Here is a 72,089-nt window from a genome sequence, read left to right as displayed (position 1 = left end):
TTAAGCTGCAGCTTGACAAAGCCCTGGCTGGGATGATTTAGCTGAGCTTAGTCCTGCTTTGAGCAGGGGGTTGGACTAGATACCTCCTGAGGTCCCTTCTAACCCTCATCTTCTATGATTCTATGGTTCCATGGGAGTTTTAGCAGTAAAACTTGGTAAAATTGCGGAAGAACTTCAAAGCAGCAGTTAGGTGCCCAATTCTGTCATAAGCTAATGGGAGTTGGCCCCTAACTCTCATTTGCAGCTTTGAAAATCTCTCCCGTTATTATTTCCAGCCCACACTGTGATACCCTGACTACCTGTGAATAGTACTTTACACTTTATTTCAAAGGAGTAAGTGCAATAAGGTATTATTTATCAGGCACATTCATTACAGCACTTGTTAAAAACGTAATATTTGCAGTGACGTTGTAGCGATGTTGGCCCCAGGACCTTACAGAGACAAGGTAGGTGAGGTGATATCCTATTGGACCAACTTCTGTTGGTGAGAGAGGCATGTCTGTGAGTTATACATGTTGATTCTGGATACTTTGTGATCAGTGTGGATACCAGTGAGACACGGGACGCCTGATTTGCAGATCAATAAGGTTTAATGTGCAAGGTTTTCTATCAATGTACTAGTTAGATACAAAGCCTAAAATTAACTCCAGCATCTCACTCTCACTAAGCCTGGAGAGCTAAACAGTCACTCAGAAGGCTGTATATAGCAATGACTTTCTTCAGGGGCTCCGCCAGGGAGTCAGTGGCCTCTGGTCCAACCGGCAGCACCTCCCACGGAGTCAGGTGTTGATGGAGCGCCCTCCCTTTGTCTAAGTGGTGACTACTTATAGCCTTCCATAAACAACCTTCACTTAATTATCTCTCTCATTATCATATATACTAATTACCTACACTGGGTTTCCACCCTTAACTACATTCCATTCTCACCATAGTAATTGGGGTCGTCAAAACAACATCTAAAAGTAGTAAAAGTATGCCCCATGGCAATAAAACAGTGTATCCCAGATGTTCAAGGATAGCTTCTCATTCCCATCACCGTTATCTATGTGCAGCTGCAAGCATACAGTATCTGTATTTTGTCTTGTTATGTGCCATGCTGTGCAGAAACGGAGACAGCTATAAGGTTATTCAGTCTCTGCCAACTGGCAGATGTCATGCTACAGGGGTCAGAATAGCCAAGCAAGCAACAGATGCTATGCCACACCTGTAGGACTGTGGTCAAGCAACAAAAATTGTACTAGGTCTCCAACAATACAGAGCCAAAGAAGGCTACACTACAAAGTTAGGTGATGTAAGCTGCCTTGCGTCAGGCGTCTTCTCTAGCATGTTAGCTAGCTGGGGTTAAAAATTAGAGTAGGGATGGACCTTGAAAGACATACGTTGAAGTTAGTCACCAATGGTCAGATTTTTAAAAGTATTTAGGTGTAAAGAAGGAGATAAGCATCTATCTAGATAGATCCTCCTAGGTATAAATGCTCTAACTCCCATTGATTTCAATTTCTACCTGCTTTTTTAGGTGCCTAATACCTTTGAAATTCTGCCCCCATCTCTCATTAGCTTTCTCTGGCCTCTGAGGCTGTAATATCTTGGTGAACAGATACAGAATATTTCTGATTTATTCTAGGAGTCAAAAAACTACCATTCTTTTCATGTTCTATGATCGCCTGAACATTGGTCTGGGGTGAATAGCAAGAGAGGAAAAGGGTCATGATTTTTGGAAGATTTTTGACTCCACTAAGAACTCCACAAATTGTGTTTCAGGGTTTGTTTTATTTTCTCATGTCAAGAACAGAATGGGGAAATCAAACGGCCATCACAGAATTTGTCCTTCTGGGATTTGGAAATCTCCAGGAACTACAGATTTTTGTCTTTCTTCTGTTTCTCATCATCTACATTGGGACCATGTCTGGGAACATCCTCATTGTTGCACTAGTGGTGGCTGATCAGCACCTTCACACCCCCATGTATTTCTTCCTGGGGAGCTTGTCCCGCTTGGAGATCTGCTACTCCTCCACCATCCTTCCCAGGATGCTGGCCAGTCTCCTGACTGGGGACAGACCCATTTCTTTCCTTGGGTGCGTCATGCAATATTATTTCTTTGGTTTCTTTGTAGCAACAGAATGTTACCTGCTAGGAGTGATGTCTTATGATCGGTACTTGATGTTATGCAAACCCCTGCACTATGCAATCCTTATGAATGGGAAATGCTCTCGCCAGACAGCAGCTGGCTCTTGGATCTGTGGCTTACTGACGAATACCATAATAACATCTTTAAGGTCACAATTACTCTTCTGTGGGCCCAACGAAATTGACCATTTATTTTGCAATTTAACCCGCATGTTGTAGCTCTCCTGCAGCGATGCCCACTTGGTGGAACTCGTCACTTTCATCCTGGACTCCATAGGTACCATGCCACTATTCCTGTTAACTCTAATGTCCTACGTTTATATCATCTCCGCCATCCTGAGAATCCCTTCCACAATGGGGAGGCAAAAGGCCTTTTCCACCTGCTCCTCTCACCACATCATGGTCACAGTTTTTATGGGACCCTGATCGTTGTCTATATAGTACCAGAAACCAACACACTGAGAGAAGTGCATAAAATATTGTCGCTTTTCTACACAGTCCTGACACCTATGACCAATCCTCTCATATACAACCTAAGCAACAAAGAAGTAAGGAAGGCCCTATGTAATGCTGTCAACAAATTCATTGTCTTCAGAGAAACTCATGCAAAATCAAGCTGGTTTCATCTACTTTAATGTCAGGTTGGAAAACCGAATTGGGAAATTTGCTTTTTCTTTTTTCTGTGTAAAAAAATTACGAAAACAGGCAAGCGAAAAAAAATTAATGGGAAAATTCCACATCAAATTTTTGGTTTTAAGCTAAAAATGTTCAGTTTCTTGTCATGGTGACAGATTTGGCAATTTCCTGCCATATCCTGATTGAATCAAGTTTAAGTATTGTATTAACAGAAATGTTTATGGATTATTGTGTGCTGGGATTGCGCAGGACCTCTCGAGGGTGGAGATGTGACAGATGTGAGTTCTGGGGGTTTAACAGACTTTTGGAACAGAAAGACTTATAGTCCTGGGGAACATCTAAGGGGAGGTGAATGCAAATTCCCCAACTCTTCTTCTGCAAAAACCCAACCACTTGTAGATATGCCTTAAGCCTTGGGACATTGTCTGCTGGTCACCTATTACATGAAAATAAGATCAAAGGCCATACTGGCTAAGGAAAAGACTTGATTATTCATATAATCATAGAATATTAGGTTTGGAAGGGACCTCAGGAGGTCGTCTAGTCCAACCCCCTGCTCAAAGCAGGACCAACCCCCGTTAAGTAATCCCAGTGGTTCTGATTCTGAATCTGAGATAATTATGAACTTGTAACCATCAGGAAACCCAGGTGTGGGTTTTGAAGGACTGATCCTACCATAGCCCCAGGTTGGAGTTGGGGTGAACTCTGGGAAGCTTTTTTGCATGCATGTAGGCTCTTTTATTTTCTTATTCTGTTTTCTCTGTAATTCTTTCACCTTAAGAATAAATGTGCTTGCTTATAAAGAGTCGGGTGGTAACTTACAACTGGTGGCAATTACACTGTTTGTAGCCTCTAGAGAGAAAGCAAAAACCTGAAACTAGCCTATTTGAGCAGTCTGACTTGCTGGGAATGTCACTGTGTAGGCAGGGAACTTGCAGCCTGGAACAACCCTGGTCAGGAGGGAAAGAAACGTGCAAAGATGTTTTCTGTGTTTATGGGTGTTTTAAAGATAATCCATATGTTGTTCCAAAAACCAACCTTCTTGGCATTAAAACAACCCTATGCATATTTTCTGTGAATCCTCATTTTTCCATGAAAAAAGCAGTCATAAAAACAGGACCATCTCGAAAATGGATTGATTGTTTAGGGGCAGACGGATGGAATCCCACTGGGATTTTAACAAACACGAAGTTAATGAGAACACCCTGAGAGGTTCTGTAGTGGTTTTACTCATTGCGGCACGTGTAATGACTGCATCAAGCCAAGCAATGTAATGTCCCATTGTACAAGGGTGGTCCCAATCACTGCATCTTACAGGAAAGTTCATAGAGGAAAATGTGAACTGGACATATGTCCTGCTGAGACTTGATTTCTCTCAAATTATCATACACAATGATGTCCTGAGACCTATCAAAAATGGTTCAATACCAAAATTAATGACCCACTTAGGGTGTGGAAAAGACCTGTGAGCTTCCTTACAGAGAATGCAGTCAGACCTAAGAGAAGTGTGATGAACACTGTAGTGGGAGGTTGTCCAAATGGGGGCACTGGGGATAATGAAAACTTAAATTTAAAAATGAATAGCCTTACTAATGGAGTCACGAAAGCAGCAAAAGTCAGAGGAAGTAGCAGTTTATTACTTAATCACCAAGCACTAACAATGGATAATGTGGATTTAATTGCCCAAGATACCGAATATATTAACACCAATATTACATCTATTATTAGTCACTTTGAACACCATGAGGTTTGTGCGATGTATGGAAACAAGATTCTCAATTTGGTCAAGCCCATCTTAGTTGAGATACACTTGTGCAACAGTGGCCTTGGTTATGGACGAGCACAGCTATCCAGCCAAAATATAAACCACATTACCTTGAACTTTTTGCAATTTGTCAATTTTTTTTGAATGCTAAATTTGGGAAAGGATGGAAATAACCAAACTTTAATGGCAGTTCTCAGGTGGACCACACCCTCTAAAATATTTTTTGCTAAGAGCATGAGAACTTTTATAAATAATACATATATACAGCACTACCTGGGTATTCGCCTGATGACTTGCTTTGAAATCAATCAAGCAGGTTTTTCCCAAGCTCAATTAACTAGTCAGTTTCCACCCATTACAAAATGACGCTGTAAGAAGGCGCAGTGGCCTTCCTCCGAGCCTGGGCCCGAGGACGGGCCGCAAGCACCCGATCAGATCCTGGACAGGCCGGCAGCACAGTCTGCCCGGCAACCGGGCAGCTGGCCACCGATAGGTCCTGCCAGACGGCCAACCCGTCAGCAGGGGGGTGGGGCCTCAGGGAGGACGGCAGCCATAAAAAGCAGGCCCTGTAGCTCAGAAGGGGAAAGGCTGCCGCCGGAGGCAGACGTACTGTCTCACTGGCTGCAGTGAAGGGCCGAACCGCACCGGGCCTCCACCCCAGGAAACCGCTCCTGGCCTTGAGGCCCCAGGAGCGACCCTGGCGGCCCACCTCTAAGGCCTGGATTGGGCCTCCGGGCCCGCTTGACTGGCCGAGGCCTACAGGCCCGAAACACTGGGCCCAGCCTCGGGGCCGCAGCGACTGGGACGAGCCCCCTGAACCGGAGATCTGGGAGTTCCGCCCAGAAGCTGGCCCGGACTTGGAGGAGCTGCCAGACGCCCAACCCCTGGAGGCAGGACCAGACCTGGAGGAGTTGCCAAAGGCTGAACCCTCCCCCCAGCCCTGCGATCTGGAGGAGCTCCCCTCGCCGAGGAGCTTCCCGCTCTACCCCCCGTGGACGAAGAGGGACTGACTGGTCTACCCCGGACGGTATATCCCGGCGACCCGGAGGAACCGGCGGATGCAGGTACCGGGGAATACGGGGAGGAAGAAGCCCAGGGACAGCCAGAGGCGTGGCTGTAATAGGGGTAAGCCCAGTCAGCGTGTTGCGGCGGGAGCCCCGCCGACTGAGTGGCAATGCCCATGCCACTGCTAAGGCCCTGGGCTGGGATGCAGTGAAGTTGGGTGGGCCTGCATTCCCCTCCCCTCCCCCCGATCCTTGCCAACCCCAAAGAGCGAATAGCGTCTACCGCCCACTTGACCTGAGGTCACTGCTCCTTGCTCGCCCACCCTGCCTGAGGGCCGGGGCGAAAGCTTGCAAACACTAACATTCTCCTTTGATATAGGAAGGAGCAGTGGCCTTCCTCCGAGCCTGGGCCCAAGGAAGGGCCACCAGGACTAGACCGGGCAGGAGCCCATCTTACAGACCCCTAGAAGTACACGACGGAGTGGCATGCACCACTGAAGAGTTGGTTCCCATAGGCAACCTTATTCGCCAACAAATGCAGGATATAAAAAAGGTCCAGGAACAGGTGATGATATTTCCCAGCCATCCCAGAGGACATCATCTTGGCAGAATACTCAACTTAATTCTGGCGATCGTGCGGGCGGTAGCAGGAATTGTTCCAATTGTACCACGCTGTTGTATGCATTGGCCAATGAAAAGGGAAAAGTTACAACAGCGGATTGGAAAAGGACTAGTTTGGCTATTAATAAAGCTGTGGTGATGGATGATATTTACTAACCCTTTATTACTTGTGTAGGCTTTGGTATATATGAATTTTAGTTATTTTTATGTTATCCTTACATTTTGCTATCCTATTATTTAGCATGGGTTAATATATCTGAGTATATTTACATATTAAAGGAGGGAGGACAGGATACTGGAGGGGGATGTTTTGTTCGAACTAGAAGGTGCCAGGAGTAGGGTGGTAACTTGCGATGTGTGAAATGTAGCACGTAACTGGTTTGCATCAATGTATAAAAGGAGAAGTATTGGAGGGGCAACTTTGTCCAACCGAGGGGGCAACAATGTGATCCATCCCCAGGAGCTGTGCAAATAAATCAGATGTAGACTCCCCATTTAGTGGGGCATAACTGGACTCCATCTTGTTGGTTTCTTGAGGTGAGCTCTTTCCTGAAACTTGTACTATTGAACCTAAAAGTATCTTGATAAATTCTCTGTGTGTGAGTGAGGAGTGTATGTGCTGGGCATAAAAAGACACCAACCTAGACTGCTCTATCAACAGAAAGGGGAGTAAAGATGCCAACTATCATCCTAGCCCTGAAGGCCGAAGAATGCCTATCAACAGCCCTAAAGTGCAAATTAACAACCCTAAAGTACAGAAGGATCCACCCTTGGAACAAACAAAGTACAGAAATACGAGACTAGTCATGCTTGCAATTAGCTGGTGATTAACAACTACACTGTATCCAGAGGCAGCATGACACAGCAAGGCCCATAGACTTACATAAGAGCCAGCAAGTATAAAAGAAGGGATAAAAACATGGAAACTTTGGGTCTCATTCTGCAATTGTCATCTTGGAGAATCGGATTCGCGTCTGACAGAGGCCGGCTGTCTCCCTCCTTGTGCCCAGCCTAAGCTGGCTCGAGCAACGGGCTGGTAATTATATCACACCAGCTTGCACAACTTTATGAATGTGTGTGTGAATGTGACGGCTTTTTGATATTCTGCATGTACAACAAATGTGGCATATTGCCTTGTCCCCCTGACTAAGATCCTGCTAGTCTTTTCTTTTACAAGTATAACAGCATCCTGGTGCGTTGACTGAGCTTGTACCATTGTCATGCGGCATACATGTGTTGGTGTATGGGGCCCTAGGATTGTGCTTTGTCGACAATAAACCTGGCCAAGCACCTTTGCCACTGAACTGAGCCTGTGGTCTTTCTTTCCGAGAAACATCAAGGGATGCTGAAACAGCCTGCTAACACCAGAGTTCCAAGAACTGCAGCACGCAACATTGCAACATTGCAACGGCAACCCACCATACTTAATCACAAGACGTCGTGAGCACTAAGATGTGGAGGCGGCCCCAGATGTGGACCTAGGTGCTCTTCCCCTCAAGCCCCATAAATCTGGCAAACTGGTGGCTTTCTTAGACTAGATTACCTTGGCCATAACTTCTAACCCTATGGGCCAATGATTCCCGCACTGTGGGGTGAATTGGAATAACAAATAAGCGGAAGAGGTGATGCTAAAGCCGGTCACCAGGAGCAATTCTACAGCTCTCTTTCTTGCTCGCTGTAGGACGTACTTTAGATAACGGCCTGAGATAGACAGTGAGGAATGCAAGGGTTCAAGCAACAGGGTTTTGAATTAGTCAAACTGATTCAAAATGACCCTAGTTATCTCTAACTTCCTAAATAAACCCAGGATAGAAAACAATGTTCTGAAGTAGCCATCTGGTATTGTCCGCACATGCTTCATTTATCAACCAAAGGGCACATCTCTTATCTCCAGTGCTGGCAAGGAAGATGCTCTATCTTAGGTTTGAAGGCTGCTAATAGTTGGGGTCGGTCCTGCTTTGAGCAGGGGTTTGGACTAGATCCCTCCTGAGGTCCCTTCCAACCCTCATCTTCTACAATTCTGTGAATTACCCTTCTTGCTCCATCATGGAAAACTCCACCAGCCTCTGATGCCTCAATCCCCAGTTCTCTGATCCATTCCCCAGGGAGTTGGCCCCCCACCCTATCTGCCCCACCCCACGTTATCAGCCTCTTTCATTTCTGTTCTGCCCCATCTGCCCCCAGGTCCTATCACCTAACCCCATCTGATCCCTGACCAATTTTCTTAGCCCTCTCATTTGCCCCATGTCCTAATTCCCCCACCATTTTCCCACCCTCACTGCATCCTGAATCCAACCCCATCTGTCTTGTGTGTCCTGGTCTCCCCCTGGGTCCTGGCCCCCCCATCCCCTCTCTGTGTCCTGTCCCTCTATATTATCCTGGCTACTGTTCCACTAAGGCTTGGGTCGCTTGGCTTCTCTCCTCTAGTTGATCTGTGGCTGGTGAAGCAGAGTCCTGTCTTTGGACCGAGCATTTCAGTTGGACTTGGAAAGATAAAAGCCATTGGCTCTTGATGATAGACCAGCATGATGGGTAGGTTGATGCAGAGATGCCATGGCTCTGAGAAGGGAAGGCCTTTTAGCTAAAATATGAGGTTTGAGAGCTTCAGGAAGGCTTGGCTTTTATCTTTATTCTCAAAATCTTTCTCATTTTTTGCAGCTAATGCAGCAAAACTGTCTCAATTTTCCCGCCACCCCAATCATCTCCTGTCCCCCGGATGCCACACTTAAGATCCAGGCAGTTTAAAAGTTGCTTCGGAGGGAATGTATCAGAAGGAGACCCGTTTGATCAGAAGGCAAGGGATGCATTATCCTAGGGACGGGGGTTCCACGACTACCATTCCTAAGAAGAAGAGAAGGGTGATGGTGGTCAGGGACTCCCTCCTAAGGGGGACGGAGTCATCCGTCTGCCGTCCGGACCGGGAAACTAGAGAAGTGTGCTGATTGCTTGGAGCTAGGATTCGGGATGTGATGGAGAGACTGTCAAGATTAATCAAGTCCTCAGACCGCTACTCCTTCCTACATCTCCACGTGGGCACCAATGACACTGCCAAGAATGATCTTGAGCGGATCACTGCGGACTATGTGGCTCTGGGAAAAGAGATAAAGGAGTTTGAAGCGCAAGTGGTGTTCTCATCCATCTCCCTGTTCAGAGAAAAGGCCCAGGTAGGGACCGTCGCATTGCGGAAGTAAATGCGTGGTTACGCAGGTGGTGTCGAAGAGAGGGCTTTGGATTCTTCGATCACGGAATGTTGTTCCAGGAAGAAGGATTACTAGGAAGAGACGGGATTCATCTAACGAAGACAGGAAGAGTATCTTCGCAGACAGGCTGGCAAACCTAGTGAGGAGGGCTTTAAACTAGGTTCGACGGGGGATGGAGACCTAAGCCTGAAGGTAAGTGGGGAAGAGGAACACCACAAGGAAGCAGAAGGAGGAGGGTGCAGCAGGGGAGGCCTCCCGATTCATACTGTGAAAGTAGGCCAATCGGCTACTTATCTCAAGTGCCTGTACACAAATGCAAGAAGCCTGGGAAACAAGCAGGAGGAACTGGAAGTCCTGGCACAGTCAAGAAACTACGACATGATTGGAATAACTGAGACTTGGTGGAATAACTCTCACGATTGGAGCACTGTCATGGATGGGTATAAACTGTTCAAGAAGAACAGGCAGGGGCGAAGGGGTGGAGGAGTTGCACTGTATGTAAGAGAGCACTATGATTGCTCTGAGCTCCAGTATGAAACTGGAGATAAGTCAGTTGAGTGTCTCTGGGTTAAGCTTAGAAGCAAGAACAATAAGGGTGATGTCATGGTGGGTGTCTGTTATAGACCACCAGATCAGGAGGATGAGGTAGATGAGGCTTTTTTTACTCAAGTAGGGGAAGTTTCCAGTTCACAGGACCTGGTTTTCATGGGGGACTTCAATCACCCTGACATCTCCTGGAAGAGCAATACAGCAGAGCACAAACAATCCAGGAAGTTTTTGGAGAGTGTCGCAGACAATTTCCTGGTGCAAGTGCTGTAGCAGCCAACTAGGGGCTGTGCTTCTCTTGACCTGCTGCTCACAAACATTTCGTAGGGGAAGTAGAAGTGGGTGGCAACCTAGGCAGCAGTGACCATGAGATGGTCGAGTTCAGGATCCTGACGAAAGGAAGAAAGGAGAGCAGCAGGATACGGACCATGGACTTCAGAAAAGTGGACTTTAACTCCCTCAGGGAACTGATGGGCAGGATTCCCTGGGAGGCTAATATGAGGGGGAAAGGAACCCAAGAGAGCTGGCAGTATTTTAAAGAGACTTTATTGAGGGCACAGGAGCAAACCATCCCAATGTGCAGATAGAATAGCAAATATGGTAGGCGTCCAGCTTGGCTTAACAAAGATGTCCTTGGTGAACTTAAAAGCAAAAAAGAAGCTTACAAGAAGTGGAAGCTTGGTCAGATGACTAGGGAGGATTATATAAACACTGCTCGAACGTGCAGGAATGAAATCAGGAAGGCCAAAGCGCAATTGGAGTTGCAGCTAGCAAGGGACGTGAAGGTGAACAAGAAGGGTTTCTACAGGCATGTTGCCAACAAGAGGAAGATTAGAGAAAGTGTGGGCCCCTTAGAGAATGAGGGGGCGACCTAGTGATGGAGGATGTGGAGAAAGCTGAGGTACTCAATGCCTTTTTTGCCTCTGTCTTCACAGACAAGATCAGCTCTCAGACTGCTGCACTGGGTGGCACAGAATGGGAAGGAGGGGAACATCCCGCAGTGCTGAAGGAACGGGTCCAAGACTATTTAGAAGGATTGGACATTCACAAGTCCATGGGCCGGATGCGAGGGTGCTGAGGGAGTTGGCTGAGGTGATTTCAGAGCCATTGGCTATTATCTTTGAAAGCTCGTGGGAACAGGGGGAGGTCCCTGAGGACTGGAAAAAAGCAAATCTAGTGCCCATCTTCAAAAAAGGGAGGAAAGAGGATCCGGGGAACTACAGACCGGTCAGCCTCACCTCAATCCCTGGAAAAATCATGGAGCAGGTCCTTAAGGAATCCATTTGAAGGCACTTGGAAGAGAGGAAGGTGATCAGGAACAGTCAACATAGATTCACCAAGGGAAAGTCATGCCTGACCAACCTGATTGCTTTCTATGATGAGGTGACTGGCTCTGTGGATGTAGGGAAGGCGGTGGATGTGATATACCTTGACTTTAGCAAAGCTTTTGATACGGTCTCACACAGTATTCTTATCAGCAAGTTAAAGAAGTATGGGTTGGATGAATGGACTATAAAATGGATAGAGAACTGGCTGGAGCATAAGGCTCAACGAGTAGTGATCAATGGCTCCATGTCTAGCTGGCAACTGGTCACAAGCGGAGTTCCCCAGGGGTCGGTTCTGGGGCCGGTTTTGTTCAACATCTTTATTAATGATCGAGAGGATGGGGTAGATTGCACCCTCAGCAAGTTTGCGGATGACACTAAGCTGGGGGAGTGGTAGATACTCTGGAGGGTAGGGATAGGATACAGAGTGACCTAAACAAACTGGAGGATTGGGCCAAAAGAAATCTAATGAGGTTCAACAAGGACAAGTGCAGAGTCCTCCACTTAGGAAGGAAGAATCCCATGCACAGCTATAGACTGGGGACCGACGAGCTGGGCAGCAGCTCTGCAGAAAAGGATCTGGGGGTAACGGTGGATAAAAAGCTGGATATGAGTCAGCAGTGTGCCCTGGTTGTCAAGAAGGCTAATGGCATATTGGGCTGCATTAGGAGGGGCATTGCCAGCAGGTCACGGGAAGTGTTTATTCCCCTCTATTTGGCATTGGTGAGGCCGCATTTAGAATATTGTGTCCAGTTTTGGGCCCCCCACTACAAAAAGGATGTGGAGAAGTTGGAGAGAGTGCAGCGGAGGGCAACCAAAATGATTAGGGGGCTGGAGCACAGGACTTATGAGAAGAGGCTGAGGGAACTGGGCTTGTTTAGTCTGCAAAAGAGAAGTGAGGGGGGATTTGATAGCGGCCTTTAACTACCTGAAAGGGGGTTCCAGGGAGGATGGGGCTAGGCTGTTCTCGGTGGTGGCAGATGACAGAACAAGGAGCAACAGTCTCAAGTTGCAGGGCGGGAGGTCTAGGTTGGACATTAGGAAAAAAGTTTTTTACTAGGAGGGCGGTGAAGCACTGGAATGGGTTACCTAGGGAGGTGGTGGAATCTCCATCCTTGGAGGTTTTTAAGCTGAGGCTTGACAAATCCCTGGTTGGGATGATATAGCTGAGGTAGTCCTGCTTTGAGCAGGGGTTGGACTAGATGACCTCCTGAGGTTCCTTCCAACTCTAATATTCTATGATTCTATGATTCTATAACTAGCCTGAAATCCTTGGAACTGTAGCTGCTGACACTAGCTCAGGACATGACCCTTGGTTTTCAGTCTTTGCCTTTGCGTACCTCTTAATGACCAACACCAAAAACCCAGGGCAGTCTGATCTGTGGCTTCCTCTAATGTCTGCATCCCAAGACCTGCTGATGCAAGGCAAGAGAAAAACATCCCTGCTCATCCAGAAGTAACTCTGTGCAGTTAATGCAGGAACAGGCTACTCCAGGCCAACTGAGATTCTGGTGCCACTGGGCTCTTAGCTATTGGAGGTCATATGTCTGTGCTAGAAACATATATTTGATTTGGTAAATATCTTGAGACACCCTTTGTGCCTCAGCCCTGCCTTGTTTATAGCCAAGGGCCCTTCCAGGGATGCTGCCATCATATGGGATGCAACATCAATGCTGTTCCCCTCTGTGCAGTCAGGGATCAGCTAGGACAGGTTGCCAGGGTGGTTTGCTCCAGAAGTGATATCAGAGCTGGGATCACAGCCCTGGAGACCAGATTCAGCTATTAAGCCCCAGAGCAGGTGCACAGCAAGGTGTGGCTGTATCCCAAGCCAAGCCAGGATCAGCTCTAGAGGTATGAGGGACTTTCAGTCTCTGATCCCATTTTATCTTTCACCTCTAAGTCTATCCTGCCCTAGGAGGGAAGCAGGGAGAGCCCATTTATGGCGTGTATCCTTGTCTGCTAAGAACTGCAGAGATCCAGCACCTGCGGAAATCCAGTGAAGTGCCACAGAAATGGTTGCTGGATATTACAAAGATAGATAGATAGATAGATAGATAGAGGGGGTGTATGGGGATGGATGGATGGATAGATAGAATTTCCCAGCATTGGAGGATTAAATCATTACAAGTTGGGAAAAGTTCCAGAAACACTGCCACAGTAAGTTTGCGATTTTAAATAACTATGTTAGTGTCTTAAAATAGAATGTGCATTTAAGAAGAGAAATACGAGTTGCAACTGGAACTGCTTAAGACTTTTGCTTTCAATTCAGCCAAACATGTAGAGCCAGTCAGATTTCTTTTTTTCAGGGGAGAATTTTGACTTTGCATAAAAGTCCCCAAGATCTGGTGTTTTGGCAACAGAGAACCAATTATTTTCTGCTAATAACTGTAAATCTTCATCCCAAATCCTCCCGTCTCCAGCAATAAAAAAAAGATTTCAGTTTTTGCATAGAGAGAGAGATTAAAATTCCCAGGAAGATTTGTTTAACTGAAAACCCACACTACCTTTTAAAACAATTTAAGCAGAACTTTTCTGACAATCTCTCTGGTAATGTAGCTGTCTGCCTGGCTGGGGATGTCTTATGATACCGTAATTTCAAACATCCTTTTTTTTTCTGTTTGAAAGAAGAAGCTGCAGAATGGGAAAACTGAGAAACCAGTTAAGTTGATAATCCATGGAATATGTTTTATACCTACTAGCACCTTGAAATTCAGGGTCAGCGCTGACCATCCCAGCCTATATCTTGACTCTGCCCAAAGACATTAAGACTACATCTACCCTGCAGTGTGGAGTGTGCGTCCCAGCTGTGGGTAAGCAGACACGCGTTAGCTCTGCTGGAGAAAGCAGACTAAAAATCGTAGAGTAGCTGGAGGTAGCAATGGTGGTGGCTTGGACTAGTCACCTGTGTACAAACCTGCCCAAATTCTTTGGGTACATACTTGACTGTACAGCCTGAGCTGATGCTGCTGCTATCTCCGGCCAGACGGGTATGTTTAGCACACTAATTCGAGCAGAGACAGATCATGTCTGCCTACTGGAGCTGGGAAAGATGCTCCAACCTGTAGTGTAGATATACCCACAGGAGATCAATGGGATGAGTATCCAGACCTCCGGGTCTATCATCATCTCCCGTGTTCAACTCTTCCACCAGCTGAGCACAAATGCTGTACAAATGTTGGCAGCACATACACACAGTAAGACACAGCCCATCCCACACAGAGCTAACGAAGCAGAGAAAGAGAGGGAGGGGAAACCGAGGCACAGAGAGGGGAAGTGACTGGCCCAAAGTTGCACAGCAGGTCAGAGGCAAGGCCAAGAACAAAACCCAACTCTCCTGACTGTCAGTGATCCATAGAGCACAGACATCAAGTCACATTTGGAAATGATACAACATAGAAGGGCAAACAGATGCAACTACTCCATCATTAGCGAGAGATGGTATTGTTGCCATAAAACATTTTGTACCCAGGTGGCAGGTCATCCATACACAGACTTAGGGAGGAATCATTCGAGACAAACTGACATTTAGGATGCTGGGTGAGTCTGTCATATTTCCCCGAAAGTGGGAATCAGGCTGTACTGATATTTTAGTATTTTAGTTTCATGCCCAAGTTTTAAGTCTCTTGCTTGACAGAACTGAGGGACCCTCTCCACTAGGTCTGCTTGGTCTGACTTGTAATATTTCCCCTTTTGTAATGCATTTGATCAAGGCATATATTAAGCCAGATCCTCAGCACTGGAATGGGTTACCTAGGGAGGTGGTGGAATCTCCATCCTTAGAGTTTTTTAAGATGCAGCTTGACAAAACCCTCGTGGGGATGATTTAGTTGGGGTTGGTCCCGCTTTGAGCAGGGGTTAGACTAGATGGCCAGCTGAGGTCCTTTCCAACTCTAATCTTCTATGATTCTATGAGATGGTGTAAAGTGATGCAGCCACATTGAGTTTAAGGGAGCTATGCCAATTTACACCAGAGTGTTAACACACCTGACTAGTCAATGGAAGTGAAGAGAACGGTAAGACTTTGACATTCACATCATAAGATATTATGGAAGGAATCAGGGTCATGCCCTCCATCTCTCTAATGCTGACCATGGCCCTTCTCCTTTCCTCCACAGTAGGACACGATGTCCAACAAAACCACCGTGATGGAGTTCATTCTCCTGGGATTCTCTGATCTTCGGGAAATGCAGATTTTGCACGATGTGTTTTTTCTAGTGATGTACCTGGCAGCCCTATTGGGGAATCTTCTCATCATCTTGATCACCATCTTCACAGCCCAATGTACTTCTTCCTGATGAATCTGTCTGTCATAGACCTTGGATTCATCTCTGTCACCGCCCCAAATCCATGGTCAATTCCTTCTTGAACAACAAGTTCATTTCATATTATGGATGCATCAGCCAAGTCTTTGTCTTCTTCGCTTCAGCAGATATCGCCTTACTGACCGTCATGGCATATGATTGATACGTCGCCATCTGTCAATCGCTGCACTATGAAACTGTGATGAACAGGAGAGCTTCTGTCCAGATGGCCACCAGAGCCTGGATCAGCGACATTCTCAATTCTGCAGTGCTCACTGAGAACACGTTTGCACTCTCCTTCTGTGGAGACAACATGGTGGATCATTTCTTCTGTGAAATCCCCCAGCTCCTCAAGATCACCTGCTCTGTATCATAACTCAGCGAAACTGCGGCTATTGCCTGGAGTGCATGCTTAGTCTTGTGCTGCTTTGTTTCGATAATTATGTCATATGTTAAAATCTTCAAAACAGTGCTGGGAATCCCCTCTGAGCAGGGCCGGCATAAAGCCTTCTCCACCTGCCTCCCTCACCTCACTGTGTTCTCCTTGTTTATTTTCCCTGGCATCATTGCCTAACTGAAATCCACCTCCAGCTCAGCATCGGTTCTGGATCTCGTGGTGGCTGTTCTTTATTCGCTGGTCCCTCCAGTGATGAACCCCATAATCTACAGCATGAGGAACAAGGAGATCAAAACTGCCCTGGGGAAACTCAGTGGCTGGAGGTTATTCACCAAGAATGAAATGTCCGTCTTTCTCCCTTGACCGTTTCAATCTGAGTTTGTTTAGAGCTATAAACAACTGAGGACAAAATTGTCTTCATAAGAACATAGAGTTCAAACTTGTTTATACAACAGTAAAAATTGAGACTCCCTCCTCCAAACTGAGTGGCCTTACTACCGAGTTATACCAGTGTAAATCAGAACAGAACCTATCTCTTCACATACACATCTATCTGTCTATCTTCGAGATGTATGAAGTCACTGTCATCATGGTACCACAGAGCCTTGCATGTAAAATCAGTAGCTACAGGAGAGTCCCTAGTGGACTTCATGAAGTATCTGTCTCTTCTCCTACTTCAGGATAAAAATCTACTTGGGGTATGAGAGGCTTTTTAGTTTGCTTTCTTGTGTCTTCCTCTGTTTTGTCTAGTTTGTTGATTTGTTTCCTTTTCCAGATTTGTTTTGCTATGTGGGTATGTTTGATTAGATGGCATTGTCTTCATCTTTCTTTCTTTGGTCAGAGAGAGTTGAAATTTTCCTTTGCACGAGGATGAAAGAGCAGAAAAGTGTTTCTGTCTGTGTCAGGATGGCTGCATTCCTGTGTAGGTGATTATTTTAATGCCGCTGGGATTTGATCATGTCATTAATGATTTGTTAGAGCATCTAGAGCCTTAAAGAGGCATTTTTAAAATATATTTATCTAAATAAATACATAAAATGTTGTAACATTCTTGCTGTGATGTAAAGGGATTTGTGAAGAAAAACCTTTTGCCCTTTTTCCTACTGATAATCTGTCCCTTGATAACAAGGTCAAATTTTTGATCCCACTGAGATGTTTGGTGTGATGGGCATGGAGTTGCTACGCAGTATTTTCTCATTTCAGTTTGGGTTTTTTGTTTGTTTGTTTTTGTTTTGATTTGTTCTTCCTTCTGTGGTAAATGGAGAAAAAAGGCGGCCTGGTCACACAGCTCAGAACCAGTTACAGCTCCAGAGAGAAGAACTGCAGGCAGCAAAGACAGTTAGACCTGTTGGGAAACCACAGCTGGTGCATAGAGCGCTGTGACCCAGGACTCATTTTGAGAGGGGAGAATCATGTAATTTGACTCTATGAGAGGGGCAGGCATGAGGCCAAAAAGGGGTGCACTCAGAGATACCAGGAAGGGGGCACTTTCACATCAAAGGGAGCTGGATTTGACCAATGGCCACCCATCTGCACAAGGTTCTGAAAGTGTCTAAAGGTGCTCTGGATCACATATGTTGGTTGTGGTTGTGGTTGTTGCTTTTATATTAATGATTGATATTATAATACTATATTTGGACATTGCAGTATATTCTAAATATGTGCTAGATAAAAGAAAAGCTGTTTTGAGTGGTTACATTTTAACATGCTCTGTTTCCCTTTCCTGGTTAGATACACTGATGCATTATAAACAAGTTTCCTAAAATGAAGGGACACTCCTCACTTGGTCCAAATCATCAGTGCTAAAACCATCAAGGTCCTGATTCTCTCTTCTTCTGTTAATGGAGGAAGGAGAATGTTTTGGTCAATGAATGCGCAATGTTCTGATGGTGAATGAAAAGGGAAGAGGTCTACAGTAGGGTTGGGCCCTTTGACACCAGGACGGGATTTGACTCACCAAGGGCTACAGCACCTGTAGTACCACCCTTGGTAGAGGGTTAAGCTGTTCAGCTGTTCTTCATGACATCATTCAAGAATTAGGATTTGGGGACCTGGGTGTGTCCGTTACTTTACACACCAAACTGATGAGCGGAATAGAGAGAGAGAGAGAGAGAGAGAGAGATCAACACTGACAAGGGCCGGCTTGGAGAGAGCATGCAGTGTCATTGTCCATGTCATCAGTGCTGGTTAGATCCTTAAGGCAGAGATTTTCATAGATTTCGAAGCCAGAAGGACCATTCTGATCACCTAATCAGACTCCTACCTAAGACAGGCAAAACAACCTCCCCCAAAATAGTTCCTAAAGCAGATCTTTTAGAAACATACAAACTTGATTAAAAATGACCACCTTATTTCAACCTGAATTTGTCTACCTTCAACTTCTAGCCATTGGATCATCTTATACCTTCCTTGATAGATTGAAGAGCCCGTTATCAAATAGTTGTTCCCTATGTAGAGATGTGTACCCAAAGCCTTCTCTTTGTTAAGCTAAATCAGTTGAACTCCTTGAGTCTATTACTATAAGGTATGTTTTCTAGTCCTTTAATCCTTCAAATGGCTCTTCTCTGAGCTTTTTCTAGTTTATAAACATCCTTTTTGAACTGTGAGCACCAGACCTGGACACAATATTCCAGTGATGTTCCCTACGTAGACTCTGTACAGCACACAATGATTTTCAGGATTCTGGTCATCTTACAATGCTGATGAACCTCAGACACTCAGAAGGGATTGAACTCAAACTGGGGAAAAGGGCATCCCAGGATGTTGTTGGTTTCACAGTTTTCAAGAGCTTGACAAATTAAGATGCTGTGGGTTAAGAAATCCCTCTCCTCCTTGCTTCTGTGCCACATTGTCCGTGAGTAGAAGGCCAGAGTAACCACAGCATAGGTGGAGCTCTGGAGGAGTGTGGGTAAGCAGCCGTGAGTCTCAAACAAACTGGTTTAATGGTCAAGGATAGAAGGACTGTGGGCTTCCAGGGCCAAAGGAAGGGCATCATTCAAGAAATCTGAGCCTGTGTCCCAGAGCCCCAGAGGGAGAACTATGACAAGACTCTACCCAGACACAGTAACCTTGGAAGTATGTGGGATCCTCTCCCCCCGCCCATTTGTTCCTTTCCCTTCTTTCTCCTGAACCGTTCTCTTTGCCTTCCTTTGCTTCCCTCCTGCCTTTCTTCATCCTATCTGGAAAGCTTTCCAATTTGCAGTTCCTGTTAATGATAGTTAAGCAGTGGGTGTTTAACATGGGAGACATACTGGATATGTTAAAACTGCAATGTAAGTCCAGCTTCAGTGGAAATCAAGTCAGCAGAGATTGGGATTGAGTGTCTACACTGACTGCAGATTCTCCCTTGCAAATTTTTGTACCCAGGCCTCAACCTAGGTCTCCAGCATCCATCCTGCTGTACATAGACCTCCATCCAACCAGCCATATCCCAAACTTCCTAACTCCCTCTTGGAATATGGCTGCTCTAGCCCTTTGTTCATGGTGCAATGTGGGAAAACTTGACTGCGTGCCCATGTCATAGGAAGTTCGAGCAGCCAGCATCCTCCTGTGCCACCATGTGGGTCTGCATGCTCCCAGCAACTGAAGCCAGCCTCATGGAGGAGTCGCCATTTGAAGAACTTCGCTCCTGTGGGCTTTCACTCCAGTGTCAGGAAATGAGCCGAGCTTCTGTGAGCTGCTGATGGATGTTCCAGCAACCTTTTCTGACCCACTGAAGGCCCCTGACAAAACTCATGATGGAGCAGGAGGAGAACACAGACATGGCAGACTTGCACATGACATTCGGTTGGTTAAGCACAGGAATAAATTGCTAGGGTGGTTGTGGAATCTCCATACTTGGAAATTTTTAAGAGCAGGCTTGACAAACACCTGTGAGGAATGGTCTAGGTAATACACAGTCCTGCCTTGAGTGCAGGGCACTGGACTAGATGACCTCTCGAGATCCCTTTGAGTTGTACACTTCTTTGATTCTGTGTGGCCATAAACCTGACCCTAGTCACACTAGTGCATCACTCCACTCTTAGGCTTCATTCGTGCTCTGCAGCAACTTGGTAGGCCAGCATTAATGCAGAAATAGGTCCTCTGTTGAATTAATATAATGGCCACCATCTTGGTTGACACCTTGTGGTTGCACCAGGGACCTCCAGAGCTAAGAGCATGAGTTCTTGCAGGTTGAGATAAACTGTCAGGCTCCCTGGTAGGGCTCTGAAAGACTCACAGGATTGCGGGGTTGAGTGCAGAGGGGATTCATAACACAGAGACCAGTGGATGGCATTTGGTACATTTGACTTTGTGAGGCTGCTTTATCTGAAATGGAATCACCTCCCTCAGCCTCCGGACAGGCCTCACAGACATTTGCACTAATCTGACGTCACCGATCTTGAAATTTTTTCTCAGGCACACATGGTCACTGGGATTCTCACACTCCAGAATGTACGCCTAACCCAGGCTGACTCAGTGTGCATCCTTGTCCCCCTCTAGTGGTCAGACCTTGTATAGCATCTTACGAGTCTGCTATTGCCTCTGTATGGGTCACTTAGTGCTTGTAGCACCAGCAGCACAGGGTCTTGCTTGAAAATCTACAGGTCCTGTGTTTAGTTCCTACAAACCTTCCGTCAAGGGACATTGAGAGAAAGACATATTTAACTATCTCAGTGCATTACAAATTATCTTCCAGATTGTAATTATTATCCCCATTTAACAGATGATAAACTAAGGAATGCAGAGATGAAGTGACTGAACAAAGTCAGAGGAATGGTTGGGATTGGAACTTGGGATGTCCTGGCCCCTAGTCCTTTAATCATCAACATCCTCAAAATACTTTAGAATCAGGGAAATGTCAGAGTTACAACATAAGGAAGTTAAAGAAGTGAGGAAAGAATATTACAGATGAATAAGAATTACTCTACGCAACAACTTGACTCAAAACATTTGACCAAAGCCATTAATATATTGGTGATGCCAGTAACATGGTGCAGTGCCAGAGGGATTAAGTGGAATCAAAGGAGAAGGAAAGAAAAGGCTATTTAAACAAGAAAGCGCTTAGTGAGACACAAAATATTGAATAGCAGTCAAGACACTGATAGGATGTAAATTCAGTGATGTGATGAAGGAAAAGGTCTGCTATCTCTGAAAGCAGCAATTGACAATGAAGAATATAACATCAAAGTACAGCCAACGTAAAAGATCATCTGGAAGCAATAAGTGCATCTGCATCCCAGCCCAAAAAATCATGAAGAAGGAGAAAGCAAATTGCCAAAGACATTCTTGAAAGAGTTACACAGAAATCAGTGCATGGACAGTGATGGAGAGAGATCGAGCCCATTAATGATAGAAGATTAACAGACTCATTTGAAATCAAATTAACCATGTGGCATTTGGTGTTACAGCCCCTGAATCAAAAGCGCTCTAGAGAATGAAGAGGCAAAGATTTTATGGGCTCTGGCAATTGTCACAGACCAAACGATGGAGGCCAACAGGTTGGACATGGTTGTTGTAGACAAACAAGACCACGTTATTTGATATTGCCAGAAAAATAGACAGAAGCATGAAAAAAATCCAAGAAGATGGCAAAGTTTGAAGAACTCTGCCACAAAGTGCAACAACTATGGGAACCTAGAAAAAGGACAATCCTGGCAATTACTGGGGCCCTTGGAGAGACCCCTAAGGGTAGGAATGAGCTGATCAAGAACACGTTAGGAATGCAAGACATCATGGTCAGTGACCTCCAGCCAACAGTGTTCTTAGGCACTGTGATAATTTTAAGGGAAGTCAAAGTAGAACAAGGATATTTGAGCAATTGAAATGCAGTGAGTTCAACAAAACTCCTGACGAACCAAAACCTGTGGAGACAGTTTGTATTCAGAATTAATTGTTAACTCAGGGGGATAACTTTTAAACAGTAGCTTTCCCCTTTGTGTGCTTAAACATTCTATATGTTGTGAAGGATATTTAAAAATAAATCAAAATGTAAGGAAAGGTCTCTGGCCTGCTTTCTGTAGGAGGCCAGCCTAGATGATCCCAGTGGTCCCTTCTGGCCTTGAATCTATGAATCTATTAAACTAAAGATAATAATAATAACAATAATTAATAATAAGTATTCCCATGATGTAATATTTAGGGGTAATAATAAAAATGTGTATGATAGTTGCCCCTGAAAGCAGGAACCCATTATATTAGATAAGACACAAAGAGCTCACAGGGTAAATGGACAAGAGAGGTGCACGGTGGAAAGGGAAACAGAGAACTTCAGTTGAAGAGACTTGCCTAAGTCCAGGCTTTAATCCTGGGGTTGATATTTTCTATGCCAGGTGTGTAGCTTCTATCCCATTTCTGGGCTAACACTCAGAACACACACAGCTCTGCTGCTGCACTTCAATCCTGACCCACAGAAACCTGTTGTCCTATCCTACTCCCTCCAGCTCTGCCAGTGCCTTCTAATAAATTGTGTAGAAAATTGCTTGACCACATTTTGTTTCGGTATGAAATAGAATCAAGAGAGCAACTAAACAACAAGTCAGGTTGAATGCTATAGATTAATAATAATATAGTACAGGAAAAAGGTTCATTACGATACCAGTCTCCGGGAAGCCATCTCGTTGCAGCGCTGTTACTTTCACCTTCCGCAGAAGCAATGCTCTCAAAGTTATACCCCTAAAGCCATCTATTCATATCTGGCCTGTTGGCAGGTACAAGGTAATGTGTTTGTCAATCAGTCCTGGTCTTGTCAGCTTCCCTAGTTGCTCGAGCCAAAACTTACATCAGGGAATGCAAGAGGTTATGGGATACTTGATATAAGAGGGCAGGGTTAGATAAAAACCATTGGACAATTTAGGCTCTATAACTGCTGTAATTTTTGTGATTAATGCTCTTTGTGCTTAATGCATACTAAGATATATATGGTGAAGATAATACATATCACGAGTATGATGGGCATAGGTGCCAGCCAGAATGTATTAATCAACAGTGCCAACCTGCAGTCCTCTGCTATTTCATGTCTGGGCTCTCACTCACAGAGCTCTGAGGCTCCCCAGTCATAGAACTATAGAAGATTCAGTTTGGAAGGGACCGCAGGAGGTCATCCAGTCCAACCCCCTTCTCAAAGCAGGACCAACCCCAACTAAATCATCCCAGCCAAGGCTTGTTCAAGCCTGGCCTTAAAAACTTCTAAAAATGGAAATTCCACCACCACCCTAGGTAACCCATTCCAATGCTTCATCACACTCGTAGGGAAAAAGATTGGACTCAGTTGGGTTTGTGATGCCACCTGCTGTCATGCTGGGCTCAGAGGGCCCAAGTGAGGCCCTAACCAGCTCTTTGCAGCATGTCAGCCCAAGGAGCTGTGCTGGAGCACTGGGGTTGGTACTGCAGTACAGAGACCCCCTTACAGCTGAGCTGTGTCATTGGGATCCAGTTAAGATAAAACATTAGACAAGTTTAGTAACTACAGAAAGAATAGATTTTAAGAGATTTTAAGTGGTAAGCATAAAGAGACTAGAACTAGTTGCCAAAGAAATAAAAATAAGATTGCAGTTTAAATTCTACACACTAACAGAATTTGAATCTAGAAATGTCTCACCTTGAGAGATGGTACAAGCAGGCTATATATCTTTAGTAGAGAGGCAAAGACTACTTTGCTTGCCTTGGACCACTCCTCTCCTAGTCCAAAATTCTTTGTCTTCCCCACATTCCTTCAGGTGTTGAGGTGGGTGGAGAGAGAAGCCAAGTAGATAATGTCACTTCCCTTCTTTTATAGTATGTCCCAGTTTGCTGGAACAATCGATGCTTGTAATCTGGGGGTCGTCCTCATTGGTCAGTCAGGGTCCACTGCCTATGTGCTTCCTCAGTGAAGTCCTCATTGTAAACAATCCTGATTAGTGGATTGTACCCTTGAATTGGCAAGAGGGCAACATCAACACTGTCTGGACACTTCATTGTTCTGCCTGAAAAGCTGGTTTGTGGGTGTTTCCCACCTTACAACATATTCTAGTATCATCTTCAGCAATATTTTATAACTTCACATACATGGTAGCAAATACAATCCAACAGGATATTAATGTTTAGAAGAACAAGACTTTTAAAATAATACCATGCAAAGCATATTTTGTACAGAACATACACCTGCATGGATCTTTGCTTTCTTTTAGCATGGCCACAATCTCAACTGCTTATTTCTCTGTCTGTTAATGAATTCAGAACACCCATCCTTACTGTGGAAGGACCGAGAAGGTCTCATCCAGGTCAGCTTGCCTAGGAATGAGAAAGAAATCAGAGATGTCTCATTGTTCTCTTGGCATGAAAGAAACAATGGACCCAATCCCCATTTGATGTGAATCAGAGCCACTCCATCCATGTGATTTACACCAGCTGAGGATCTGGCCCCAGACGGCCGAACTTTTCAAAAGCACATTCTGATTTTTTTTTTGGGTGGGGGCTTAATTTTAGGATATCTAACTGGAGTCCCCTAGGCCAGGATTTTCAAAGCCACCTGTATTTGTATTTACCATGTTAATTGCTGAAATGCCTATGGGCCAGCCAAGAGTGGGGCAAAGGCAATTCTCCCATTCTTTTGAACAGAGATTGTGTGGGTACAGCTCCCTTGGGTGGCTTTCAAAATTGCAGCTTGTAAATTTGAATAGGAGTAAAGAGACTTCAAGAGACAGACCGAGCTCCTATTTGTGCCCAGATCAGGTACCTAGATCCCTGAGGCAGCTTAGAAAACCTCAGTCTTGCTATTTTTCTTTAAGAGGTGAAAAGCACACACAGCTTTCATTGACTTCACGTTTCTTGGTGGGGTACTCAGCTCATTTTAAAGTCATGGCCAGGTTATTTAAAGTTGAGCTGAAAAATCAGAGGCAACTGAAATTAGGCCTAAATCAAAGTGTCAGGCAGACCTGTTCTACACTTAAAAATTAGATTGATCTAGCTACATTGCTCAGGGCTGTGAAAATTTTTACATCCTGTGAGATATAGGTAAATTGGTGTAACGCCTAGTGTGGACACGGCTAAATTGATGGAAGAATTCTTCTGTCAACCTAGCTACCAACTCTCAGAGAGAACATAAGAATGGCCATCCTTGGTCAGACCAAACAACCTGTAGTCTGACATAGGTCAATGCCAGGTTCTTCAGAGGGAATGAGCAGATCAGGTAATCTTCAAATGATTTATCCATTGTGGAGATAATCCACAGATAATCCATCAACATAAAAATCCCTTCTGTCAATTTAAGAAATGACTACACTCTGGTATTACAATGGCACTGGTGTGGCTGAGTAGTGGTTGTAGTGAAGACATACCCTCAGTAGTGACTAAGAGACTTATCCCCCTAAAAGGATTAACACAAACTAGTAGGATTAGTCTGCCCAGGGAGCCAGGCTCCGAGGAGGGAATGTATGCTTTATAAGAAGAAGAGAAGAATGAGGGGGGATTTGATAGCAATCTTTAACTACCTGAAAGGAGGTTCCAGGGAGGATGGAACTAGGCTGTTCTCAGTGGTGGCAGATGACAGAAGAAGGAGCTGTGGTCTCAGGTTGCAATGGAGGAGGTCTAGGTTGGATATTAGGAAAAACGTTTTCACTAGGAGGGTGGTGAAGCACTGGAATGGCTTACCTAGGTGGAATAGCAAGAGAAAACCTGAGACATGAGGCCTATGAGGTATCAGGCCTGAGGCCTGAACTAAAGTAATGGTGAAGCCCTGCTGTAGGAAAGCAAATGTTAGCAGGAGTCAGGTGGTGAGCCTGCCGGTAAGTTCACAGTAACTGGGAAAACCTGAGCTGGTATTACACACACAGTGCAAAGAACCACTAGGTACAGCACATTCCAGAAAGCTGTCCTTGCTGGAGGCAAAGAGTGTGTGTTTTTGCATAGAGGGTAGCAGAGCATACCGAGAGTGCGGGCGAGGAGGCTGACTGGCATCTCTGTCCTTTTTGAACAGCTGCATTTCAAGATTGTTCCCTGGGTAAATGAGTTCTCACACATGGATCCAGACAGCAAAGCTCTGCTCTCCTTTTCTCTGCTGTCTATCAGGAGCAAGCCTGGTGGTGTCAAGAGACTGATACCTGTGCAACTGGGACCAAATTCGTGGCAACACTATAGTCCTGTGTTACAGACCAAATGCCCTTCCCCCAGCCAGGGATAGAACCCAGAAGCCTGATCCCCCGCTTGTTCTAAACCTGCAGAGCCCTTGCGGTTTATGTCTGACACTCCTAAAAGCTTCAGGGTTTCAGCTAGTCACCGGCAAAGGTGAGGAAGGGAGTCACCTCCCCCCGCAACAAAATTCTGGTTTTGGGGAGACGGAGGTTGTTTGAGGTGTTGTCGTCTTGTTCTGAAGGATTGGGATGGCCACGGCTGGAGATAGGACAGTGGGTGGGGTGGGCCAGGGCTCGGAGGTGTCACCGAGTCAAACAATCAGGTGCTCGGCTGGTTTCTTCTTGCTCACATGCTCCAGGTCTAACTTTCCCCCAGCGAGACTGGCAGTGAGCTTGGGATTTTTCAGCCTTCCTTTGCAGCCTGTGCGTGGGGGTCAGTTGCCAGGACTAGCTGGCTGTATCTCCTTTAATTGTTTCCCTGCCATCGCGGGGGCTTTAGGAACTTTTACACAGCAGTCCCTGCTATTCTCCACCTGCGGCACAGAACAGTTTAGCTTCCTGAGGTTTGTAATACCCTTGGTCTAATTTCAGTTGCTAGGCAGTGGCCTCAGATATACAGACGTTGAGACTAGTGAGCTGCCGGTCCCCTATTGGGACCCCACTGCCCTCTGAGAGCTGGAAAAAGAACCCAGGAGTCCTGGCTCCCAGTCTAACCCTCTGACCACTAGACCTCACTCCCCCTGCCTGTGCTGTGTCAACCCTTGGCATTAACAGAAGCTGTTGTTTTTCCCTCCCGTATCTGTCATGGGAGTTAGAGCCACTTACTTAACCATGGAGACCAGACTGCAAATCCCCTGGGGAACTAACTTGTTTTGATGTCTGAACATTTCTCGCTCTGGGTATTGATGATTTGGGGCCGCTGGCGGAGCCAATTACAGAGCTGAGAGGAGCCCCACTCCGTTCAACCTCCCCCAAACCAGGGCCTCTCAGCCCCACTCTGTCCAGCCCCCCAAATCAGGCCCTTCACTCCCACTTCATCTAGTCACCCCCTCCCTGGCCCCCTCAGCCCCACTCCATTCAGCCCCCTCCCCACAAGCCAAGCCCCTCACCTACAGTCTCTGTAGCCCCACATCCAGGACCCTCACCCCAATTCCGTAATGCCCCCCCGAGACAGGCTTCTCATCCCCAGCCCATCCACTCCTCCTCCAGTAAGGCCCTTGAACCCCGCTTCATCCATCCCCCTCAACCTGACACACCAACCCCGCTCCATCCATCCCCCCACAACCAGGTCCCTCACCTCCAGTCTATGCAACTCCCCCCAGACACGCGGCTCACCCCCACAACCTCCACCCCTGTAGCCAGGTCCCAGCCCCCCAGCCTGGCCCATCACCCTAACTTCATGCAGCCCCCCCAGCCTGGCCTGTTAATCTCACTCCATTCACCCCACCCAGCCCGGCCTCTCTCCACTACCCCAGCCAGAGATTATCCTATTTATTTTTGCGCAAACTGGAAAAGCTGGATTTTAAGTGGCCAATCTTTCCAGTTTTCCAGTTTTCATCCTCGTTCAGAGCACGGACTAGTGCTCGACCAGAGCGGGGAGAGGGCCCAGCCAGGTAAGCAACTTGGCCTAGAGAAACAGGGAAGTGTACGACCTTCTAGTTAATTAATAAGAATGATTAATGACATGCTGGCTGAGTACAGCACCCACGCGATGGAGCCCCAGACGGGATTTTGCCCTTTCCTTGGCTTAGCAAAGGAGAAGCACATCATCCCCCTGCAACACAAGATCTACACTTGGCCTGTGTTCACAAAAGCATCTTCTCCCTTCGACTCTGTGCACGCAGCATGGATGAGATGCAGCCAGCTCTGGGGTGGAACAGCTGGGCAGCAGCAAGGCGGTGACGCTGCATGGAGATGGCTCCCCTGGCGCTGAGATGCAGCCAGCTCTGGGGAAGAATGATGTGGGAACAGACACAAAAGAACACTGCGAGGGGATGGCTCGCCTGGCACTGGGGTGTGTCCCTGCTGTGACCTGCTGCCGGGAATGAGCCCCTCTCAGTGTGCGAGGAGAATGAGACACCGCAGCATCGCCTGACAACTGCCATCCCACTGCCAGGATTCGCCATGTGTCCAAAAGGCTGGAGCTGGGGCTCGCAATGTGGCATCAGCTTGACACACGCCCGGTCCTGCTTGGGAGATGTGTCTGGTGGGGAGGACTGTGTGTTTTGTGGGGGGCTGTGTGTGAGTATGGGAGAAATCTATGTGGGGTGCTTGGGTGGGGTGGCTGGGAAGATGGGGGGGCTCTCCCTGGCACTCCCCTGGGTGCCCACATGTTATTCAGACATTAAATCCAGATCCAGCTGCTCCTACACTCCCCAGAAACCATGTCCAAGGGACCCAGCAGCGTAGAGAGCAGATAGCAACCCCCTCTCGCCTTCCTAACAGAGGCAGAGAGAAGAGGCTGAGATCTCACAGCCAGGTGGGTTTTCCCAGACAGCTTCTTTCTTGCTTCGATTCCTTCCCTGGCTGCTTCACGGTTCGTTTGCCCACCCCTCCTCGCTCAGCCGCCCACCTGGCCATGCACACAGGATTGCTGGAAATTAGCAGGGGGTTTCTAACCAGCTGAGGGGGGACATTCTGCAGCAGCCTCCCCGTCAGAGTTGTTGGGGGGGGGGGAATGATTTTATTTGTTTTCAGGGCAGGCTGGACAACTGTCTGAGAGTGATTGTCGGACGGGTTTGCTTGGGAGGGTGGGGGCAAAGCTTATCAGCCCTGGGGCTCATTTCCAGTGAATGTCCCACATTCTAAACACTCATGCTTCAGGGTTCAGCTGGCCATCGGCAGGGGCCAGGAAGGGATTTCCATCCCACTGCCCCATGTACTCGGAGAGAGCTTGGGTTGTTTTTTTATTTTTTGAGGCGAGGGGGCTAAATCTTTTTCCTCTGAAGCCCCAGGCAATGCCTGGAGGTGGGACATTGGGTGGTGGGACAGGTGGCTGGGGAGGAGTTTGGGATGTGATGTGTATAAAAGACTGGCTGTGACTCCTGTAACACTAGACCCCGCTCGCCTCCCAGAGCTCTGGACAGAGCCTTGGCGTCCTGTCGAACATTTCCTTTCATCTGCAGGGCCCCCCAGTCCCAGATGAATCCAGCCAACGGCACCAGCCCGGTGACCAAATTCATCCTGCTGGGTTTCCCCTCCCTGAGCCGGCTGGGCCGGGATCTCGCCTGCGCCCTCCTCTCCTGCACCTACACCGGGACGCTGGCCGGCAACCTGAGCATCGTGTGGGCCGTGCTGCGGGACCCCCGCCTCCAGCGCCTGCCCATGTACATCCTGCTGGGGAACTTCGCCTGGCTGGAGGTCTGCTACGTCACGACCACCGTGCCACGGATGCTCTTCGACCTCATGAACCCCGGTGTCCCCATCTCCTTCCATGCCTGCTTTGTGCAGTTCTACATCTTCTTTTCCATGGGGGCCACCGAGTGTCTTTTCCTGGCAGCCATGGCCTTGGACAGGTACCTGGCCATCTGCCACCCCCTGCGCTACCCCGTCCTCATGTCCCCGCAGAGCTCCTGGCTGCTGGCGGCCTCCTGCTGGCTCGCCGGTTATCTCTGGTTCATAGGGCCCGTCGCCCTCATCTCCCAGCTCTCCTTCTGTGGCCCCAACACCCTGGATCATTTTGTCTGTGACCCGGGCCCATTGCTAGCTGCCTCCTGCACCCCAGCTCCCCTGACCGAGCTGACCTGCTACACCCTGACCTCCCTCTTCATCTTCGGTGCCGCCTGCTTCACCCTGACCTCCTATGGGCTAGTAGTTCGGGCAGTGCTGAGGCTGCCCACAGGGGCCGGGCCTTCTCCACCTGCACCTCGCACCTGGCTGTCGTGGGCCTCTTCTGGGGCTCGGGCATGGTGACCTACATCAGCCCGTCCGCCTCAGGGGGCAGCGGGAAGCTGGCAACGCTCTTCTATGCTGTGACCACCCCCTTCCTCAACCCGTTGATCTACAGCCTGCGAAACAAGGAGATGAAGGAGGAGCTAAGGAGGACGCTGCTGGGTGGGCGGTAGGGGTTGTGTTCTGGTCCCAGTCTGCAGGGACTGGCCAATCAGGGAGGTGGGCAATGAGATACGAGTCCTTTCCTTTCTAAGGGGTGCTGGCTCCAGCCCTGCTGGGGGAACACACAGCAATTTCCCAAGACTGTTGCGAGTCCCGCCTCATATTAAAAAATGCCTGTGTGACGGCACAACCAGAAAGCAAACGGGAGCTGGGAGGGTCGTGTCTTTGCTGGAGGAAATGAGCCCTGCTCAGTGGGGGTGTGCAGAGGACAGCAGACTGCATGTGCGGGCGAGGAGGCTGGCTTGCATCTCTGCCCTGTTTGTGCAGCTGCATTTCCAGCTTGTTCCCTGGATCACTGTGGTCTCACCCTTAAATCCAGAGGGCCACATTCTGCTCCTTTCTCTCCTGCCAGTCTGGTGATGGCTGGAGACTGAGACCTGGGACCCAAATCATGGCAGGACTGTATTGTTTGGTGTGGATCACACTTCCCTTTCACAGACAGGGACAGAACCCAGGAGTCCCAGCTTCACCTGATCTAACCACTGGACCCCTCTCCCCTCCCGTACCAAGGGACAGAAAGGAGAAGACGTTCTCTAACCATCAGAGGTGCGAAGTTCTGGGACAGCCTCCAAACCAGGGTCACGGTGGTAAATAACTTCATGTGTTTTCTGGAAGAACTGGACAATGTCCGAGCGGGATTGTGTGATGGAGTCTCTTGGGATGGAGGGGTGGGCGGTGGCAGCCCTGAAGGTTCCTTGTGGTTCATGTCTGATGTTCCCAAAAGCTCGTGCTGCAGGGTTTCAGCTGGTCCCTGCAAGGTTCATGAAGGGACCCCCCCTCTCCAAAATAATTATTTGATTGTTCTCTTCTTCCTCAGAAGCATCAGGGATGGTCACTGCTGGAGACGGGACATTGCCCAGGGTGGCTCCGAGGTGGCACTGAGCATTTTCTGTCCCAGCTGCTTGGCTGGTTCTTGCTCACATACTCAGGGCGTAGCTGGTCCCCAGACGTGAGGCGGGAAGGAATTTCCTCTCCGCTCAGACCAGCAGTGACCTAGGGGGTCTTTTACCTTCCTTTGCAGTATGTGGGGTGCAGCTCATTGGCCAGGATTATCTGGGTGGATCTTGCTTACACATTTCCCATCCAGTGCGGGGGGCCTCCTAACCCAGGAGTCCAGAATCCCAGACCCCCATTTTAACCCACTGGGTCGCACTTCCCTTCCAGAGCTAAGGATAGATCCCAGGAGTCCTGACCACCCGTCCCTCCCTGTTCTAAGCCCCACTGGCTCCTGAGAACTGGTAAAAGAACCCCAGAGTCCTGGCTCCCACTCCAGCCCTCTGACCACTAGACGTCACAACCACTGCGTGAATACTAGCTAGTAACAGAAGCTGTCCATCTTGGAGGGGTGTCTGAGTTAGAGCCACTTAATAAATCATGCAGACCAGACTGCAAATCCCTGGGCAGAACTAGCTTGTTTTGTTGTCTGAACGTTTCTCTCTCTGGGTATTGATGATCTGGGGCCGCTGACAGAGCCAATTACAGAGCTGAGCGGAGTTTGCTGCTGGTTCCTGCTTGAAAATTAGGAGCCAGGCACTTCAAAGGAGAAGTTCTCTCATCTCCTGCGAGAGCTGAGGGCAGATCCCAGGGCTAGGAGCGAGGGGCCGGGCGGAGGGCAGAGATGAGTCTCCAGGGTCCGGTCAGCTCTTGGTCTCTGGCGATGAGCAGAGCTATTGAGTCTCAGGTTCCCATGGTCCCCTGCTCTGCTGAGAACAACCCCACTCATTACACACAGGACCCACTGCGCAGAGCAGGCGGCCATCACGACCACCCTGGGGTGACAGGGCAGGGAAGAGGTGCAGAGGGGCCTGGATGGGCTTGGGAGGGGTCTCCTCATCCCAGTGAGATTTCCTCCCACCTGGGGTCAGCCCTTGGTTGGCTGAGGGGGGCGCCAGGGAGCAGAGCCTGGGTCTAGCTCAGTGCCAGGGGAGGGGGGACCCTCTAAGCAGTGAGAGCATGGGAAAAAGGGGGATCTCTGTCTCCGTCCGCAGGGGGGATCCCCCCATTCTGAGGTCCCCTGTCTATGCCGTGCACCCCGACCACACCAGCCCCTCTCTGCAGGGGGACAGCCCCATTCTGAGATCCCCCTACATGCCACGCAGCAGAGATGCCCATGTTCCTCACTGTAGTGGGGATCACCCCGTGTGTAAACCCACAGCACAGCTACACCAGCCACAGGCTTCACCCCCATTTCAGCCATCGTCATACCCAGCCACACCTCACACCACAACCAGCCAGCTCCCCGGCCCAGCCAGGCCACTGTCCCCCACTCCGTCCAGTCCCCCCAGCCAGGGTTTTGCTCTTCCCTTGGCTTGGCAAAGGAGAAGCACACCATCCCCCCACGGTGCATTGTCTACACTTGGCCTTGGTTCACAAAGCATCTTCTCTCTTCAGCCCCATGTGCACAGCAGAGGTGAGATGCAGCCAGCTCTGGGGTGGGGCATCGGGGTGACAGCCACAGAGATGGCTCGCTAGGAGCTGAGGGGAGGGGTGCATCCCTGCTGCTGCCTGCTGGGAGGAATGGACCCAGCTCAGAGGGTGAAGAGACTGAGAAAGCCCTGCACCTCCTAGAAGACAGAGCACGGCCTTAGCACTGACTGCCCCCAATAGGGATTCCCCATGTGCCCTGGGGGTTGGTGCTGGAGTTTTCAATGTGGCCTCATCTTGATGTCCACCAAGTCCTGTTTTTGCAGGTGGGGCTGTGCTTGAGGGAAAGGCAACGTGGGAGACTGTGTGTAAGTAGGGGGAGGCTCTCCCTGGCACTCCCCTGGGTGACCCCAACTCATTCACGGATCAAATCCTGATCTGGCTGCTCCTACACACCCAGAGACCACGTCCCAGGGACCCAGCGGCTCAGAAAGCAGATATCAGCGCCCCCTCGTCCAGCTCCCTTTATAGCAGAGACAGAGGGATGCGGCTGAATTCTCACAGCCAGGTGGGTTTTCACACACAACTGCCTCTCGCTGCAATTCTTCCCTGGCTGCTGCACTCTTCTGCCACCTGCCCCTCCCTGCCCCATCCGCTAACTGGGCCATGCACCAATTCCAGCAGGAAATTAGCAGGAGGTTTCTAACCATCAGAGCAGGAAGGTTCTGCAAGAGCCTCCCAGTCAGAGTTGTGGGCGAGCAACTTAAAGAGGGAGGTGGAGAAATGTCTGAGTGGGGTTGTAGCAGGTGGTTGTTTGTGATGGTGGGGGCAGTAAAAGTTCCACGTTCCTAAAGCTCATGCTTCAGGGTTTCAGATGCCCATTGGCAGGGGTCAGGAAGGGATTTCCACCCCTTCTCCTCTTCAGTGCAGGTGTTAGAGTTTGCAGTAAGCATTTCCCAGTCCTCCCCGTAATGCCCCAGGAAAACCAGAGAAGACCATACTTTACAGCCTCCCCCATTTCACCTCCCTCAGTGTAACTCCCGCTGTGAATTTAAATTGATAAAGTTAAAGGAAAGCAAAAAGCGAGGTGGATGTTCTTAATTCAGTTTAAACCAGATTATTCTGGTTTAGTTTAATTCAATTAGGAATAGGTTTTAGTTGACATGAAATCAGCTTCTTTGAGACCAAAGTAAGTTTGTCCACACACTGTTTTAATTATGTCACTTTAATAGCCAAGTCAAGTTCTGCCAGTTGCTAAGACCTAAATTGTTAAGAGAGGAACATTTTCATACTGCCCTTCAGCAAAAAGCAGATTTATATTTTGGACGGACAAGCAGACAGCGAGATAAATGTAAGCAGTGACGGTGAGGATAGATCGTTAGATGAACAGATCGAGATGGCCAGTGCTTAATTTTTAATGAAAGAGGTGCCAGGGCTCAAGAGATTCTTTTACTCTCATAACGGGCATGGCACAAATTAAGAACCTGATCTGTCTGAGTTTAAAAGAAACAAAAAACACTTTAAAACATTTTGGGTGGGCTTTTTTTTCTCTTTCATAAAGAAACAAGAAAATTAAAAACAATCCTTTACAGTTCCTTTGTAGCGCCCATTACCCATCCCCCCGACTGGCCAGTCCCTGGAGACTGGGCCAGACCAGAAGCCCCTACCATCCCCCAGCAGAGTCTCCCTCAGAGCCGCCTTCTTTGCAGATCACCTTTAAAAAGAGATTCTGGCCACTTGTTTGGCCTTGCTCTGATGTCTGTCTTGAAGAGAAGTCAGAGCTTTCCCTCACCTGTGCATTGGTAGATCACACCTTCGCTACGCCTTGAAACATTTTAACCACATCCCTTCTCTTTTCACAGTACTAAAGACAAACCCAGCTCATGGCGGGCAGGCAAAAGGAACATACTGTGTCTTTGTTCTTTGATAACACGTGTATCGCATGGACTTTAACTTTCAGGCATGCCCAGAGACCCAGAATTCCATCTCAAGCAGATACACAGGCCTAAATACTTCTATTATCTTACATTACATATTGAAACCCTAACAGATATAGTATACTGGACTTTCAGAAAGCCATTGAGAAGGGCCCTCAAAGGGAAAACACGTGTCCGGTTTTATCCTGGACAGTCTGCTTTTTCTAGCTTTCAGAAGACAGCAGCGTCCCGTGAGTTAGAGGAGGGAGAGATGGATAGTTATCACTCCCGGGTCAGAGTTTCAGGCCAGACGGGGACCATCAGATCACCGGGTCACAACTTCTTTACATCCCAGGCCACCAACCAAACCCACTGACTGAAACTAGATGGAAGTTGGACCACCCACAGGAGACTAAACTATGATGTGCCAGAGACAGAGATTAGCAGGGATGGACGGGCACTGGTCACTAAGGCCCCCCCAGTGGCATGGAAATGATTAAGTGAGAGACACGCAGAGAACCTTGGCGAGTGACCCGTGCCCCATGCAGCAGAGGAAGATGCAAAGCCTCCAAGGTCACCACCAATCTGACCGGGGCGATTCCCTGCCCTCCACCCCATCACAACAGCAACCCCATCATACAATTCCACTTGCAGATTTGCCCATATCTTCCTTCAAACAAATTGTTTATCCTGAAAACTCCAAGTGGGCTTCAGGGTGTTAGAACCTGCTGCTAGGACTCCTGGGTTCTAGTCTCACTCTGGGAGGGGACAAGGTCCGTTACATACAAATACGCCATCAAGATTTCAGTCCCAGCTGCACAAGAGTCTGTCTCTGGCCATCACCAGGTCTGCTCTTTGCCAGCAGAGAACAGGAGAGCAGGACATGGCTCTCTGGAGGTAAGCGTGAGAACACCTTGGCTCAGGTAACCCTCATGAAATGCAGCTGCACAAACAGGGCAGAGATGGGTGGCAGCATCTCCGCACGCACACTCGGTTTGCTCTCCTACCCTCTGCGCGCGCGTGCACACACACAGAGCACTGTCACACTGACTGTGCAAATGCAGTACATTTTCAGATGACAAGTGACTCCTACAGATCATGCATTGAGCGGAAGTGAAGACGGGCTAAGTCGATCCAGAAGTCAATTTAGTAAAACCACCTCTCCAAGGAGCACAGCGCTATGTCGACAGGTGCGCATTTCCCGTCAGCGCAGCGTAATGGAGATTGTGCACAGAAGAGGATTTAGGAAGTCAATGTAAGTTACGCAAGCTACTCTATATAGCTTGCATAACTCCCGTCCACTGCTGCTGAATTTCCCCATAAGTATAGACCAGGTGACTGTGTATGTACGGTACTTACCACCATGGAGCCCTGATCTCAGCTGTAGCTGCTAAAAATGAGGGCAGTAAAAATGATAAATTTCATCTCTTCTTTACTTCCAAACAGAGCGGTGGTGCAGTTCATGTGGCTGCTTTCCTGTGAAGTAACATGCTATGGTGACATAGCTTGAACGGTGACATAACTTGAACCTGTATTATCCCAGGGACTTGAAGAGGCAGCTGGCCATAGAATTACAGGAGAGTCCCAGTGGTATCTGTGGCTACAGGTAGTGTAACTCACATGCTGATTTGTCCAACAGCATCAACAGAGTCTTCTATTCAAATTGTAAAAAATAAATATAAAACCCCTGTTTTCTTCAAGTCATTCATTTGCAGGTTTGAAATTAAATACCACTATGTATGTAGATTCTACCTGATAAAGCAGGTACATTTCTAATAATAATGTTGGTTAAAACTCTTCTAAAAAGAGGGTGAACACTTCCCAGGTGGTGAAAATCAAATGTTGGGCTTAGACCAACGGGGGAAGAGAATTCCAGAGCCAAAGACCCTCCAGTGAAAATGTCTTAAGCTCTTTCCAGAATTTCAGTACTGGTAACTGCTACCAAAAATAACCCAGGGATCTCAGTTGGCCTGCTGATGCAACAGAAGAAAAGTGAGTCTGTTAGTTGTCTGGGACTCAAATGTTGCAGGGATTTCTTCTGGCTTTTTCAAAGGGAAGGGTGGTTGGGCACCCTGTTCCCATTGAACTCAAGGGGGTTAGGCACCTAACACCTGGCAGCTTCAAAAGTCCCAGCGTTATAAATTATAATCAGTATCTTGAATTGCACCTCAAAGTGCAGCTTTTGGACAATACGTGCAAAGACAGATCTTCAGTTGGTGTAAATTAGCACAGCTCCAGTTACTTCAGTAGAGCTATGACAATTCACCCCAGATGAGGAACTGGCCCAGTGACATAAGTAGGTCTGTGCTGCCTTGCACCTACTCTGCTGATGTGTGGTTTACATGGTGGAACTAACAAGGAGGTGATAAATCCCTCACAAGATTACATTTCCAAAAGTAACCCACCAAGAACATCTTGTAACAATCCATTGATTAGATAGAGAGTGAGAGAGAGAGAGATCAAACTCTAACTCTGTGTTAGTCCATTGTCTTCTCCCTGCCAAACACGTGTCACTGTTTGGCATTTCCATTTACTCATGTTATATTTGTTAATTTCTGTTTCTATTTTTACAGCTCACACAGCTGAGAAATAACTGTCACTGGAAAACCGAACTGCTCCGAACTACTTTATTCTCTTGGGACTCTCCAATGATCCGCAACTCCCAATTTTCCTCTTTCTGATGTTTTTAGCTATTTATCTAATCACTCTGGTGGGGAACATGGTGATCATGGGGTTGATAAGGGCTGACCCTTGCCTCAGCACCCCCATGTACTTTTTTCTGTTCCATCTATCCCTCTCAGATATCTCCTTTTCCTCGGTCACGGTTCCTACAATGCTCATGAATTCCCTAGCAGAGGTGAAAAGAATTTCTGTCCCCGGCTGCATTGCCCAGATCTTCTTTAGTCTCCTGGCTGGTGGCAGTGAAGTGTTCATTCTGGCAGCCATGGCTCAGGACCAAGACGCTGCTATATGTGACCCGCTGCATTATATGAGGATTATGAACAAAGATGTCTGCTGTCAGCTAGTGATGGGTGCATGGATTCTGGGGTTTATATATGCATCGATAAACGCTCTTCCCTTATTAAATGTACATTTCTGTGGGCCCAACAAAATCAACCATTTCAGCTGTGAGCTTCCTCCCCTATTAGACCTGTCCTGCACTGAGACATTCAGCAATAAACTCTTGCTTCATACCTCAGCAATGCTGGACGGACTCATCACCTTCTCCTTTAATCTTGTCTCCTACATTCACATCATCTCCACCATCCTGAGGATACGATCCACAGAGGGGAGGCATAAAGCCTTCTCCACCTGCAGCTCCCACCTCACTGTGGTTGTTTTATTCTACGGCACTGGGTTGTTCCGGTGTCTGAGACCCAACTTAGCATCCTCTGAGGTCATGGACACGCTGTTCTCCATTCAATACAGCATCTTAACACCTATGCTAAATCCCATCATCTACAGCCTGAAAAACAAGGAGGTGAAGGCATCACTGGGGAAAATATCAGAGAAATTCAGATTTCTCAGTAACAAGAGTTTTGATCATTTCATGTGTAATAATGATACATGGAAGAAATGTCAGCCAGTGACTGGAAATACGCTGAGCTCATGAAATAGACTAGCTTATCTGTAATAGTTTATGAATACTGTATGTTGATCTGGGTACTGGGATGCCTACCCCTGTTGTGTCCTAGACTTCCATTAGGGGATGGTGAGCCTTTAGGTAAGACAGACAAACACATAGGCTGTTGTTTTACAATCCCTTTTTTCTTTTTCTGACATTATGCTTTATTCCTACCGTTAAGATAAAAAACTACTTTGTTTTAAGACAGTTGTCTGGTCCCTGCATTCACTCTGCTCACAAAAGGAAGCACCACAAGTGTTGAACTCATTTGGACTTGTTGTGTAAATATCACCAATGCACACAGACTGCTGTTGCCCAGTGATTGGTCTGAGACCAGGAGAATTAATTGATTCTATCCCAGGTGAGATAAATGTATGAGGTCTGACAGCTGAAGGAGTGCACTCAGAAAAACCAGAAGGTGGACAGAGATGCAGCTAGCCATGTAATCATGACACTTGGAATTTTTGCTTATATACTTTGTTCAGAATTGTGCTTTCTTCCTTTTTCTTTCTTTCTTTCTTTCTCTTTCTTTCTTTCTTTCTTAGGAAAAAAATAAACAAATCCTTTCAGTAATTTAAACCGGAAAAAAATGCCATTCCACCCAAAATCTCTTTTCTGGATCTCAACTATGTATGGGATTTACCAAATACATCATTTTTGCAGTTGAGAAAAAGTAAATAAATCACCTACTTAATATCACAGGGACCTCAGTATCTAGTAAGGACCAAACATGCTCAAACATGCAGGAAAGAAATCAGGAAGACCAAAGCCCAATTGGAGTTGCAGCTAGCAAGGGACGTGAAGGGGAACAAGAAGGGTTTCTACAAGTATGTTACCAACAAGAGGAAGATTAGGGAAAGTGTGGGCCCTTAGAGAATGAGGGAGGCAACCTAGTGACAGAGGATGTGGAGAAAGCTGAGGTACTCAATGCCTTTTTTGCCTCTGTCTTCACAGACAAGGTCAGCTCCCAGACTACTGCACTGGGCGGCACAGAATGGGAAGGAGGTGAACATCCCACAGTGCTGAAGGAACAGGTCCAAGGCTATTTAGAAAAATTGGACATACACAAGTCCATGGGGCCAGACGCAATGCACCCGAGGGTGCTGAGGGAGTTGGCTGAGGTGATTTCCGAGCCATTGGCTATTATCTTTGAAAGCTCGTGGGAATTGGGGGAGGTCCCTGATAACAGGAAAAAAGCAAACATAGTGCCCATCTTCAAAAAAAGGGAGGAAAGAGGATCCAGGGAACTACAAAGCGGTCAGTCTCACCTCAATTCCTGGAAAAATCTAGAGCAGGTCCTCAAGGAATCCATTTTAAGGCACTTAGAAGAGAGGAAGGTGATCAGGAACAGTCAACATGGATTCACCAAGGGCAAGTCATGCCTGACCAACCTGATTGCTTTCTATGAAGAGATGACGGGCTCTGGGGATGTGGGGAAAGTGGTGGACGTGATATACCTTGATTTTAGCAAAGCTTTTGATACGGTCTCTCACAGCATTCTTAAAGAAGTATGGGTTGGATGAATGGACTATAAAATGGATAGAGAACTGGCTAGAGCATTGGCTCAATGAGTAGTGATCAATGGCTCCATGTCTAGCTGGCAGCCGGTCACAAGCGGAGTGCCCCAGGGGTCAGTGCTGGGGCAGGTTTTGTTCAACAACTTCATTAATTAACTGGAGGATGGGGTAGATTGCACCCTCAGCAAGTTTGCAGATGACACTAAGCTAGGGGGAATGGTAGATACCCTGGAAGGTAGAGATAGGATAAAGAAGGACCCAAACAAACTGGAGGATTGGGCCAAAAGAAATATGATGAGGTTCAACAAGTCAAGTGCAGAGTCCTGCACTTAGGACGGAAGAATCCCATGCACAGCTACAGACTAGGGACCGACGAGCTAGGCAGCAGTTCTGCAGAAAAGGACCTGGGGGTAACAGCGGATAAGATGCTGGATATGAGTCAGCAGTGTGCCCTGGTTGCCAAGAAGGCTAATAGCATATTGGGCTGCATTACTAGGAGCATTGCCAGCAGATCGCGGGAAGTGATTATTCCCCTCTATTCAGCATTGGTGAGGCCGTATTTGGAGTATTGTGTCCAGTTTTGGACCCCCACTACAAAAAGGATGTGGAGAAGTTGGAGAGAGTCCAGCGGACGGCAAAAGAAATGTTTGGAGGCTGGAGCACAAGACTTATGAGGAAAGGCAGAGGGAACTAGGCTTGTTTAGTCTGCAGAAGAGAAGAATGAGGGGGTATTTGATAGCAGCCTTTAACTACCTGAAAGGGGGTTCCATGGAGGATGGAGGTAGGCTGTTCTCAGTGGTGACAGATGACAGAAAAAGGAGCAATGGTCTCACGTTGCAGTGGGGGAGGTCATTAGGAGAAAGCTTTTTCCCTAGGAGGGTGGTGAAGCACTGGAATGGGTTACCTAGGGAGGTGGTGGAATCTCCATCTTTAGAAGTTTTTAAACTGCGGCTTGATAAAACCCTCACTGGGATTATTTAGCTGAGGTTAGTCCTGCTTTGAGCAGGGAGTTGGACTAGATGACCTCCTGAGGTCCCTTCCAACTCTATGATTCTATGTTAAGGGCTCTTATAAAGAAGATGGAGATCAACTTCTCTTCTTGTCCACGGAAGGTAGAACAAGAAGTAATGGGTTTAATCTGTAGAAAGGGAGATTTAGGTTAGATATTAGGAAAACCTTGTAATCACAAATGTGGTTAAACTCTAGAATAGGCTTCCAAGAGAGGTTGTAGAATCCCCGTCACTGGAGGTTTTTAAGAACTGGTTGGACAAACACCTATCAGGGAGGTCTAGGTTTACTTGGTCCTGCCTCAGTGCAGGGGGCTGGACTTGAGGTCCCTTCCAGCCCCACAATTTTAGGATTCTGTGAAAATCAGTGGTTGTGCCACACACTTTCTCAGAGTCGGCAGATGCATGGACATCTCTCGGAAGATTCTCACAGTGGGCTTGTGCAACTGGAGGTAGAGGGGGAGTGTTGTCTCTTTTGTGTTTTGGATTATGGCAAAAGTTTTGATACAATGTTCCAGTTTTAAACAGTCCCCTCATCTGGGAGCATGACGTTTGATGAATGAATGCAATGATCTGACTTCTCTACAAGAGGAACCTGAGAAAGCTGAGGTACTCAATGCCTTTTTTGCCTCTGTCTTCACAGACAAGATCAGCTCCCAGACTGCTGTACTGGGTGGCACAGAATGGGAAGGAGGCAAACATCCCGCAGTGCTGAAGGAACAGGTTCAAGACTATTTAGAAGGATTGGACATTCACAAGTCCATGGGGCTGGATGCAATGCACCCGAGGGTGCTGAGGGAGTTGGCTGAGGTGATTTCAGAGCCATTGGCTATTATCTTTGAAAGCTCGTGGCAACAGGGGGAGGTCCCTGAGGACTGGAAAAAAGCAAATCTAGTGCCCATCTTCAAAAAAGGGAGGAAAGAGGATCCGGGGAACTACAGACCGGTCAGCCTCACCTCAATCCCTGGAAAGATCATGGAGCAGGTCCTTAAGGAATCCATTTGAAGGCACTTGGAAGAGAGGAAGGTGATCAGGAACAGTCAACACGGATTCACCAAGGGAAAGTCATGCCTGACCAACCTGATTGCTTTCTATGATGAGGTGACTGGCTCTGTGGATGTGGGGAAGGCGGTGGATGTGATATACCTTGACTTTAGCAAAGCTTTTGATACGGTTTCTCACAGTATTCTTATCAGCAAGTTAAAGAAGTATGGGTTGGATGAATGGACTATAAAATGGATAGAGAACTGGCTAGAGCATAGGGCTCAACGAGTAGTGATCAATGGCTCCATGTCTATCTGGCAACCAGTCACAAGCGGAGTTCCCCAGGGGTGGGTCCTGGGGCCGGTTTTGTTCAACATCTTTATTAATGATCTGGAGGATGGGGTAGATTGCACCCTCAGCAAGTTTGCGGACGACACTAAGCTGGGGGGAGTGGTAGATACCCTGCAAGGTAGGGATAGGATACAGAGTGACCTAAACAAACTGGAGGATTGGGCCAAAAGAAATCTAATGAGGTTCAACAAAGATAAGTGCAGAGTCCTCCACTTAGGAAGAAAGAATCCCATGCACAGCTATAGACTGGGGACCGACGAGCTGGGCAGCAGCTCTGCAGAAAAGGACCTGGGGGTAACAGTGGATAAAAAGCTGGATATGAGTCAGCAGTGTGCCATGGTTGGCAAGAAGGCCAATGGCATATTGGGCTGCATTAGGAGGGGCATTGCTAGCAGGTCACGGGAAGTGATTATTCCCCTCTATTCGGCATTGGTGAGGCCGCATTTAGAATACTGTGTCCAGTTTTGGGCCCCCCAATACAAAAAGGATGTGGACAAGTTGGAGAGAGTCCAGCGGAGGGCAACAAAAATGATTAGGGGGCTGGAGCACAGGACTTATGAGGAGAGGCTGAGGAAACTGGGCTTGTTTAGTCTGCAAAAGAGAAGAGTGAGGGGGGATTTGATAGTGGCCTTTAACTACCTGAAAGGGGGTTCTAGGGAGGATGGGGCTAGGCTGTTCTCGGTGGTGGCAGATGACAGAACAAGGAGCAATGGTCTTAAGTTGCAGGGAGGGAGGTCTAGGTTGGACATTAGGAAAAAGTTTTTTACTAGGAGGGTGGTGAAGCACTGGAATGGGTTACCTAGGGAGGTGGTGGAATCTCCATCCTTAGAGGTTTTTAAGCTGCGGCTTGACAAAGCCCTGGTTGGGATGATATAGCAGAGGTTAGTCCTGCTTTGAGCAGGGGGTTGGACTAGATGACCTCCTGAGGTCCCTTCCAACTCTAATATTCTATGATTCTATGATTCTATGAACCTACCAAAGAAGGTCCCAGGGAATGCAGCTGGAAGGTGATGAAAACAGAAAATGGTTTTGTGAAAAGGAGCCATGGAAACTGAGAAAGGAAGGACAACAGGGGATAGAAGTCAGTGATCAAAGGGCATAGATAAATATCTTCAATACTGAATCTGCAAAATATCTGAAGAAAGTAGAGGAACCTCCTCGTCATCAGGTCCAGTCTCTGCTGTCACTGGTGACCTGATCCTATAATCCTTTTAATCAGTTTATCAAGCTCCATCTTCACTCTCGTTTGCTCTCATAACTCCAGTTAGAAGGCTGTTCCAGGATCTCATCCCTCTGAATGTAACAAACCTTCTTTGAAATTCCAGCCTCAATTTATTAGCCAGGGAAGATTTAATTGCTTGCAAAGGCTCCAGGCCAGATTCTTTCAGACATTGAAGCATAAAACTCCCCTTGATTTTAGTGTCAGCTTGGTGCTTAAGTACCTTTAAAAATCTGAGCCTCTGCCTGGTGCAGTGTTAGAGAACCTTCTTATGGAGCTACGTGGCCTAAAGGATTTAAGAGAAAGTCGTGATTCTTAGAGCATTTCTCGGGTGGATTACAGTAAAATCTCAGCATGTTTTAATTACAGATATAAGAAGCCATTTAAATAGTGCAGAATTAGAAGGTCAGGCATTGTCTACCTTGCTGGCACTAAAGGCTAAAATTACACAATCCACTGCTACACATTTGCATCATGCTCAAAAGGTTATCACTTCTGGGCTGTTTTAGATCAGGTTGGTAGACAGACAGATAAATAGATAGATTGATAAATGCTCCCCATCGGCTATTTATGGATCTAATTTAGAAAAAAAAAAACCAACAAAACATCACCACCACCACCAACAAAACCATGGGAACAGGGTGGGCAACTACTTCCATCTGACTCCAAAGAATTTGTACATTGTCTGAGTAGGACTATCTGAATTTTCTTTCCCAACCTCTGATGTATGGTCTTTGCACCAGTATGTAATGTTAGTCCAGAGTACTGATAAGATAACTCATTAAGCACCTCTTTCTCCATGGAGCATAAGAGTACAGAGTAATTATTAAGATGTATCAGTTCAGTATCTATCTATCTATATATCTATCGATCTATCGATCTGTCGATCTATCCCCATACACACCCATCTATCTATCTATCTACAAAAGGTATTGACTCCTGAATCACCTATTGTGAAACTTCGGCCTCTACCATGTGACCCAAAGGAATAACATCTTTGTATGTGAGTCAGTAGCAGGCTGCTACAGTTGCTGGGTCAAGACACGAGAGGGAGACAAGATCTTCAGCACATAAATTGTGCGTATTTACACTAGGAGACAACAGGCACCAAACTGCCTGAGGTCTTCCTGATCCACCAAGGTGGAGAGATGAAAGCCAGCATGGTTGGAGAAGGCCTGGCATTTCCAGTTGTACTCGTCCATGAGACAAGCTGAATAATGCCAAACCTGGGGCAGTTATGTCTTCCCATTAGCTTTGAGGGACAATGGGTTAGGGCAAGAGATCAAAATTCATCTGTGTATGAATCCTTGTGCCTACTTCTGACTCATATAGTAACCCCATGGACATCATCAGAAGTTTTCCCGGGTAAAAAAACCAGCAAGTTCCTGAATGATGGACACTGACTTTTATGAGAACATGAGGGGTGCCCATATGTAAGACGGGAAGTGATCCAAGTATGGTGGGAAATTTTCCTAGCTTATGGTGGACTTGGATGGTGAAAATATCTCAGTCCCTGACCCAACTCCCTTTACTGACTGACATCAAGAGCTCCCCTTCCTCTCCTCCATAGAGTGGAGTCTTCTCAACCAGAGAAAGGCTGGCCCAGGATCCTCAGGATGCTTCACTATAGAATCATAGAAGATTAGGGGGACCTCAGGAGGTCATCTAGTCCAACCTGTCGTGGAAAAGAATCACACTGCTACATTTTAGAGTTGGATCGGGTGCAGCTTTAATTGTGACACACACAATCACATAACCATAGCTATGGGGAATACTATAGCCAGAGGGAAAACCCAGGTGGCTATAGGGAAGTCAAGCAGCATGTCTGGATGCTGAGCAAATGTACTTCAACTGGTTAACAGATACAAAAGACTTATATAGGGGTTGCTTAGGTTCATTTACATGTTGATCGTATAGTGGGATTGGATTAACAGTTTATACTTAAAAAATCACAATGCATAGTGGGCACACCAGACGCCCTCCCAGAGACGCCCAATGAGTCACTTGAGTATACAATGATGTGAGTCTCTGTGGGGCCGGTAAGACAAAGGGACAAGTACTGGTACTTATCAAACAGGTGAAGTCTGTTCACAGACTTCAATAAGACTTAAGGCTCAACAGAGAACTTGCCTCTCGGGTGTGGTTCAGAGACCTCTTGTGGGACTTTAACATCTTTATCCTAATTTCAGTTGAGGCCTTCTGTTAATGGTTTAGCCTGGGGCTTCTATTTCAGTTTCAGGCTACAACTTCAGGCCAGGCCTTCCATGACCAGTTTCAGGCCAAGAATTCTATTAATAAATGTAATGCTTATTTCTTTGATTCCACAAACCCCTGCTCAAAGCAGGACTAACTGCAGATAAATCATCCCAGCCAGGGCTTTGTCAAGCCACAGTTTAAAAACCTCTAAAGATGGAGATTCCACCACCTCCCTAGGTAACCCATTCCAGTGCTTCACCACCTGCCTAGTGAAAATTTTTTCCTAATATCCAACCTAGACTTCCCCCACTGCAACTTGACACCATTGCTCCTTGTTCTGTTATTTACCACCATTGAGAACATCCAAGCTCCATCCTCCCTGGAACCCTCCTTCAGGTAGTTGAAGGCTGCTATCAAATCCCCCCCTCATTCTTCTCTTTTTCAGACTAAACAAGCCCAATTCCCTCAGCCTCTCCTCATCAGTCATGTGCTCCAGCCCTCTCATCATTTTTGTTGCCCTGCAGTGGACTGTCTCCAAATTGTCCCCATACTTTGTGTAGTGAGGGGTCCAAAACTGGACACAATACTCCAAATGTGGCCTCACCAGTGCCGAATAGAGGGGAATAATCACTTCCCTCGATCTCCTGGCATTGCTCCTAGTAATGCAGCCCAATATGCTATTAGCCTTCTTGGCAACCAGGGCACACTGCTGACTCATATCCAGCTTCTTATCCACTGTAACCCACAGGTCCCTTTCTTAACTACCAGTTTCATTGTGGTTCGTTCACCCACCTCCTTACCGGCCACTTCCCTGATTCAGTGATCACTAGATTGATTTTAAACCACGTAAAATTTATTCACCAGCAAGTGTAAAAAAGGAAGGGGAAAATAGAGCGTGTTAAAGGACCAAGGAACCTCACACGACGTGCACAGCAAACACCAGTAACAATACTCTCTGGAATGCACTCTGGAAAAAACAGGTTATATCTTACACATCCCAGGTCTTCTTCCCAGGACCTGGCTCTGTTGCAATGACATCTCCGGTAACCCTTAGCCACATTTATTGGAACAATCAGGAAAGCAAGAGAGCTTCAAACCACATACACAAATAGCAGTAATATAACATTAGGGATCTCCTTGCCTGCATATGCTCATATACTTAAATACTCACACCCTTCCTTGGGGGTCTGTTGGTAAGACACACAGGACCAGACCTGAGGGTTGGTAACGAACAATGACAATGGAGGGTCTAATGATGAAAGCTCTCTCATTCCTACCTACTGGCCTGGCACATGATAGGGTTTAGGGACTGTCATGAATATTGATTCTAATGCCCATCCTCCCATGCCATAGATAACTTCCACATCCTAAGAATACCAGGGTGCCATTATCCGTTAGGCTATTCCATTAATGCCTTTTAGCTCATTACCATTTACGCCAACTGTTGCTAAAGATAATTTTCCATTAAACATCTGCCAATGATTTTACCCTAAAATATCCAAACCTAGTATCAGTTCAGTGCTGATTACGTACCAACTCCCCTCTTAAGCAAGATATTCCCAGTTCCCCAAAATCTAGGGTAATCCTAAAGCCATTTTACCTACGCTAATGGTCATACGACTGTGCTTCGCTTATGTTAACCTGTGAACGCCAATCGTTTAGAGGATAGAGGCAAAAGGTTCCCTACGTCATTGCTAAGTAAGATGTATTGTAAAAAGCACATGTAAAATGTAAAAAGTTTTGGGAGAGACCCAACAAACAACCAAACAAAAAAAAAACCAAAACAAACATATAAAGTTTTGGGAGACACCCAACCAAACAGACAGTGTGTTTCAGAAAGGGGACGACAGCCACCTTACATGTAGCTGTTTTTTCTGGAGTTTATGTATTAGAAAGGCTCCTTCCAGGCTACTGCAGAACTAAGGCAGAGCCGTGCCTGACTGGTGAGATGCACAACTTCCCTATCTTTGAGTGTGATTCATGGGAAAGGACAGGGGGAGCTGAGGGAAGAGAACAACTCCACCCAGGAACCCGGTTCTTCCTTCCTGCCTCAGTGGACAACACGGTTTGAAGTATCCATGCAGTGTGGTGGGAAGATCATACTCCAGGAGGGCTGGGACATGAAGGAGGAAAGAAGATACTCAGCACTCTGGAGGAGGAAGAGAGAAAGGAGACATTTCCCTTCCTTTCCACCTTTGGGAAGACTGATGGAGATCCTAAAATGCTGATGAAGGGAAGTAAGTGGTATGAGGTATTGATGGTCTAACACCATCAAAGATGTTGGAAACAGCAGGGCTGGATCTGCTCCTTAGGATGAAAAGAGGGTGCTGGAGAGTCCCCTTTAACCACGGTACACCTGGCTGGCTAGTTTTTGACAACATCTCCATCCTGTGTCAGTGTCAGTGCGTCAACACATCACATTACAGCGACATAGCATCGTTCTACAGCACAGCCACAGCAAAACAATGGCCAGGTGTCCCCCAGTCATGTTGTGCTTTGTCTGACAACCAAGCGACTGCTCCTCAGCTATTCCAGCACCCGCAGATTGAAGCCATCCTTTCTAAATCCCATCGCAGTTTGAGAAAACCTTGCAGCATTCGGGCAAGCTGACCTCTTTGTCAGTGGTTACTAAGGGTTGCCCAGGCTGCCTGGTAACATCACAGTAGAGTCTCTTTGGGAAGAATTCCCGTGTGGTAAGAAAAGCAGATATAGGTGATTGCAGCCCAGCACATGGGGAATGGTGCTGAAAAAGTGGCACATTGTGTCTGTGCATGTGTGTTAGGCAGGAATATCGAGACATTCACAAATCGAAGAGGCAGACAAAGACATCTCTTTCCTGGTGTCATTCTCTACTAGCCCCAGTTTTATAGCAGTGCGTCTCGACTGACTTCAGTGCAGTTACTTATGATTCATGCTGGTGTAAGTAGAGCGGTATTGCTTCCTAATTCATTCTTCAAAAGGTTTAAATCTTTTATTTCATTTTAAATATTCACTCCATTACTGCAATGCACTGATAAATGCACTCATTTTTTCTATTTTTTTAGTTTTTTTTTTCTGGAGAACAGATTTAAAAAATCAGAAGAACAGGAAGGTAAAGTAATGGGAAGTGAGGGAAGAGAAGGGAAGGACATGGCAGGAAGGGGAAATGAATGTAACATCTTGGTTTCCACCCGATAGTGATTAATCAAGGGTTATTAAAAACTTAGAATGAATATTTTCAAATTTGTCTGAGGTCCCTCTTCTTTGAAACGTTTCTTCAGCTTTTGCTGCTATGTCAGACAAGTTGTTGGTGCTATCTTCTATCCTTGGATGCAATCTACTTAGCTCATCACTAGTAGCTGAATGCCTGTGGAATTGTACAGGTGTAATGTGTAAAGTCACCTAAGTGAAAAAGCCAAAATGTGGCTGAGAACTTAAAAAGTGAATGATAGACTGTGAATCCCAGTAATAATTGAATCTGTTACTAATCTAAATAGAAAGAGGTCTGAACTTTTCTTCTAGTTGTTTCCATCATTTTGCACAAACTTAACAGACAATCTGGGCTTCAGTGTGAGGTTTGGGTTAATGTGTGTGCGGGTTGTTTAATTTGTGTGTGGGTTGTGTTGTGCTGGGATTCTTGTGCTGATTTGTGTGAGAATGTGCTGAGGTGAGGGACTATGTGTGTGTAAGGTTATTGTGAGCACTGGTAGTGTTTTTGTGTGGGTTGTTGTGCTGATTTGTCGGCTTTTTTGATGTCGTCTATTATTAGCTCTGCTTCCCCACTGACTAGGGGACCTACACTTTCCTTCATTTTCCTCTTGTTTCTAATGTAGTTATAATTCCTCTCCTTCTTCCCTTTTACGTTCCTTTGTAGGTGTAACTCATTTTTGCTTTAGCTTTTCTGACCTCTCCCTAGTTGATTGCCCTATCTTTTTGTACACGGCCTCACCAATGTGTCCATCTTTCCACCAGTTGTGGGATTCCTGTTTGATTTTCAGGCTTAATAGATTTCAGAGTGACACACAGGGTGACGTTCCTGGAATATTATTACGTAAGTTTTAATATCAACCCAATCAGTCATGGCCAAAATTTGGCATTTGATATAAGCCCACATGCATTGTATTTTTTTGCGTCTCTATGGATAGAGAATAAATTACCTTTCAACCTAACTGCCTTTTTTTTCCCCCTTTAAAATCTCCTCTTATGGAAATTAGATGAATAAATCCCACTGAAAACCCTTTACCCATTTTGAAAACCTCAGCCCCTTCATTCTGATTTCAGCCAAAATTCGAAGGTGGATTAATTTCCTTCTGGATAGCTCCGTAATCTGAATTACAGGTTCCCACTGTGTGAGGCATGCCCTTATAGTCAGTGTAAATTTACAAGGTTCGCCTGACAACAGTGTCGATGGCTCTTGATGACATTGAGATTGCTCTACGGGCATCACTTCCCCAGGACCTGTTCATGTTTCCTCCTACAGAAGAGGTGATCTTATCCAGAACAATGGTCACAATTAGAAATAGCATTCATAAAACCAAACGGTATTAACAACTGGATGAAGACATGCACCTCAAACTATAACATCAACCTTAGCCAAGGTGGCATTAATCTAGCTATCCATCTGGTCTTCTTTAAGATGTTCAGAAGCCTATCCACAAGTTTAGGTGCCTGAATATTTTTCTAAATCTGACCCCCTTGGGCATTTTTGAAAATGTTACTCATAAATTTTAGGTGTTCTATGGCTGTCAGAAAGAACGGGGCATACATACCCTTGTCCAGAAATGAACATACCTTTTGAAAAGATTTGATCAGTATATAGATAATATAGGGGGGAGGAAATCTTTAAAAATTATATGTGTTAAACACTCGTTTGATGCCACATCTGCAGAAACTGAGGTTTAAATTTAAAAGTTTGAAGTGACTGTGAGGTATTCTTAGTGTCTCTTCCCACAGTGTATTAAAGTTATCTATGGTCATGTGTATGACAACACTTAGGCCTGTGTAGGACACCGCAGAAGAATTTTGTGACGCAAGGGTAGCGTGAATGGCAAGACTAGGCCTGAGTTAGCACAAATAATAATAACTAGGCTTTATGAGCAAAAGCAGGCCTCCCAAGCAAAGCTAGGTGCCTCATGACCTGAGTAGAAACTCAGGAAATATGTTAACCGCACCATGACCTAGATATGAGTTTGAAATAGAGCAGCTAAAGATGAAAACAAGTAACCACAGCTAAGTGCCAATAGCAGAGAAAATAACAAGTGTTAGGGCCCAATCCCCAAGTGGATTGAGATATAACCAGTGATCATATTGCTGGAAGTGGGGGGAAGAAATATATTGGGACCCCCCCGGGTGCCACCCTGTCCTGAAGCTCTCCGCTGACCTGTAGAGGATACATCAGACGCAGCGTGGCAGGTTCACCCCCTGGTTGCAATTCACTTATAGAAAGGATGATGGGCTTCCCCTTTTTCATTGTGGTAAGCACCTGATTTATAACTCTAACAGCCTGAATTAGTATAACAGCTGCTAGCAGCTTAAATAAACTAACAGTGTGGCTAAGTGCTCGTCTACCTGCTCTTTTCTCACTACCAAGATCTCAGACCACGATTTCTCCGCCTCTTCGGAATACAGTCTGGTCTACACTTAGCGCGTATCTTCCATTAACTGCCTCTGAATTCTTGCATGTCTTCACTATGCTGCGCTGATGGATAGTGCGTACCCATTGACACAGTGCTACACTTTTTCCGGAGGTGGTTTTAATAGATCGACTTCCGGATTGATTGAGTGGGTCTTCACTTCCGCTCAATCCATCCAGATAAATCGATCTGATGGCGGCAAATTTGAAGCCATCAATGTAGACATAGCCTTAGTTGTTGTATAGCACTCAATATCATAGATATTAAAGAATTTTGCAAAGTGTCACACATATCATCTCCATTTTACACAACAGCAACTGAGTATATGCTTCATAAATTTCGGATCACATGAAGAAAAGTTAAATGAGATCATTGTCAATGATTTTGTAGAGGAGGGAACTGGGGCATAGAGGAAAAAAGTAACAAGACCATGGTCAAACTGTGGAGGAATCAAGAGATCCCAACTCCCTGGAGTCAAATCATCTCCATTGGAATCTGCAGTGTAAATATGGGTAAATGAGGTATTATCTCAGTCATGGGATATGGCTGATATTTTTGTATGAACACAAGAAAGTGGCATTTAATTCTCTTAAACGCTACTGATATTCACAGGCATTCTGGCTAAAATAATATACAAGAATGTTAAGGAGGCTGAAGGTGAGAGGAGTTCAGCCATAGAGATATCAGACATAAGAAACATTTCCAATGAGATTGAATTTAGACGCTTTTGAAAATTTAACCCAGAATGTCTCTGCCATGTGAAGGTTTGACTCCACCATTTGAATGGTAACCAGTAGGGGAACATCAGAATTAAAATATTGACTGTTTTGAAAAGGATGTTAGACTATACATTGCAGAATTTGTTTAATTCCCGTAGATGAAACCCGTGGCAAACAAACACCCAGGAAATCAAACGATCATCACAGAATTCATCCTCCTGGGATTCGGGGATCTCCCTCAACTGCAGACCCTTCTCTTCCTGCTGTTTCTAGTGATCTACGTTGTAACCATGGCTGGGAACATCCTCATTATTGCACTCGTTGTGACTGATCAGCACCTTCACACCCCCATGTACTTCTTCCTGGGGAACTTGTCCTGCTTGGAAACCTGCTACACCTCCACCCTCCTGCCCAGGATGCTGGCCAGTCTCCTGACTGGGGACAGAACCATTTCTTTTAGTGGCTGCATCACACAATTCTATATCTTTGGGTCCCTGGTGGCGACTGAGTGTCTCCTCTTCTCTCTGATGTCTTACGACCGGTATTTAGCGATATGCAAACCACTGCATTACGCAGCCCTTATGAATGGCAGGATCTGCCTCCAGATGACAGCTTGCTCTTGGGTAAGTGGATTTCTGGCTCCTTTGCCAACCATGTCACTGATGTTACAACTCACTTTCTGTGGCACCAATGAACTTGACCATTTCTTTTGTGATTTAAACCCAATAATAAAGTTGGCCTGCAGTGACACACACTCATTGGACGTTGCTGCTTTGATACTCTGCTCCATATTCACTTTGCCTCCATTTCTATTAACCCTGGCATCTTATGTTTCCATCATTGCCACCATCCTGCGAATCCCTTCCACCACTGGGAGGCAAAAGGCCTTTTCCACCTGCTCCTCCCACCTTATTGTGGTGACAATTTTCTATGGGACGTTAGTCACTGTGTATCTGCTATCAAACTCTGCTGCACTGAGGGACCTGAACAAAATATTCTCTGTTTTCTATGGAGTCCTGACCCCACTGCTCAACCCCCTCATATACAGCCTGAGAAACAAGGAGGTAAAGGAAGCTTTGAGTAAAGCTGGCATTAGATTTTTTGTCTTTAACAGGAAAATGGATATTTCAAGCTAAGATGATAGATAGCTAGATAGAGTGTAAGGGGATGGATGAATGGATGGATAGATGGATAGGTTGTAAGGGGATAGATAGATAGATCGATAGATAGATCGATAGATTATGGACCACTCATTGAGAATATGAGCTTGCAAACATAAACATATGAATAGTTCATACTCATCTTTATGTGCCTGTTGAACTCATGAATTCATGTCTATCAGTATCAGGACTTCCTGAATCCAAGAGTGGAGCACAGGTGTGGCCACATGACAAAACTTGAGGGGAAAGTAGGACAAGAAGCCAAATCCTGAGACTTTCCCTGCACCTCACTCCCACTCTATTATCTGAAGACTAACGTGTATTCTCCCTGAACTTTGATTACTTATTCTCTGAGTGTGGCTGTATTACTTATTCTCTGAGTTTGCAAATATATCTTAATTAATTCATGAGAATAAAATAATTAAAAATGTGCTCTTGAATAAATTTAGCTTTTGTTATCTCTCCTTGCTTTGTCCCAAGTGATCTTAAATCTGGAATAAAATGTATTCTTCACACTTTCTACAATGTTATAACTCATTTGAAATATATGTGTGGGCACCAGTTTCAATGGATTTCAATGAAGCCAAATTGTTAATAAAATTGTGTCTAATTATTAAATTAGGAATCAATTGTACACACGGCTACGTCAACAGCTCAAGTCACTATTCAGGGGGGCCATGGTGACTCAACCAATCTGCATGCTTCCTCTCCTGATCATTTACATGCTGCAGTTCGATTATCTGAAATGCCTCTGTGAGGGATGGTAATTGCCTGTGTTTGTTCCTATTAGTGCTATGTACCAATAGGAGGCATTAAAGACAGACTTGTCCATCCAAGCCTATCCACCTCCCTTGCCAAGTTAAAATCAGTGACACAGCACAAGGATAGCAGATCATTCCTTTGAGATGGAGCAACCCGATTTGTGCAGAGTACTCAAGGTGTTGACATACCATGGATTTATATTGTGGTATTATGATATTTTCTCTTATTATCTCTCCATTTTCTAATGGTTCCTAATATTCTGTTATCTTTTTTGACTGCTGCTGGACATTAAGCAGATGTTTTCAGAGAACTATCTACAATGATGCCATGATCCCTTTTGTTAGAAATAACCAAACAGGTTGTCCCCGGGGTGGATTGAGGAGACGGAACCCTTTATTGCCTGCTCATTCCATCTCGACGCCACGAGTGAGCAACAAGGGGGTTACTTTACAATCCTTTTATCCATAAGAGTATGTATATGTATACATTTCCGGCAACTCCTCATAGACCCTTATTTGGTTACATTGACACCTATAAAATGAATATTAACAACTACATAATGAATATAAATATACCCGCCCCTGTTTGTTGTTTACAGGATTACCATACAGAGGGCAGGCACATCACCTTAAAACCTATAAATTTTACACTAACATTCTTTGAAGTAAAGGTATGCCGGGGGAGAAGAAAGATAATGCTTTCTTCTCACCAAAAGGCCTTGCACAGAAATAGCAATAAGTATTTTATTAACCTCGTTCCCAGCACAGATGGCCAGGAAGTAAGGAAAAAAAGAAAAAAAAACAGACTCTAACTAAAATTTACATCAATTAACAGAAACAAGATTTGTCCTTGCCTTGACCCCATTCCCTGTAGCTTTGGCCTGACCACATGTCCAGCTTTTAACTCTTTACTCTCCTACACCTTTCTTGTGTGACAACAGCTAATTTAAACCCATCATTTTGTATATATAGTTGGGATCACTTCTTCCAAGGTGCATTACTTTGCTCTGACCAGAATTGAATTTCATCTACCATTTTGTTGCCCAGTAATCCAGTATAGTGTGATTCTTTTGTAACTCTTTGCAGCCCGCTTTGGACTTCACTATCTTGAGTCATTTGAATCATCTGAAAATGTTGCCACCTCACTGTTGATTAAATGATTAAAGACAAAAAAATCATTTTTCCCGTGAGCAAACACTTTTCACAAAATTATCAGTCCATATCTGATCTCTCAGATCGGAGTTAAAATTCATAATTTTGCTAGACACTAAAAATCATGGTCTTAATAAAAATCTGTAACCTGCTAACTTCCCTTATCTCTCCTCTGACTGCAGAGGTGTTAATGGGCAAGTTCCCTTAAAATATATGTTAGTTACATATCCTAATCAATTTGTTCCTCTTTTATTTAGCGAGTACCTTTCCCAGACCTGAAGAAGAGCTATGTGCAGTTCAAAAGTTGGTCCAAGAAAAAATATTACCTCACCCATTTTGTCTCTCAAATTCCCTGGGACGAATATCGCTACAACAACAAAGCAAACAACAACGGAAGATATCAAATTTAGCTTTTCAGTCATCTTGAAACTTGGATTAACATATTGGGAAAAAATATCCATATATGTTCATTTTAGGTGTATCGCAGATGCCCAACATGTCAGTATCGAACCCCCTAATAGCTACCTGATCTAGTGCCCATATGGACTTTGATTATAACAACATTATTGATCTGTAAGTTTTATCTATTTATCCCTTCACAATTAAGCTCTACTAATCAGTTGACAATGAGGGGTCATTAAGATTAATGGGTCCCACTGGGCATTATTAAAAAGTCTGTGCAATGATCATGAAAAAGAGTTCCAACTGCACACAGATTTCAGAAGGCATTGTTAAAATCCATCCATTGGTGTAGCACTGCTGGAGTGCACAATGTTACATTCGGGATAAATTTGGCCCATTACACTAAATGTCTAGGGGCTGGAGGTGCTTACAGACGTCTCAGTTGTGCTTAAGATGAAAATAAAAGTAACGTAAAATTAAAGCAGGTAAATGAGACCTCACAGGATTGAACATACAGGAGGAAGAAAACATGCTGGGCCAGGTCCTCAGCCGGAGTAATTTGGCATCACCTCACGCAAGTGAATGGTGCTGGGTTGATTTTCACCAGATGAGGCTCTGGTTCAATGATGTGTAGCCGAATTGAGGCATGACTTCATTCTCACAAGAGGAATATCCCCGACTGGGTCCCAGAGTAGCAAGCAGTGGAAATGTCTTTGGGGCCTAGGCAATGCTTCCTCAGTAGAGAAAAAACAGCTATTAATTCCGAAGGGCATCGAGGGGAATCCAGCCAGTTCTGTGTAAACATCAGGGGGCCAGATTTCTTCCAGGAGTAACTCCACTATAGGCAGTGAGATTACACCCTGGATAAGTTTGGTCCATGTGCTGTTAGCAGAACCATCAGACCAGTTAAGGGCTGCTCGGCTCCGGGAATGGGGATACAGATTGTGTTTATGACCACATCACACTGGTTAAAATCTGCCCCCTCAGGTGCTAGTGACCAGTTCTGGGTGCTAACTGAGGGCCATTTTACGAACCCCTTGGTCACATTAGTGAATGGTTACACACTCAAACAGTCCGACTGAAGTCAAGGGAGCTACTAGTGACAGTACCTGTTTACCCATATGAGTGAAGGAATCACAGTCTGACCTTTACTATGCACTCCAGCCTATCATCTATCATCTCTCTCTCTCTCTCTCTCTCTCTCTCTCTCTCTATCTCCATACACAATTTCTCTCTCTCTTTTTCTCTCTCACTCTTGTTTAGCACCATGGATTCTTGGCATTCACAGGAAAGGCAGCAAAGCCACATGAAACTGGCATATAGTGTTTCTATTCAAGTATTCTTTGGGGCCTGAGAGGTTTATAGGGAAAGAGAAAACTCAGGTGTCTGCTTGACCTCTGGAGGCAGGAGCCGTCTTGCATATTGAACTGAATCTCCACCTTCCATATGGGCAAAGTGAGAGACGCAGAGTCACTTGCTCCAACTCCAGGCCATGCAAAGTGTGCCTCCTACAGCCATTCACACTCGTGGAAGGTGAATTAGAGGACACATTTTGCCCTACTTTGCACCAGGCAGGTTCTGTTGTCACTGGAATAAATCAGAAGTTACTCCAGTGAGATGAGTGAGTCTTGCCCACATGCTCATTTTTAGTTAGCACTGACTTTGCTGGTGCTTTTTATGTAGCCTGTTGTAAAACTAGGCAGATATTTAGATGAGTGGATGTACCTCCTGGAAGACCTCTGCGTACCCCCAGGAGTACACATAACCCTGGGTGAGAACCACTGATCTAGGCCATCCGTAGACAAGACAAGAAAGCTGGGCAGCTAGAGGCCAGCTGCTTCTGCTCCCGAGGTGGAATGGGAGGGGTGAGAAGCCAGAGGGGCAAGAACCACATCTACCACTTCCCTGCTATACCTGTCAAAGAAAGCTGGTAGGCTGGCTTGACACGATTTCTCCTTGACAAATCCATGCTGATGGTTACTTATCACCTTATTATCTTCTAGGGGTTTGCAAATTGATTGCTAAATTGTTTGCTCCGCTATTTTTCCAGGTACTGAGGTTACTGTAGTTCCCCAGGTTGTCTTTATTTCCCCTTTTTATAGATTGGCCCTATATTAGCCCTTTTCCAATCCTTTGGATGCTCTCTCATCTTCCATGATTTGTCTGAGATAATCGGTTATGTCTCAGATATATCCTCAGTCAGCTCCTTGAGTATTCTAACTTGTATTTCATCAGGCCCTGGTGACTTGAAGACCTCTCACTTGTCTCTGTAATTTTTAATGTCTTATTTATCAAAACAGATGACCAGACACACCCAGAGAGGTGCTGCTTAATAAAGGCCGGATGAGTTCAGACCAGCTCCTTTGAAACCCCCAGCCTACACTCCAATCAGGCAAAGCAATTATCTCATCCAGCGAGGCCAAGTGTGTTTAGAGGGCTGAACACATAGGGCTGCTCTTTGTTCTGTCTACAGAGGCAACACAGGAGTCCCCAGACTTAGACCTGGTCTACATCAAAAAATTAGCTCGGTTTAACTACGTCACTGAGAAATCCACACCACTGAGCGACTTAGTTAAACCGATAAAAGTCCCTTTATAAACAAAGCTAGATGGATGGAAACATTCATTTTTACCGCTTTGCACTGTCCATCTCTTCTGACCCGCTGTGGGAACAGTAACCAGGCAGAGGCAGCTGAAGGTAGAGGATATGTTTCCAGAAAGTCTTTTCCTGCTCTCATCTCTACAGTCTTTTGGGCACTTTTGCGGTTACAGACCGGAGAACTCCTGGGTGACACTTCAGAGGAACTTTACCCAAATCAAAGAGAACAGAAAGATAAGGTGTATACTTTAAAACAAGGTTTCCCACTGTGCATAATCACGGCAGTCTCAGGACTGAGAATCCTGGACATTTCCTTTCCCATTCCAAATGATTTATTTTCTGTCCCTTTGGGAGAGACAGAAACCTCTCCGAAATTAGAATCCAACATGCAGAAATGGTCAAGCAGCCCATATGGCACATCCCAGGAATGACACTGGAACTTCAAGGAGGCAATTGCAATAGATGTTAGGAAACTGACTACCAGAGAACATTGCATCAGAAATATGTGAACAGTTTGTGCATGCAACAGTATAGAGAGGAGCTTACGGGTATTCTCAGTCTGGTGCTGTGCAATTCGGAGGAGGATCCTGCCTGGCCCGTGTCTAGCTCTCACTCACCAGGGATGACCCGGCTTTCACCCTTAGCGCCTGGGCTGTAATCATTTTGTGGGGGAAGATCCTTGCAAGCTAGCCCAGCTCCTGGAGGTTGGGCTGAGCTCCTTAAAAGATGGCCCTCCCTGCATGTGTTTATGACCATCTCTGCTCCAGGACTGGTGCTTGTAACGTCAATAAACAAAGTTACACCAACAAACTCTACCTCACTGAAGTCTCCTGTCATGGCAAACCAATCTGCAAGGCCCTGAATTCTGCTTCCACTCAGCAGACGGGAGTCAATATTGTTAAACAAATACATAATCATTAGTAATTAGTAATCATATCCAAATTCCTTGGGAGAAATATTTCTACTGGCCTTGTGTGCCTGTCTATGTAATAGAGAGAGAGACAGAGAGAGCAAGAGAGAGATTTCCTCTCATCCAACTCTCTCATTTGCAAACTACAGATTCATTTTACTTTACATTCAGTTTCTGTTGGGAGAAAGAGAAGTAAATAAGGTGAAAGACAAAATAATAATCTTGCTTTTGGCCTTGCTTTTAACCCAAGAAAATTAGAAGGCAAGTAAGAAAGGAATATGAGTGAAAGCTCAAGAATAATCTCAGCCCCAAAGAGAGTAAAAGTTTTGCCTCTCTGTAATGAGAGAAGATAAAGGGACAGATCCAAGTAAACCTTCCTATAGTAACCCAGCAGCAGGAAGGGAGAGAAGGAGAAAAGCACTGAGATTACTGGAAGATGACCAGATGTAACCTTACTCCCTACCCCCTCCTATGGAGTACAAAGGGGGCGGTGTTAAAGACCCTGTACCTAATACCCTCCAAAAAGTAACATGACCATATATTGGAAGAGGTGGTACTAGGGCCAGGGGTGGAGAGCAGGGGGCTAGAGCTATAATTAAGCCTACCAAGAAGAAGGAGGGGGAAGAGGGGGCTCCAGCAGTGTATGGAGCCATAGTTAGGGAAAAGGAGCGTTCTCTCATTGCATAGAGCTATGGTGAGGGGGAAGGAACACTATCCATGTATAGAGACAAGCCGGGCTGGTGTGAAGGGCTGTAATTTGATGCTTGCCTGTTTGACCCTGTAAGCAGGCGGCACGGCCCAGCGGGTGCATCGTGACCCTTCCTCAGGCCCAGGCTCCGAGGAAGGCCACAGAACCTCCGCTAAGGGGAATTAGGAGTCGTTTAGGAGTCTGTCGCCCCGGCCCTTAGGCAGGGCGGGCAAACAGTGGGTTCGCTCTCTGGAGTGGTAGGGAGGTGGAGGATCTCCCAGGATGGCTAGGGAAGGGGGGAGGGAGACGCAGGCCCACCCATCTCCACTGCGTCCCAGCCCAGGGCCCTAGCAGTGGCAAAGGCGTTTGCCTCTCAGTCGGCGGGGCTTCCGCCGCAACACGCAGACGGGGCTTGCTCCTGTCTCAGCCACTGACTATGGATGTCCCTGGGCCACTTCCTCCCTGTATCCCCAGGTACCTGGCTTGTCAGGGCCCTCGGGGTTGCTGAGCTGCTCGGTCCAGGGTAGACCCTCCACTCCCGCCTCGTACACAGGCGGCAAGGCGGGGAGCTCCTTTGCGAGGGGCAGCTCCTCTAGGTCACAGGGCTCGGGGAATGGCTCGACCTCAGGTAGATTGTCCAGGTCCTGTCCCATCTCTGGGGGGTAGGCATCAGGCAGCTCCTCCAGGTCCCGCCTGGCCTCGGGGGGTATCTCCCATCTGGGTTGCTCAGGAGTCTCGGTCCAGTACCGGGGGTTGGGTGGGTCAGGCCAGTAGTTAGGGCCTGATGGCCAGGTCCTGCCACCGGGGCCAGGTGGCCTGGTTCAGCTACGTGAAGGCCCTACCCAGTCTCCAGGCCCGGGTCAGTCTGGGGATGGTCGGAGTCTCTGCTCCGGGAGGGAAGCATCCCTGGTATCAGCTCAGCTCCACTCTGGCCTAGGCCTCAGCCAGCGGGGCAGCATGTCTGCCTCTGGCAGCCATCTCTCCCAGACTGAGCTCTGGGTCCTGTCTTTTATACTGCCAAGCCTAGGCCAGGCTCCACCCCTCTGCTTCCAGGTGGCTGGGCCTGCAGGGGCCAGTTATGTCCACTGGGGGCAGGGTGACCACAGCGCCTTTCTACAGACCCCAATAAACCCATCTCATTGCCTGCAGAGTGGACTCTGGACTGTTGCTTTCCGGTGAACTGTGTTTGGGAACTGAGCGAGGAGGGCGTTAGACAACACGGCTCCAACACCCAATCTGGCAGGCCTGACTCCTCTTAGCCATGGTTAGTTATGCAGTTGTTCCCATTGGAGGCCGTGGGACAGCTGAGATGAGTGAAGATGACGCAGCAGGGTCAGTCTCTGCAGGGCCATGCCTCTTTAGATGCTGTGTGACATTTCAGCCGTGCACATCAATAATCTCATGCAACAGGCAGCAGGAAGGCAATTTGTGGGTGTGGGATGTTGGTTGCATCAGGTCAGTTGTTTGCACCATCTCCACAGAAAACACAGCACTATCTCCCCAGGCTCCCCCGCTTCACAAGGGAAATGTAGACTTCCATAGAGAAGGACACAAATACTAGGAGACCTCGGCATTTTATACATGGAGGAGGAAAAGCGTGTTCTAAGACAGGCTGCAGCAGCTGCTCATCCATTCCAGCCCTGAGAAATAAGAGCTCATTGCTTCAAACTGCAGTCGTCCAGGTAAGCTTCTTGACTGTGTTTCTATATCACCTACCAAATAGGGGAACAAATATGTATTGAGAATATTAACAGTTTTAGCCTCCACTTCCCACGGCAGAGCCAGTCTGTGTTTAGCAATGGGAAAAATGAAGTATGTGTCTTGTGAAAGGTCCTTGACTCCCATGGAGCTATGGCCACTTGACACCAGCTGGGCATCTGGCTCAGAGTGAGTGGCCATGGGGGAGTGAGTGGTGATAAAATGTTACTAGCCCAAACCACAGAGTAGCCTATGGCAGATGGTTTCTGAGTTCAGGGGTGATATCTTTCTTCCCCGGTGCCTTTCTCCTTCCTGTGTTGTCAGCCCACCATCGTTATGGAGTGCAGAGGGTCACTCCTGGGAGAGGCTCACACTTCAGCCTGGTTTTGCCCCATCCTAAATTCCATCCTCTAAAGAGATGTGTTTTAACATTGCTACGTAGTTAACACTGGGATTTGTATCTGTAACAGATCCTTCAGGGTCAGTATCCCCTGCACTGCTTGATTTTCCCTTTCAATTTTAGCTTTAGACCAGATAATTTCCTCCAATGTTTTCTTTTTTTAGGGAGGCAATTGATTTCTGGTTGAATGCAGACCATAGGTAGCCTGTATTATAGACTTCCCACAGGTGCCAAATTGCTGCTGCATCTTTTTGTTTTGTTCCAGAGGGGTTGTACACTGCCAGATACTGGGTCAGTTTTCCCTCTAAGTCTGTTAAGGTATGGACGTCTGCTAAAGCCTGCTCTGTCCAGGGGCTTGGTCCGAATTTCTGCAATATATTACTAAAAAGGGAAATATCCTTAATGAAAGATAGGGATTGGGGTTTGATGTTTGGGTTGTCCCCTGAGGGTGAGGGGTTCTTAGGCTGTTTCTTCCTAAACATCCTGATTCCCTAGCATGGTCCCAAATCTATCCCTGTTTTGGTACCAAGATTCTGGGGTGCAGCTACAACACCCTACATGTGGCTATACAGCAGAAATAGTGTGGCTACAGTGCCTTATAAAATACAATAAAATGGTGTGGTTACAACGCTCTACAAATGGCAGTATAATCAATATAATAATGCAGCTACACTCCCCCGCAAAAATGGCGATATATATATATATGTATTATTCTTTTAAACAGGTGTGCACACCGAATTCAATAATATTTGCAACATATACCAGTTCTCCCCCTTTCGTAATTCTCCACCAAAATGTTACACTTATGAAATAAACAGCAGGATATTATTCAGGGGATAAAGCAGTATGTCGCGTTTATTACGAATACAGAAAATATTTGAAAAAGCAATTGCCTAAAACGCACTCTCACTCACACACACACATAGAGTTCTGCAGAAGGGATATAATTACTAGTCCCTGTGTTGCCCGAGCTTAATCACTGGCCAGGTGATTCAGACACGAGGGTGGAGCCGGGCTCTGTCGGTCGCGACACGATGCTCCTTGGGGTTTGCAGAACAAGCCCAAAGTCCAGGTTTCTTCACCTCATTTTTATACTTATCCATCCCCATTCGGCTCTATGGATTTTGTCATGTCAGATAGTCTCGTTTGATATAATCATCAATTGCATTTGAAATCACAAGTGTGACAGCTTTCTCATTATTTCTTTATTCCTGCTTCTTCCTGTCCCTGGGTGTTAACTCCCCTGCTTTCCAGGGTTATCTTGACCTTCGGCCATCTGGGTTGTAAAGGTTCTTTAAACAAAAGCATATTTCCTCCCTCCTGCCCTTGATGGCTGAGAACCATTACCTCAGCAATTACTTCCTCGCTGTCTTGTCTTGGCAGACTCAAACTGCATTCACTCCTCATTCATACTTACTAAAAATCATTACATTCTTATTCCATTATATCGGTACATTATTTTATATTTATTTATTAACATAATAAAATAATATCCTTATACCTACATCAATTTTATTAATACCAATTTTACTAAAAGGAAATAAAAGAAATCTTATTTGCCCTCTCATTGCCCATGACTTATACATCAACCACATTCCTGATACGCATTGGGCACTTTTCTTCACTTGTAAATTATCACAGTTAGATTTCAGGATGTTCCCAAACATTCATACATAGATATTCACAAACAGGGCCCCAATGTCTCATAAATGTTAATCACATAAAGTTTAGGCAGGATGTTCCCACTCATATGTTCAAGCAGTCAATTATCATAGTGGAGCCTGGGGTGGCATGAACAAACAATCAATGTGTCCGGAACATCCCTATCTACAATGCCTGATTTTGTTCTTTCTTAGTGTGAGGATTAACCCTTAAGCTTCAAATATGTATCCATGGTCCAGGCCTGCTCTGGTTCAGGCCTACATCACAGTGGTCACAATGCTAGGGCCTACACTATGGACTGGTGTTACTGTAGTTATTGCTCTCAAAGGGCAGAGGGTGGTCTTCATGGGTATCAATGTTCTGTTCTCAGACTGAGACATTTGGCACTTTGCTCTGAAGTCAACATTTGGCCTGAAAATTTCAGCTGGTAACCAGGAGAGTTTCTGAATATTTATGGAATTAATCATGACATTTGACTAACTTTCAGCTCTATATTCTTCCAATTCAATTCCACAGTTCGCTTTATTGTTCTTAGTCTCCACCCATGCCAGACACAAAGAGGGGAAACCAAACAGCCATTGCGGAATTCATCCTCCTGGGATTTGGGGATCTGCCTGACCTGAAAATTCTTCTCTTTATGATGTTTTTTGTGATTTATATTGCAACAGTGTCTGGAAACAGCCTCGTCATGGCGCTAATCGTGGCTGATCGGCACCTCCACACCCCCATGTACTTCTTCCTGGGGAATTTGTCCTGCCTGGAGATCTGCTACTCTTCCGCCATCCTGCCCAAGATACTGACCAGTCTCCTGACTGGGGATAGAACCATCTCAGTCGGTGGCTGCATCACACAGCTGTATTTATTTGGTTCTCTAGTAGGTACAGAGTGCTGTCTCCTAGCAGTGATGTCTTATGATCTGTATTTAGCGATATGTAAACCCCTGCACTATTCAACTCTTATGAGTACCTGGTTTTGCCTCCAGTTGGCTGCTGGTCCTGGTTAAACGGTTCTTTGGGTGTTTCCATCGTTATATTGTTCATGTCCCAATTTATATTCTGTGGCCTAAACGAAATTGACCATTTCCATTGTGATCCCATTGTTAAAGCTTTCCTGCGGGGACACACACCTTATCGTAGCACTGAATTTCCTACTAGCCTGTGTTTTCACCCTGCCTCCATTCCTTGACGTCCTATGTATGTATCATCGGTAACATCCTGAGAATCCCTTCTGCCATCGGGAGGCAAAAGGCCTTTTCCACCTGCTCCTCTCACCTCATTGTGGTGACCATTTTCTATCTGACCCTACTGAGTGTCTCCATGCTATCAACACTCGATACACTGGGAACTCTAAAGAAAGTGCTCTCACTTTGCTAGATGGTCCTGACTCCCCTGGTAAACCCCCTCATCTACAGCCTGAGAGACAGGGAGGTCAGGGACGCCACGAACAAAGCCGTCGGTCAATATGTGGCTTTCACAAAAACATGTAGAGAATCCTAGACAATTACTGTGTTTTCAAAGCTGCCCAGGTGATCTAGACAATCAGCCCCATTGAATTAAGTTGAAAGCTCCCATTGAATATCTCAGGACTGATGTGAAAAAGAAATGGAGATAATCTCTATGGAGTTACTGAGGCAGAATGTTTATGGTCCTGTGCTGTGTCTATGTAACATATCAGAAAATGAGATTGTTGGACAGTTCTATCAACCTCTCCTGCTCAGCTCTGATACATAGAGGATGCTGGTATTTTTCTCCGTTCTGTTGGCTAAGCATTCATCCCGGGGTGGGGGAGAAGGGTATGTCACATCTGATAATGCACAGAGCTGACATGTTGTGTAAGGCACAAACTCCATTAAATATCTAAGCAAAACCCTGACTACATCCCAGCTGATTATTGTTTCTCTGTGATAGACAATAAAATCTGATAATGAAATCCCAACAACTTAATACAAAAAAAGCACAGCGGGTGACGGTATGATAAAGTTTCTTTCTCCAGATCATTTCTTATGCATCCAAGGACACAACAGAGAACCCAGCCAGAGATTGGGTCAGTGTTGTCCATCGAAGTGGAAGGACATGGGAGGGAGTTGGCCATAACCATGTTTCCATCATGGAATTTTTAACTGGGCACTGGTCAGAACGGAGACAAAATTTTCACCAATTTCTTATTCTGACAAAAAGTCAGTTTTTTATCAAAATACATATTTGGACAATAATAATATTAACTCTTGGTGCAGCCTGTGTGGGTATGTTAGCCTGGGACATCTGCCACCCCTTAATTGGTGCCTGTTGCCATCCCCATCTTTGGACATTTAAAGAAGTGGAGAGTTTTGTGACAGTGAGGAGAAAAAAGCTTGAATTTTACCACTTGGAAGGAACTCAAAGTGATGGACCATTTTGCAGTGAAGCAACTTATTAATCAAAAACTTTCAACCCCACCTTCATTTCATGCCCCCTTTGTCACCAATGTTCAGATCCACTGAAAAGAGGTGTAAGGGCTGTCAGTCAGGAAACACTGTTTCTTTTCTAAGTATTTAAACCGCATTCACTTAGACTTTTCCCAGTTTAGGAGATGTTAACCCAAAATTTTTCCCTCAAGGATCTTTTCTTTTTTAAACAAAAATATCAATGACATAACTAAGGGTGATCCCAATAGTTTTAAATAGTGTCTGTAATGTCAGGATATGATATAACCAAATGAGCAAAGAAAAGTTTCAGAAACAGAAAAGGATTGCTATTAACCTATAGCTTCCACTAGATGGAGACAGAATGTAATAGATTTTTAAAAGGAAGAGGGCAGCTGGGCTGAATAAGCAGACTGGGCTGTTTTGTCCAATGTAGCAGCAAAGGGTAGCATGTGGTTACTAATGTGAAGAAGGCATCGATCCTGTATGCATCAACTTTGTGGCATCTTGACACGTATGAAGGTGCGACTGGTGAAAAGCCTAATTTTTTCCATAGTGATTTAGGAACATGAATCATGAGACATACGTGCTGCTGCTAAGAAAAGTGAAGCTTTTGAAAGGTGGTGCTGGCGAAGGCTCTTGTGTATTTCCTGGATGGAAAAGAAAATATGTATGCCAAAGTTAGAAATATTATTGGAGACAAGGGTCATCAGGTGTGGGGATGGAAATAACCTTGAGAAAGTTATCATGGAAGGAATGGCAGAGGGTCAGCATAGTAGGGGGTGACCCGCTAGATGATAGATGGATCATATGTGGCAGATCACTTGCTCAAAGTTAGCGATGGATCATGAAGACTTTAGAAAATCCTGCTATGATGTCATTGATATTCAGCCGTGAGTAAATGGATTTACTGACATATATATTTATATGGCCACTAGAGGTGGTAGCTTTTCTAGACTGAGAAAGGGGTAAGTTTTTACAGTGTGTTGGAATCTAGGGGGTGAAAAAAGGGGTAGCTGCGGTATTTCATGCCCCAGAAAGTGGTCTAAGAGGTTAAAGGAATGAGAACAGTGCTGGCAGAGTGTCAGAAGACCACTAGGACAAAGCAGAAGGTAAGGGCTGAGAAATGTGCAGTTATACTGTATAAAGCCGCTCGGTGGCGACAGGGGGTAAAGAATGGAGCAAGACCCGTTATGCCGTATGTTAGGGCACGCAAGACTTTGTAACGCAAAATCAGTATAGTTTGACAAGAGCAAGGCCCTGAAAGCAATGCTAAGCTTCTGCAGCCAGAGAAGCAAGAGTTAAGACCTCTCAGGAGCAGAGCCCAGACGCTACCCTCTGCCCGACCTTAGGCCAGAGGAGGAAGTGCCTAGGGTCTGGAGCATCCTGAGACGACCATAGACATTTGCTAATGCTTAATAAGCTAAAAGGTTCTTATTTTAGTAATAATAAAGGGGAAGTAAGACTATGGCTGAGTTCTCTTTGAAGTAAACAACTATCACCTTATTCCAGGAAGCCCCCAACTAGCTACCAATAGACTAATAGCAACTAAGTGTTAAGGCCCAATCCCTACTGGGATTGAGATATACGTCATGTATTACTGGGTAAGGCTTGCTGTAAGGTGAGGGGGGAAAAGGGGTATATCAGTCCCCCGGGAGCCTCTCCAAGCTGAGACTCCCCGTGGATCCGTGGAAGCAATAGCGGATGACTTGGTCAAGGCAGTTCCTGTACACCACTCGCTTATCAGAATGAAGTATGGGTCTCCATCATTCTTGCAAGTGGTAAGCATCCCTGCACACGTTTAGATAAGGCTAGCTCTCTTACATCGATGGGTCCCCAGGAGTATATAGCTGTAGGTATCCTCTTGGCAGGTCTCTTCCTTGCTTAAGGCTCACTTCTCTGTTCACTAACTGCAGTTGCTGCTGCGGTTGCTCAGCTTATGATAATAATAAGTCCTGTGCCTATAAGTTGCTACTTTATATCCTTGTGGTTAATTGTACTTTCATTGTACTTTTCACCTTAAGACTTGTGCCGGAGCTGCAGTTCCTGTATGGTAAAGGACTCCCGCTCCTGTCTTTCTTATGCTATCTCATGTAATAAATAAGCACTTTTGACATCCTTTTGCCAGTGTGCTTCATCCTGCCACTGAGATATAAATACCGAACACTACACCGTACGGTGACCAACAGACATTGGTAGACAATAAAATAATATGGAAGGGGCAGTTACACTGTGAAATGTCCACTTGATGGCAGCAAAAACTAAAAGGACCATTGAACAGGAACCGCCACTGAATTATGGTGATGAGGCCTCTATCCCGGGAAATGACAGGTGAGATTATTTTGGTTCCATTTTGAGTCAGAGAAGGAACAGTCCTTCGCTCAGCTAATCAGCACCTTGGGGGTTAATTGCCAGGCTTTGAGGGAAGCAACATTTGGGGTTTTTTTGTGGGAGGAGGAGGAGGACGGGAGCTTGAACTGTTCAAAACAATACATTTTCATGAAAAGACCCATGAAAAAAATCATTTTGAAACTGCTGTTTCCCCATCCACCACCACCAGAACACTCACACATACACTTTCCTTCGTTTTCTTAGTGTGAATAGTTGGGAAACAAAAAGAAAATGCATGAAACAGTGTTAAGTGCTGAAAAGTGTTATTTGAGCTCTAAAAGGAACCTTGTTTGCTAGCTGGGAGAGGCATAGGAAAGTGGTGAAAAACCTACTTTTTTGCCCATAACTATTGTTTCTTTTCTCAAACTTTCATATTGGTTTCCAATTTTTCCAGTTGGGAAATAGCGACAACTTGTGAAAAGTGAGGTTTTTGCCACCTTCCCCCACTTTCTACGTGGTTCCTTTTTCTAGATTCCTTCTGCATATTTAGGAGTCCATATTTCTTCTATTATCAAATGATCCCAGCTGGATCTGTTCAGGGCAGGGCTGTTTTGGGACCTTCGTAGGCCCTAGGCACACTTGCCTTCGTAGGCCCCCTAACCGAAATAACTAATTTGATTTTAAGCTATTAATAATTAGTTTTTAAAATTAAAAAAAAAAAAGATATATAAACATTTTTTTCATAGGCTCTGAAAGTTTCATAGGCCGTAGGCACTGTGCCTTTTGTGCCTAATTGATAATATGGCCCTGGCTCAGGGCTGTATGGAGCCTTTGGGATCAGATCCACCAATAGTTCAATAGATCAATAGTTCAAAGCCCCCTTGTTTGAGGGACATAGGACAGAGGTCTCGGAAGAACCTCCTAAGTCATCAGCTTCATCCCCTGCAGGCGACCTCATCATAAAATCTTGTTCATTAAACTCATCAGGTTCCAGCTTAAAACTAGTTCTAGTGTTTTCATAGACTGTAAGTCCAGAAGGGACCATTGTGAATAGGTTTGGAAGGATTAGACTTTTATCAGCAAATGTCATCAAACGTTGATTTCACAGTGCACACACAAACCAACGAAAATATATTTCCATCAATAGTAATCGAAACTTACAGATAGGCAAAGTAATACAAATGCTTTCTGAGAACTTAATAGAGTTGAAGTCCAGTGATTTAGGCTTTCGGATTTGAATTGTTACAAATGGACTCCTGAATGAATAATAAAAATGTGTCTGATTTGTTGATTTCAGGATATTTACTTTAATATGCAGTTGACAATTTGTGTGTTAACAGTTTCGAGAGCGTTAATGTTTTGAATTTCTACATCTACTGGCATTAAAAAATTGTCTGAATTCTCCCAGCTATGAAAATTTGAATCAATAAAAATAAAAATGCTTAAAAATGAACATTGATATTATCTGTCAAAATTATAAAAAATAAAAATAAAAATCAATTGTTTCCAAGCCTAATTCAGTCTGAGCTCCTGTATAAACAGGCCAGCGTATTTCATCCAATGATTCCTGCATCTAGCTGATAACTTCTGTTTTCTCTAGAGCAGATCTATTCAAAAGAAATACCTTCGTGATTTAAAGATGTTGAGTAATGGAGAACCCACCACGTCCCTAGCCAAGGGGGAGTCTGTGGCTAGCAGAAGATGCTTTCACTGTAAAATGTATAACCTGGGATTGGGGATTTTCAAAGGTGCCTAAGGGAGTTTGGTGACCAAATTCCATTAAATTTAATGAAAGTTAAGTGTCTAATTCTCTTGGGTGCCTTATAAAAGTCTTACCCTGCTGTTCTCCAATGCCTATCCCATGCATACTGGTGACAAGTCGTGCCTAACAAAGTCTTGTTCGTGCTGATGTAAAACTGGCAATGTATTTCATTTCTTTGGTTCTTTTCTGGGTGAGTGACCTGGAACAGGTGAAGCACACTTGACCCCTGAAAATTGTAACCTGGAGAATGGGGTCTATTTGTGATGGTGACGGACGACAACATCAGGTTTAATTGCACAAAAGATACAGGCCCTTAAGCTTTAGCTCTGGACCTGATGGCTTATTATTTCACTCTTAATATATTTTCACCCCGATATAGACTCGGTAATGAGTGAGAAACAGAGAATAAAAAGAAGAGATTTCCTTTGAGATCAGACATTCTCCTTTCCTGGTTTCTTTCCCTTTTAGGTTAGGGGATTGAGTTTCTTAGCAATGTCTAAGTTTTCCCTAGACATTTATTGAAAATTCCCATCTGCAGTAATGTCCAGGGACATTTTACCTTCTTTCATGAAGGATAAATATTGAGACAACGGAGAGAGCCACTTTTATACACGGCACAATGTACACCGAGCAGGGCGGCAGAACAGACATCTGATGTGCACATCCCTTTGCCGAAGGAAATCAGATACGCGGAGAGATGGTGTTAAAAGATTGACTGTAGAACCTTCAGCCTGGCCCCTGAAGTGCCGAGAGAAGAGGTCGCATTGAATGATCCCAGCTTGCAATAGATCCAAGACAGAGGTAAATCAGCCTTCATTATGGTTTTCAGTTCAATCAGAATTGCAGATGGACAAGAGCTAGCACCTGATAATGTCTTTTTGTCTGGCTCCTTTTCAGGATGGGGTTTCACTGGGTTGTTCAGATAGATAGATACATAGATAGATAGATAGATAGATAGGCAAGCCAGTGAAATAGGCAAACCGGTAAAATAAAAGTTAGTAACTTTCCTCGCAATATAGCTTGGATGAGTCCTGCAGGCTAATATTTTTTACCGGGCTCTCGAGGGAGGGCAATTGTCCCGGGACTCGGAGCAATGGGTCTGCTGCTTTATGCATAAGAAATGATTTCCATCTTGTCCATTTTCGCTCTAATGCATTTCATAGAATCATAGAATATGATTAGAGTTGCCAGAATATTAGAGTTGGAAGGAACCTCAGGAGGTCATCTAGTTCAACCCCCTGCTCAAAGCAGGACTAACCTCAGCTATATCATCCCAGCCAGGGCTCTGTCAAGCCTCGGCTTAAAAACCTCTGAGGATGGAGATTCCATCACCTCCCTAGGTAACCCATTCCAGTGCTTCACCACCCTCCTAGTGTAACACTTTTTCCTAATGTCCAACCTAGACCTCCCGCCCTGCAACTTGAGACCGTTGCTCCTTGTTCTGTCATCTGCCACCACCGAGAACAGCCTAGCCCCATCCTCCCTGGAACCCCCTTTCAGGTAGTTAAAGGCCGCTATCAAATCCCCCCTCATTCTTCTCTTTTGCAGACTAAACAAGCCCAGTTCCCTCAGCCTCTCCTCATAAGTCTTGTGCTCCAGACCCCTACTCATTTTTGTTGCCCTCCGCTGCACTCTCTCCAACTTCTCCACATCCTTTTTGTAGTGGGGGGCCCAAAACTGGACACAATATTCTAAATGCGGCCTCACCAATGCCGAATAGAGGGGAATAATCACTTCCCGTGACCTGCTGGCAATGCCCCTCCTAATGCAGCCCAATATGCTATTAGCCTTCTTGACAACCAGGGCACACTGCTGACTCATATCCAGCTTTTTATCCACTGTTACCCGCAGGTCCTTTTCTGCAGAACTGCTGCCTAGCCAGTCGGTCCCCAGTCTATAGCTGTGCATGGCATTCTTCCTTCCTAAGTGGAGGACTCTGCACTTGTCCTTGTTGAACCTCATTAGATTTATTTTGGCCCAATCCTCCAGTTTGTTTAGGTCACTCTGTATCCTATCCCTACCTTCCAGGGTATCTACCACTCCCCCCAGCTTAGTGTCGTCCGCAAACTTCTTGAGGGTGCAACTACCCCATCCTCCAGATCATTAATAAAGATGTTGAACAAAACTGGCCCCAGGACCGACCCCTGGGGCACTCCACTTGTGACCAGTTGCCAGCTAGACATGGAGCCATTGATCACTACTCGTTGAGCCCTATGCTCTAGCCAGTTATCTATCCATTTTATAGTCCATTCATCCAACCCATACTTCTTTAACTTGCTGATGAGAATACTGTGAGAGACAGTATCAAAAGCTTTGCTAAAGTCAAAGTATATCACATCCCCCGCTTTCCCTACATCCACAGAGTCAGTCACCTCATCATAGAAAGCAATCAGGTTGGTCAGGCATGACTTTCCCTTGGTGAATCCGTGTTGACTGTTCCTGATCACCTTCTTCTCTTCCAAGTACCTTAAAATGGATTCCTTAAGGACCTGCTCCATGATTTTTCCAGGGATTGAGGTGAGGCTGAACCG

The 72,089-nt window shown here is 45.9% G+C and overlaps 2 protein-coding genes and 1 pseudogene across 2 annotated transcripts; all 3 read left to right on the top strand.

Moving 5' to 3' along the window:
* The first annotated feature begins 29,151 nt into the window (after positions 1–29,151).
* LOC137153581 (olfactory receptor 11H6-like) lies at positions 29,152–30,074 on the top strand (annotated as a pseudogene).
* Positions 30,075–37,020: 6,946 nt separating this feature from the next.
* LOC137153598 (olfactory receptor 8S1-like) lies at positions 37,021–38,016 on the top strand (the record flags this gene model as incomplete). Its single annotated transcript, XM_067549136.1, has 1 exon — positions 37,021–38,016. A coding segment is annotated over one exon (996 nt), but the record flags the coding sequence as incomplete, so codon positions are not given.
* Positions 38,017–51,791: 13,775 nt separating this feature from the next.
* Positions 51,792–52,769, top strand: LOC137153597 (olfactory receptor 5AP2-like). The gene has a single exon (XM_067549120.1). It carries the CDS (start codon positions 51,792–51,794, stop codon positions 52,767–52,769), a length of 978 nt encoding a protein of 325 aa, XP_067405221.1.
* The last annotated feature ends 19,320 nt before the right edge of the window (positions 52,770–72,089 follow it).

Source organism: Emydura macquarii, unplaced genomic scaffold (genome assembly GCF_026122565.2).
Source record: "Emydura macquarii macquarii isolate MOO-44397 ecotype Brisbane River unplaced genomic scaffold, CSIRO-AGI_Emac_v2 contig_265, whole genome shotgun sequence".
NCBI classification, from domain to species: Eukaryota; Metazoa; Chordata; order Testudines; family Chelidae; genus Emydura; species Emydura macquarii.
The sequence above is the reverse complement of the archived record's forward strand: the minus strand, read 5'-3'. Positions and strand labels throughout refer to the sequence as shown.

Coding starts and splice junctions, on each gene's coding strand:
- LOC137153597 (XM_067549120.1), top strand. CDS start 51,792: ATGAAACCCGTGGCAAACAAACACCCAGGAAATCAAACGATCATCACA.